At 43.1% G+C, this 52,748-nt stretch overlaps 4 protein-coding genes across 6 annotated transcripts; all 4 read left to right on the forward strand.

The window, feature by feature from the left end:
• Window positions 1-3,985: 3,985 nt before the first annotated feature.
• On the forward strand, window positions 3,986-9,587 carry psmb10 (proteasome 20S subunit beta 10). The gene is made up of 8 exons (XM_085794010.1): window positions 3,986-4,185; window positions 5,508-5,601; window positions 5,695-5,792; window positions 7,604-7,744; window positions 7,985-8,100; window positions 8,652-8,710; window positions 9,135-9,286; window positions 9,470-9,587. Exons 1-8 carry the CDS (start codon window positions 4,118-4,120, stop codon window positions 9,579-9,581), a joined length of 840 nt encoding a protein of 279 aa, XP_085650136.1. The 5' UTR covers window positions 3,986-4,117; the 3' UTR covers window positions 9,582-9,587.
• Window positions 9,588-10,607: 1,020 nt separating this feature from the next.
• cenpa (histone H3-like centromeric protein A) lies at window positions 10,608-15,086 on the forward strand. The gene is made up of 5 exons (XM_085792454.1): window positions 10,608-10,735; window positions 11,949-12,132; window positions 12,815-12,930; window positions 14,068-14,142; window positions 14,474-15,086. The coding sequence occupies exons 2-5, from the start codon at window positions 12,006-12,008 to the stop codon at window positions 14,600-14,602; spliced, it is 447 nt and encodes a 148-aa protein (XP_085648580.1). The 5' UTR covers window positions 10,608-10,735; window positions 11,949-12,005; the 3' UTR covers window positions 14,603-15,086.
• Window positions 15,087-15,995: 909 nt separating this feature from the next.
• Window positions 15,996-23,462, forward strand: dcp2 (decapping mRNA 2). 2 transcript variants are annotated; one of them, XM_085794011.1, is made up of 11 exons: window positions 15,996-16,245; window positions 17,439-17,590; window positions 17,838-17,965; window positions 18,778-18,876; window positions 18,957-19,109; window positions 19,193-19,305; window positions 20,279-20,383; window positions 20,638-20,746; window positions 21,188-21,292; window positions 21,727-21,778; window positions 22,042-23,462. In XM_085794011.1, the coding sequence occupies exons 1-11, from the start codon at window positions 16,178-16,180 to the stop codon at window positions 22,161-22,163; spliced, it is 1,206 nt and encodes a 401-aa protein (XP_085650137.1). In that variant the 5' UTR covers window positions 15,996-16,177; the 3' UTR covers window positions 22,164-23,462. The 2 variants fall into 2 exon arrangements, with proteins under 2 accessions (XP_085650137.1, XP_085650138.1); XM_085794012.1 differs by having other exon boundaries at window positions 21,188-21,277.
• A 774-nt stretch (window positions 23,463-24,236) lies between these two features.
• On the forward strand, window positions 24,237-51,620 carry ythdc2 (YTH domain containing 2). Of its 2 annotated transcripts, none has more exons than XM_085794013.1 (31): window positions 24,237-24,370; window positions 25,602-25,771; window positions 25,934-26,024; window positions 27,084-27,280; window positions 27,423-27,619; window positions 27,710-27,876; window positions 30,372-30,474; window positions 30,560-30,716; window positions 31,441-31,548; window positions 31,632-31,771; window positions 32,907-33,042; window positions 33,993-34,119; window positions 34,315-34,380; window positions 35,577-35,755; window positions 35,837-35,933; window positions 36,130-36,217; window positions 36,870-36,950; window positions 37,034-37,116; window positions 37,202-37,307; window positions 38,044-38,160; window positions 38,444-38,716; window positions 39,953-40,079; window positions 40,322-40,521; window positions 43,429-43,618; window positions 46,118-46,209; window positions 47,633-47,752; window positions 47,851-48,002; window positions 49,215-49,386; window positions 49,503-49,697; window positions 49,775-49,957; window positions 50,928-51,620. In XM_085794013.1, the coding sequence occupies exons 2-31, from the start codon at window positions 25,612-25,614 to the stop codon at window positions 50,997-50,999; spliced, it is 4,176 nt and encodes a 1,391-aa protein (XP_085650139.1). In that variant the 5' UTR covers window positions 24,237-24,370; window positions 25,602-25,611; the 3' UTR covers window positions 51,000-51,620. The 2 variants fall into 2 exon arrangements, with proteins under 2 accessions (XP_085650139.1, XP_085650141.1); XM_085794015.1 differs by having other exon boundaries at window positions 49,215-49,371; window positions 49,494-49,697.
• The last annotated feature ends 1,128 nt before the right edge of the window (window positions 51,621-52,748 follow it).

Genomic DNA, 52,748 nt, shown 5'->3' on the forward strand with positions numbered 1-52,748 from the left:
AGGAAGGAGGCCGTCTTCCTACTCGCTCCAGTTTTGGCTGTGCATTTTGTGCCTTCTTCTGGGTTGATCCTCATGAAAAATCTAGACAGCAAGATTGATACTGAGCATTTGGGGGGGTGGGGGGTTATGTTTTTGAAGCTCCATGCACGCAAGAAAATTCCCTCTGTGCGGTCTCTTCCTTCATCATGCCCACAAAAAGGGAGTCCCTGTCTCCCTAACAGAGAAGTGAATGCAACAATTGGCCTGAGATACCCTCTTCTCTCTACTATCTCACTCATCTGTGCATCTGTGCAACGTTTCCCTGTTTTCTAGTTGCCTGGTAGCTTTTCCATGCAACAACATTGTCCTTATGTGCTTGTGCAATCTCATGTTTGCCAAAAATGACTAAAGCTTTCTTCCAGTTCTTGTGACCACTACTGACTATCATGTTTGATGTTTTTGCCAAACACTCCACATGGGAAGCAGAAAGCTGTATTCTGATTGACTGAATATTCTAACCAGTTGTGCTTTTCAAACCAGCTGTGGTGAAATGCTCACTTACCAAAACTATCTTGTGGGTAGAGCTCTCAGCTTTACCTGTCTGGGCCCTGTGTCTTTGTCACCTAAATCAAACCCTGTAGTGGAGTGAGATGCTGCAGCTGCTCATCATTTTCCCTCTCTTGGTCGGTTGACTTGATCATCTGCCTCTTGATCCATCTCTGGATCCCCTTGCTCTCTCTGTCTTGACCTTGGCTGTTGATCTTTTTCTTCCTCAGCATCTCCTTCTGCCTGACCCTTCAAGATACATTAAAACACAATGAATTGAATTAATAACTGATCAACAAAGAGGCGTGCCATGACTTTCACTCACAACACAATAATTGTTTACTCCCAAATATTTTGAAGTCGCACAGGTTACATTTTGGGCACATACGTGAAAATGGTTGTAATTTCAAGTCCTGAAAAATATTATTTTATTACTTGAATTAAAGTTATATTAAAGGGATAGTTCAACATTTTGGCAAATTGGCCCATTGCCGTAATATATATTATATATATATAATCCCTATAGTCATAGCTGTTTTTAGAACGGCGGAGCGGAGCGGCGGGCTGCTCAGAGCTTCAGTACGCTACGGAGGTTAATGGGATTTCTTGGTTTCCCTCATCAAATTCATCAAATACACAATCCAAAAACTCCAAAACACTCTCATCGACAAGTTGTAACCTGCACATTCACCACGCTATGAGATGATATTGGGACGTTACTAAACTGAGCCGTTTTCGAGGTAAATGCAGAGTCTGCATGCTGAAAAACTGTCCCTGAAGGCAACGCACATCAGCGGTTCTGCATGAATTTACCTCGAAAACAACTCTGTCTTGTAACATTCCGTATTATCTCATAGCGTGGTGAATGTGCACCAGAGCGTTTTGGAGTTGCTGGATTGTGTATTTGATGAGTTTGATGAGGGAAACCAAGAAATTCCATGAGCCTTCGTAGCGTAGCTCTGAGCAGCTCGCGGCTCTGCTCCACTGTTCTAAAAACAGCTTACACTGACAAATAAAGGTAACAAACCTACTGCTATGACTATAGCGATTATGGCAAAGGGCCAATTTGCCAAAATGTTGAACTATCCCTTTAAGGTATAGGCTACTCTTGAAAATATTTGGGTCAGGCTAATTTGGTTTATATATATCTCCCTTGGCACTTTCTAATCATTATTCATCATCGTTTCATTCAATCATTACTCTTCTATATAAAGTCTTATATGGTTCACCCATAGACTGTAAAAAGAATGGACGTAGCGTCCGTGACGTCACCCATTGGTTTTGGGGAGTCGTTTTTGTGACTCAAATATGGCGGCCTGGACAGCGCCATGTTGGATTGGCCGGCCGAGTTCCCGCCCACTGGCCTCGAAGCAGCTGTCCACGGAGCTGCTCAGACCTGTCACTCAACGTTTCCGCGCCCTGATTGGCCAGAATTTTAACCTAATAACAGTAAAACTGTAGAGTTAAAAAAAAAATTCACCCCCCTCAGAGTGTGTGCGGGGGTAGAAACTATCGATTGAGACGAAAAAACGTTCTGACACCAGGCTTTTAACATGTTTACTGAGGATGTAAAGTCGGCGATTTTAACACGGGGGTCTATGGGGAATGCTCCCTTCTGACACCAGCCCCCAGAGGAATCCGAGGGGATTGCAGTTTTTTGAACGCGGAAGTGAGCTTCACTTCTCAGACCGACAACTGCCCCCTTGGGTTCACCTTGACTGAAATGTTTCATATTTCATATTCTTATCAAGTTCCATAAAATTCCAAGACTGACTGCATCACAAATGACTCCATCTTGTGAAATCCTTTAGACTCACCTTTCCAGTAGAGGTCTCTCCCCTCTCACTCTCTTTGCTCCTCTGCCCCAATAGGGGCGGTGGAGTGATTACTATTAGTGTATTATCATTATAATTATTATCATTATTATCCACATAATCTATGTGAATGGGCTCTATGCACATAGCTCCACTACTTCCTGAACTTAATGCTGCTCCTTTGTTTCCTGTCTTACATTACTGGACAAACTGATTAATCCAGGTGTGTCGTAGTCACAATGGTCAAACACACCTGGATTAATCAGTTTGTCCAATCATGTCAGACAGGAAATAAAGGAGCAGCATTAAGTTCAGGAAGCAGTGGAGCTGTGCATAGAGCCCATTAGCTCAGCTCCTGTTTCGCTGTGTGCATCCATGTGTAAAGTGAGAATCACAGCTGATGCTCCAGAAGGAAGTCACCCCAAAGATAGTATGGTAGAAAGAGTGCACACATAACTCTATAAACAAGCAGGACCTTCACAGTCCATTTCAGACTAACTAGCTAGCTAAGTAGCAGCATTCTTTTAGAGTTGAAATGTAACTTTTGACTCGCAAAACAACAAAGGTAAGACATGCGTGTGATTGCTCCACCTGTCTCGTTACTCCCTTGTGTAGTTTCACTTCACTGTGACTGTGGTCCTCCTCTGTTTGCCTTTTGTGTTCCAGCTTCCCCAGGGTTGGGCTCACTTGAAACATCTGAAATTGACAACAGTGTCAATTACAGGTTAATTATTTAACTATTACAGCATGGCTCAAGGCTGGACAAAGTAGGGAGGAACACATGAATTATAACTACATTTATTTTCCATAATTAAAATCAATTTGAAAACAAACATCTGAATGACTCCTGTCTCCCATTTTCAGCTGCTGAGTTTATTTTTTGACATACTGACTGTTAATATAGTAGACCTGGTATTACCTGCTCACACTATGCCATAGGAGATGTTCATGGATATGAATGGTAGCCTACAAAAATAACCCTGTATCACTTCATATAAAAATTAATTTCTACATAATTATCAACCAGCCCTCTCTATTCTGCTTCAGTTTTACTCTATAATAACCCAGTATTTTGCACAAATCTAACTTGCATTGATTCTAATTATCACTGATTCTGCTGATTTGACTTGACTTTTATTTCTTTGTTATTTCTTCAAGGATTGAAGAATAAGAGATAAACCTAGAATTTACAAAACAGTGCTGCACTCATCCAGTTTGAGAACACGTGACTTTTATTATCATGAGTTCAGTTTGAGCTGTGACAGTGAGCCAAAATCTACACCCAAAACCCAGCAAGAAGAGAAAAAATATAGATGTTTAAACCAACTTGTTTATTTTGACATGTGTCACCTGAGTCGACATCTTAGGCCTCCAGAGTCCATCTTGATAGTTTGACACATTTTAATACACTGTAAGAAATGACAGTAAATTAAATTCAGCTGTAAATGGGGAAGCCACCTCATTAATTTCAAATCTGAGAATGAGTTTGACAATAAACAGTGAGAGGACAACAGTGAGGTTTCCTCCAGGCTTTATAATGACAAGTCTCTGGGTTAGGTCTAAAGTTATGTGGGTTGAAGTGATGTGTGTGTGTGTGTGTGTGTGAGGACATTTCTTACAGTGGAGCAGGAGGCTTGGCTTTGTGCGAAAAAACGAAAGTAAAAGTAACAAAAAGCGCTGACACACAGCGGTAGCCTACAGGGCCTGAAGGTTTTCACTCTCACCGTCGTCTTCACCTTCACCTTCATCTTTATCTTCACCTCCTCGTGCTGCTGAAGATGCTCCACAGCCTGAGTCCCGCTGAGCAGCAGCAGGCCGGGGGCTTCTGCTTCCAGAACAGCCGCAGGTAAGAGACAGAGACCTGAGGCTGTGTCTGTAGCCTACTGTTGTCTGTGGCTCCGAGAGCAACACAGACACAGACACAGTCCAGTTCAGACACAGTCCGCGTCCGGAATCCAAGACGATAATTAACATTAAAGTAATTTAGCTTTCAAAATAAAGCGCTCGAAAATCTTATTCCAAACTGTGTGAGAGCTGAACTGTGACTCAGAAACTAAAGAGGCCTAAAGAGACAGAAGCAGCGTGAGGAGAATGAGTCTTATGTCAGATCCACACAGGCTACAGGTCTTCAGGTTAGATATCACATTAAAGTAGGCTAGTAGTTTAACAAAAAAACACTAAATGAAACTTCTGGCCCCACACATGCTGGAGGTATTCCACATCTGGATAGTCTGCCTCTTATCCACCAGACCGACAGCTGGAATATTTTGGTCCAGATGTGAGGGTATAGCATGTGGGCTAATAAGGCACCTGGTAAGGTTTGGATGTGGGCTGTTGAGTGCAGGAGAGGATAATCTTCTTGTGAAATGTGATCCATTAACACAGAGGGAAGTCAGTGATCTAACATAGGCTAATAATAAAAAGTTTTCATATATAGGCTAATTGAGTTAGAATTTTGGCAGAACAGATAATCAAGACATTCTCAAAATGGTCGGCTACTGTTGCTATAGAGACGCCTCAGCCTGCAACTCATTCACAGACAAAGGAACATGATAGTGTTGTACAGAGCCATTATGATGTGAAAAATAAATCAAATCAATTAAGTGATATTTTTGCATGAATATTTCTGACATTTAACATTTAAACTTGATTTTGTTTGTTGCATATAGCCTACATAGGCCTATAACCTACATAAACATATGCAGCCCACACTCACTCACATAGGCCAACAAACTAACTAAGAAAATATAAATACAGGATTCAAAGTAGACTGAAATATATTACATAAATAAGCAATTGAAAAAAGCAAAAGAAAACTAGATAACTAATTCATAGAAAAGAAAGAGAGATTCTTCTTTTAGTTCTCAGGGTCCATCAAAGCAGGCTATTTCATAAGTGGGACTATAATCCTATAAACACATTTGCACTAATGGTCCTAATGGTGTGACATAATGTCAGTTGAGATTTTTCCAGATGTTACGGAATTCACCGGGTCAACCTCACAATGAGTTAATTGGTTGAATTTCAGGGTAAATCTCTGTGCGATGGGACATGAAGCCTGTCTGTCCCTGTCCCCCTGCTGGTCAGGACACACTGGGTCTCTGTCAGGTACCAGGACAGAGTCAGTGGATCATCTCTGTCTCATGCTCACTCACTCGTCATTTACAGGAACACAGTGTTGGAGTCCAGCTTCTCGGAGCTCGGCTACAAGGCTCCCAATGCCAGAAAAACAGGCACCACCATCGCCGGGATGGTCTACAAGGTGAGGACCAGGGTTTTCATCAGAGACTGTGAGGGAGCTCTCTTTACTGTGTGGTTTAGCAGTGACCTGAGTATTTGCTGCCATGTCCCTCAGGGCGGAGTGATCCTGGGAGCCGACACCAGGGCCACAGATGACATGGTGGTGGCCGACAAAAACTGCATGAAGATTCACTACATCGCTCCAAAGATCTAGTGAGTAACAGTTCAGGTCCACAGCAGGAGTCTGCAGCCTGACTGCGTATTAGACTATAGACTGGGTCGCTGTGGTTTATCAGACACCTGCACTCAGGTTCAGCCCCCTCCCTCTGTACTTGGAGTCTCATTTCAGATAAAATCCACAGAACTCATTTCACTGAATATAGTGTGATGATTACATCTGTTGTTGTAACACTTGAGACAGACACACGGGTGGTTTAAAGGTCCAGTGTGTAATATTTGTCAAGGTTTATTGGCAAAATCTGAATATACTACCAATGAATTGTATAAGTGTATAATCGCTATAAAATTAAATCAGTTTGGTTTTCATAGCCTTATAATTCTTCTTTTATATATACATATCCACCTTTTTCCGAACGTCAAAAACGTACGCGGGTTTTGCTCTTCTGGTGGAATTTTATGTTTACGTTTCCATGGTTTCGGAAGTTGTGGTAATTGCATGGATTTTTTTTTTTTTTCAATGAAAATCTGTAAAACGCATGGATCATCACACCAGCTTTTAACAATGGATATCACACAAATTGACATCCGTGTTAAAAGCCAGTGTTAATAGATCCATGCATTTACCGCAACTATGACAACGACTGAAAACCATGGAAATGTAAACGTACAATTCCACCGGAAATGCAAAACCGGCTTCCGGTTTTGACCATAGATGACGTTCGGAAACTTGTGGATAGCAAGGATCTTGCTTAGAGAGTGTCGCCATCTTGCGCCGCCATGTTTGTACAGAATGGAAAATCCAGCCAACCAGAGAGCACGTTTCAATAGTTTTCCATTTATAAATAAACAATATAATTATCAAATAGATAAATAATAGAATGGGAATGATTTGATGTCACTGTTTTCCCCTCATTTTACACACTGGACCTTTAAAGCAGATATCAGTGGCACGGCCGTTTCGGCTAATGCTGTGTTCAAGGCAGGCTTTTGAAACCGTAAGTTACAGCTTCAAGTCACAACTACGACTTGGTAGCGTTCCAGGTAACCCGTAGCTCGTGTTTTTACCGTCCTGTTGTCTGTGAAAGTTCCCTATAACGGCCACTCGTAACTTCCGACCCGTGAACTCGTACCAGATCGAACTGGTATGACTTCACAGGAAGGAAAAACACAAAGTACGAGTTTCCTTGAACGCACCATGAGTTAGCAGCCCCCGCCCTTGTCAGGCATCAATTGGTCCTCGTGCTACGTCACCACATTCACGCGCATCCCTTGGCTGCACACACAGCCCTTCATGCCGTTCTCTCCCCTCATTGGATAACACTTGTATCCCACAAGGAAAATTTTCTCCTCGGGTTACAGCAGAGCAGAGTGACGGAGAGACTCGTGTTTAGGCTGAAATACTTCATGTAAGTGATTGCTGACGGAAAATAGGACTATTTAGGACTTATATTAACAAAAACATTCCACTGATATCTGCTTTAAAGGTGATAGCTACAAGTTTAATTCCTCCTGGCCAGTAGGTGTAGAACTCACACTGCCTGCTCTCGCTCCAACCTTCCGTTTTACTGGTTGCCAGTTACAGCACAGAGATCATTCCATGCCGACGTTGCCAACGTAACCAGACGTAAATATTTATATATTTCGGACCCGCCAAAATTTATTAAACAATTATTTATATACTATTTTTAAAAAATTCAGTAAAATTAATACTTTTATTCTGAACCCCTCTAGACATTCTGTGGATGCATTATTTTTGAAAAATGTTTCCTTTTGATGAAAAAGTTGTAGCTATAACCTTTAAATGTTGATGCCGATTCCGAACTCACCTGTGTCCCGTCCTGCAGCTGCTGTGGGGCCGGCGTGGCTGCAGACGCAGAGATCACCACGCAGATCATGTCGTCCAACGTGGAGCTGCACATGCTCAATACGGGGCGCCCCCCTCTTGTTGCCATGGTAACCCGGCAGCTGAAACAGATGCTGTTCAGGTTTGTTTCTCTTGGTTCCTGCAGATCAATAAGTTCAACAGGTGATCCCCCCGTCACCACCTCCTCACCCGGGACGGGTCTCTCAGTCGGAGGTGGAGCAGAGCGCGCTATAAATGTCTCTATGGTTCTGAATTTGAAGTGAACGGTTTGGGGCTCAGTCTGTAAACACTTTGCGTCACATCGACTCTCACTGTTCTGAGTGAAGCTGAAGCAGCAGTGATGTCTGTCTGATTTTTTCAGGTACCAGGGTCACATCGGTTCATCTCTGATTGTTGGAGGAGTTGATGTGACTGGAGCTCACCTGTACAGCGTTTACCCACACGGCTCCTACGACAAACTGCCCTTCCTCACCATGGGTACGTTTGTGTGTTTAGCCTATACTTGTCAGTATGTGTGTGTGAGAACATGTGTGGGATTAAAAGAAAAAAAACAGCTGAACGAAAACATTTTTTAAAGGAGACATATTCTGTCCCCTTTCCACAAATGAAAATAGTTCCCAGGTGTCTTAAAGACATATCTGTGACATGCTTTGGTCAAAATACCCCCCAAGGATCAAACATCACAGCTCATTTCATCCTCTCAAAACAGCTGGTTCCCGTGCCTGTCCCTTTAAATGCAAATTAACCACTGCTTGCCCCGCCCCGCCCCTTCTACCAGTCCCAGGTAGGGGTGGTATTATGCAAATCACTGGAAGACAACTGAGGGAACAGCTCCTAAAACCACGTGGATTTCAATCTAGGGAGTCTGCACATTACAGATTTTTTTTGTCAATTCTCACATTTTGGGGGCCGGAAGGCAAGAGAAACACCCAAATATATGTTAAAGAGCCTTCAAAAAGTGATATTTCCATAATATGTCCCCTTTAAAAAACTCTGAATTGCTTCTTGGTGTTTGGTTCTGGTTGCAGGTTCTGGAGCTGCAGCTGCTGTCTCGGTGTTTGAGGACAGATTCAAACCAAACATGGAGGTGAGACCTTCCTCTCATCTGACAGGTGTTGTCGAATAAAACTATGTCTTTTTTTGATGATAGATAGATTTAAAGATAGCAGTGTGAACATTTACCAACTAGGACATACCAAGATAAGCACCGAAACAAACAAGTGAAAATTATGAATCTTGTGAACAGACCACCTGCAACCATTCAGCTATTTTGGAGGAAATGGTCATAGTAGTCCAGTATTTCCTTCCTAAGGTTCCAGTGCTGTATCGTGGCTAAAAGAGTTATGATGGCATAGTAAAGTTGACTTTTCACCATTTGGATACAAAACCTTTAGTGTCTCAGTTCGTGTAGACATTTGAGTAAAATTGTGTCATTTGAATTTGTGAGTTAAAAAATACATGACTCCCTCTGTACAAACCACCATCTTCATCTGTTGCTCTCTCTCTTCCAGCTGGACGAGGCCAAGCAGCTGGTACGAGACGCCATCGCTGCAGGGATCTTCTGTGACCTGGGCTCAGGCAGCAACGTGGACTTGTGTATTATCACCGAGGTTGGAGTGCAGTACCTGAGAGGCTATGACAAGCCCACCGAGAAGGGAAAGAGGTAAATCTATATATACTGTCCCCTTGGTCAGATGAACATCAGTCATGTCTCCCTCTGATGTTCTGTTACATTAGAGTGGAAAAGGAAAATGGAGTTAGTTCTTTCAGTGGTGCTGAAGCTCCAAATGTTGTGTCATCACTGTAATCAAACTAACGGTGTCTCTCATCTCTGTCTGTGTTTCAGAGAGGGACAGTACAGGTACAAACAAGGAACCACAGCCGTCCTCACCAAGACTGTGACTCCCCTCTCCTTGGATGTGGTCGACCAGTCTGTCCAGGTCATGGACACTGAATAGGACACACAACACTCTGTACTGGAATAAACATCGGTGCACTGATGAATGACCAGTGTGGTTGAGGATGTAAAAAATATTGTTTAGCGTCTCACAGTATCACTGAATTTATAAGTCACATTGTAATAAATTCTGTTGTTTGTTAAATGATCAGAGTGTGAATGTTTTGTGACTGGGGGAAACGTGGAGATTTACTACAGCTTTTATTATTTCATACACGAACACAGCAAACCAAAAAGGAAGTGAATGTTTTGGAGACCACACACTTAGCAGCCTATCCACATCTACCATCACATACAGTTTTAAACAGAACTTGACTTCACTTAAGCAAAAACCATTGAGTTAACACAGCCCAAATTAAAAGACAATATACTGTAAATCTACCATTCCACAGGCATACAGCAGATGGCACAGTATTTAGTTTGTCCAGTCCAGTGTTCTCAAATATCAGGGCAAAAGAACATAACATCAGAGATGTTGGCTTTGCAATATTACAACCCTTACAAAGGATTTATGACTGTCTTAGACCTAGTTTATTCATCAGGCTGTTTATATAAGTTTATTCATATGTTCTAACACTTGAAATAAAATAGTGTTACACTTTATAATGCTTCCTTTTACCAGTTATTAAGAAGTTAATTACAAGTGTCTTCTAATTGTTGGTGTGATATTTACTGTTAACCTAATTTACAACCTATTTTTAAGCATCTACAAATCCTCAATCTGCAAAGTCTTACACTGGAATTTAAATTGCCAAAATACCTTATTTAAAAATCTTTTAAAATCCCCTTCCATTTGATCACTGGGGTTTGTGGACAGTTTACTCCGCTGGCAGGTTTTTAAACAGACGTCCAATCATCTACATTCAGCCTCACGGTGCGTTTTAGCCCCACATCATCACAGCGCGTCACCTCATCACAGTGAAATGTGTAGCTGACGCTCATGTTCCCGCTCACCTAGCGAGTGCTGATACCACTCTTCGAGCGCTCCCATATGAGCTGCCCCGCCCACTTCCTCGAAGCCGATTGGCTGAGCTGGAGAAGAGGCGTCGTTTGAATTTGTGTGTCTGTTTTGTTGGTGGCTTGTCGCTTGGAACCGCTAAATACATAACTTTACGGTGTTTTATTAAACTTTCGGATCATTGTCCAGCTCCTCAGGTAGGTTCACGACCAACTGAAACACAATACAGAGTTTTTACTGAGTTACTATGATAGCAGCCAGCAGCTAAAAGTTAGCCTGTCGTTACAGTAAATAAGGAGCTAAGTTAACAGTTAGCTAACTGTCCTCACCGTGTTGCTGTGCTACCGTTATCGACTGAAATGAAACACTAGTGTTAAATCTCCTCCGTGACTTTTTCCCGCGGGCAGACAATAGAAACCCTTCGTCCTCAGTATGTTGTCTTCTTTCCGACTAGGCTTCACTTTTATTACAGTTCAGTCCATTCATCTTAAAAGTTCATTCTCACTCGTAAAAACACATCGCTGTAACGTCACTACGGTTACAACACTAGCAGTTTTCATATGTTATAGTCAGAGGAATGGATTGGCACAAAGGCAAAACACCCCCAGTGTTCATACGAAGACACACAATGGAGGTTTATGAGGGATGCTGAAGTGTGTGGCGACGTGATGAACTGTATTAAAGATGTTTCTGATGTGAGAATTTCATCAAATCCATACAAACTGTCACTCACGATACATAAATGTGTGACCTATGTTTTAACTTAATTATCTGTACATTCAGTCTGACTTTAATTAGTGAGTTATTTCCACTGTGTATTCACTGCTCTAGTTTGTTGACATTTCTCCCTCTTTAGCATCACCATATGACATCACTATAATTAACCTGTAAGCATCAGGGTATCTTCTCATATTATACAATACTTAATAAGTGGTTCTTCCGTCATTGTTGACAATGTGCAATAATTAACACATGAACGAGCTCACAGCTGGACAGGTAAACCCAGGTTTAACTGAAGCAGGGGACGACCAGGGGAGTCTCCCTCATATTCAAGAGTCTGTTCCCTGAGATCAGTCTATTTAGTGAAATTTTGGTAGTTGAAGCCCATTTTCAGCTGTTGCCTTGACCTACTGTCCAAAACCTACACTGAGTTCAAAGTAAACCTGATATCTTGTTTAATGTAAGATTTTTAAAAAAAGTGAGCCTATTCTTTTTGAAGAGTATCTGTGACTTTTCTGATCGAGACTGACTCAATTGGTAATCTGAATTAACGATTTTCTGACCACTTGATAATCCTGTTATGTACCACATACACACTTGGATATGTGTCTGTGTTTCAGCCGTACTTAACTCAGGAGAGTTCATCTAAAAATCATCAGCATGCTGACCTTTGATTGCATCTTTTCACAGTCTGGCCTCGGCTGCTGTATCGTTTCTCCTGTGGTTCTAACCTGTGTGTCGGGCACAATGCGTCACGATTCATCTGCCACCCGGCGGAAGGGCAAAACCCCTCAACGTCGCCCCCCAGCCCCATCCCCAGTCGCAGGGCCATCCCGTTCAACACCCAGGTCCCCAGGCCGGGGCAGACCTTCAGGTGAGAAAGACTTAGTTTATTTCTACACTTTTTATAGTGACAGTGCCCGTCACTTGGTTGCCTCTTAATAACATCATACCCCCATGATCATGTGTCAGTGTTGTGTTTTTCAGACAGAAGCTCAACATGAATCTAGTCTCATCTGGTTTTAAACCACAGACAACTTTGTACTCTGTGGTAGTTTTCAACTATATTATATTTTATAGTATTTTTGAACCAGATGACAGTCCTCAAATGTCTGGATCTGAAATGATCAGAGAAACAAGCTGAGCGAATCTCAGATATTTTTTAAAGTTAAACTGATTTATTTATTGATTTTACTGGTTTTTATCCCCTGAGGTATTTGTTATGGAGAGGAGGACTCCTCTGTGGAGAAATAAACAGCTGGTAAAAGGCGTCTGGTTCATTGATTATTATCAGAGAAACAATCAATTGCCAATGTGTTTGATGAGTTAAAATAAATAAAAAAAGAGAAAAGACAAAAGCTTTTCAGTGAAAAGGATACTGATTCTGACAAATCAGTTCATCAAATATTCATAATTTCAAACAGAAAAGCCTCAGTCTCTCTGTCTCTACTTCACAAACTCACAAACCAAGCTATCCTGTCTCTATAAAAGTGGTTTTCTCTGGTGGTGGTGTTGCCTCAGTTAAAAACAACAAACTCTCTGTGTCCGGCCTCCAGTTGCTGGGACACCCAAGAAGAGAAGGTTTCGACCAGGAACCAGGGCCTTAATGGAAATCCGCAAGTATCAGAAGAGCCACGACCTCCTGCTCAGGAAGGCCCCCTTCTCTCGCCTGGTGAGTCACACAGCAGCAGAATGAACGCTGTACCGGGGGACTTTCGGGGAGAATTTAATGTTCCTCCTCGTGTTTTGATAGGAATCAGCTCCATGTTCACAAGAGCTCCTGTTACACTGATGGCGATCGATCTGTTGTGTCAGGTTAAAATCAGAAACATTGAATGGGGATGCGCAAATTTTATTTTCAATTATGATTTCTGCTTCCAACAACCATGAAAAGAAAAACAAGATCAAACAATTGTTTTAGACATAGTCTGTTTTGCTATAAATTTAATCTGCTGACAGAAACTGTTGCACTGAGGAGATCAAATTCCCTATTTCTTATGGCAATTTAAAAGTTCCCTTGCACATTCACCAACTCTGTTTCTGATTTAGATGTTTGTCTGTAATGTGTTTTTGCTGTTTCCTACTGCACCTCTCTCTCTCTGACCTGATGTGTCAGAGGGGAGGAGCAGTCCTCTCGCACATCTGGCAGCACTGACACTGACACTCTGCTCTGAGCGACAATGGTGAAGAGAACTTAACATTCACTATTGTTATAAAGTCATTTTCATGACAGAATAAGGAGAGATCTATGGAGAAATAAACAATCTCTGACCGAGCAGCTCGGGCTCATCTGTTGTTGGTGTGATTTGTTTGCTGCAGCCTGGAGCCACAGAGTGAACTACTTTGTACCAACTTGGATTGTGAAAAGTGAAAAGTGATTATCTGATTGTTCTGGGTGTGTTGAAGTGGGCAGAGCATCTGTAAATGAGCGCACATGAGAAAATAAAAAAAAATAAAGGAAAATGGGAGTTATGTTATTGTTTTAAACTAAAAATAAATTCATAAAAAAATGTTGGTGGTCTAAGGACCAGATCCATTAAATCAATAGTAAAAGCTATATCCAGACCATTCTGCAATACCACATCAGAGATCTATAACTCAGGAAACTACATAGAGGCAACACTTTTTGTCATGAAATCTATTTTTAACTCATGGATTTTTTTCCTTCTTACTTTCTTCAACAGTCATGTTAAATTATTGTGAGCCTGAATACGAGGTTCACACAGATCTGATTTGAATTTGAATTGTATAACCTCGGGGTGCAGAGTTTGTGAATGAACTAAAACTGATCTCTCTCTGTTTACTGCAGGTTCGTGAGGTGTGTCAGAGTTTTTCTACAGAGGCTCTGATGTGGCAGGTCTACGCTCTTCTTGCCCTGCAGGAGGTAAACAAAGTCCCTTCAGCGTGTTGTTGTGTGTCCACACAGAACCTCTGTACAGACTGCACACATCGCAGCAACTGCACATGCTCAGATGACAACATGGAGCCACAGGGATCTGATGTTACTCATATTAATAACTGTGACTCATAACATGATATTTGATTTTTTTTTTTTTAAATAACTTGGGTAAACTAAGTTATTATTTTTAAAAAATCTAACCAAAGCTTTACTCAAACTTTCCACAGACTAACTTTGAATAAAAAGAGAGAATGATCTTGTCGTCTTAACCATTTGATCTAACCTCATTTGTTATTCTGCCTCCTCATCCTCCCAGGCTGCAGAAGCATTTCTGGTGATGTTGTTCTCAGATGCCAACCTGTGTGCCATCCACGCCAAGCGAGTAACCCTGTTCCCCCGTGACATTCAGCTGGCGAGAAGAATCCGTGGGGTGGACAACCTCTAACACGAAAGCACCCAATCCAATCAGTTCAAATTCGTTGAAACGTTTTCTGACTCTGCTACTTGTGTTATCATCATTTGGATCCAACAAGTTCAGATTCAGGTCCACTGAATTCTCTTCAGGTCACCCACAGGTTCTGGGCTCCTGAAGAAATCATGTTTCTAGTTATATTGTATTTTTTATAGGTTGTTTAATTAATTGTACTATCGAGAATATATCTGGATGTTTTAGTGCGATTATTGCTCTGTTATATTATGATGTGTAAGTGTTGTTTTCCAGTGAACTAAATGTATTCTGTTGATAAAGAGCAAGATTTTTTCTATTACTTACCTGTTGTCTTATTTTGTTCTCGACACAAAGATCTGACCTCATGTGATGTTTGATCCAGACACAGTTTTCTTATCCTTGAGTGCCAAACCTGCACTCTCAGCCACCTGGGACAGCCATGCAAGAAGTTTTGGTGTTGTGATTGTGATTGGTTGAGAACACAACAAAATGTACATCAGCTGGAAAATCCATTTTAATCACACCTCCCTAAGGTTGTTTAACCTAATTTTATCTAACACACTGAAAAGATTTAAAAAAAGAAAAGAAAACAGTTAAAGGCTCTGGGATAAAAACTTTTAAATCTTGTTAACATAATGTTTTTATATCATGTAGAACATATGGTGAGTGAAATACTCCGTCAACACCAGCACCATGACTGCAGTGAATCAGTGACAGATTCATAAGAAGATTCAAACAGCCAGGATTTCATACATCATGAACAGATGCTTCCAACTCGTGGGGACAAGCAGTAGGGCATTTTTCAATTACGAAGAAAGAGTTATTGTCCTTTAGCCCCTTTTTACGAGTTTATTTGTAATGAGGAATAGTATTTTTTCTCTTATATCTAATTTTCAATATTTTTTATTTCCAACAAGAAGCTATACAAAAGTTTATTCTCCGTACAAGTGGAAGAAACGGCAAATACATTGTGCCACCGTGCAACTCACACTAACTTGCTAATCTCTTCCCAGCCCGCCAGGTGATTGACAGAAAGATGAGCCAATAGCATTTCGCCGGCCACTGCGCGGTCTCATGCTAAGGCTCTGACTGGATGATTAACTTCCGGTTGTAACATAATGTCGCATTCAAGTGATGTGTTAGTTGTGGTAATTACGAAAACTTATAAACAGTGTCCTCGTCAACATCCAGGGTGGAATTTATAACTGATATTTTTAGTTTTTCTGTAAGCCACCGTATATCTGATGTTATCCACTTCAACACGATCTGAAAACAAGTTTGGCGTTCAGTTTCGTTAAACGTGTCGTCGAGTTCGGGCTTTTACATCTCTGCCCGTCGTCCCCTTTTTCTAGTCTTCGGTCGCCCCGTGTGTCGTGAACGCACCACAATCATCAGACACAGGAGTTCTCGGCGAAGAAGACGAAGACGAAACAGAAGAATAGTTATGAGCTGAATTAAGGTGTTTTATGGAACTAATGTAAAGCGGGAGATGAACTATGAGCGGAGAAGTGCGGGTGTAGCTTTCTGCTCGTCTGGCTTTCGTCCCCGCGGTCTCAGAGAGAGGTAGTCGGGATGTTTTCAACCAACATGGAAACAAAAAGAGTCGATATCCCCACCGGAGTCCTGGACGACCTCTGCAGGTAACGACGCTCACTGGACGGTTCATTGTTGCGGATACTCGGCCAGCTTTGACTGAAGTTAGTGTGAGGATGGTCAGGGGCTAAAATATATCACACAACGAGCCACTGGACGGATCTGTATGGTGTTAGCTCGGCTGCTACGGAACTGTTTGTTGTTGTCCGTAGTAGTAGTAACGTTAGTTGTTGTTAGCTTAGCTGCCACTGAACCCAGTTTGTAGTGGTTGTTATTAGCTCAACTGCTATTGAACCATGTCTGTAATTGTCTTGAGTTGTTGGTGGCTCGGCTGCTGTTGAACCAGGCAGACAGGAGCCTGGAGAGGAGAAATAGCCAGTTGTACCTGTAGTTGTTGTAAACTCAGCTGCTGCTAAAACACGTCTTTAGTTGTCTTTGGTTGTTACCTCTCTCAGACTTTATCAATTAAATATTATTATTTTTATCTTACTCTCATCGCATTGATGTTTGTGTTCATTTTTCGTGTCTAGTTTTGATTTGTTATTTGATGTTAGGCAGAAGTGTAATGTCAGGTTTAGAAAATGAAGGTATTGTTCATCCTTATGTAGGCTACTGTTATCAGTCTCAAATCTCACCGAGTGGATGATGCCATAATAGTTGCCATAGTAACTGAGGTGTAGATGTAATCGACATAGCATGTTATTATATGTGTAATAAAGATGTCACCCCACAGGCTATGCTATTAGAGCCTATAGTCCTTAAAGGGATAGCTCAACATTTTGGCAAATTGGCCCATTGCCATAATCCCTATAGTTTTAGGAGTGGGTTCATTACCTTTAATTATGCTGCTCAGACCTACGCTATGGAGGCTAATGGGATTTCTTGTTTTCCCTCATCAAACTCATCAAATACACAATCCAACAACTCCAAAACGCTCTGGTGGACAAGTTGTGACCATTCACCACGCTATGAGATAATAACAGTTGTTTTCAAGTTAAATTTTCGGCAAGCAGTCTCTGAATTTGTCTCAATAACAACTCTTTATCTCATAGCGTGGTGAATGTGCAGGTCACAACTTGTTCATTACATTTAATGTAAATGTATGTGTGTATCCTAATTCATGTCCACTGTCTGAGTTTGACAGATGCATGTGGAGGCAGATCAGATCATCTGAAGCCCAGAGCCTCCTGCTGTGTTGATCCAGCTCATGACCCCCTATTTTTTTCTCCTGTGTCTCCAGCCGGTTCATCCTGCACATCCCCAGTGAAGAGAGGGACAACGCCATCCGGGTGTGCTTCCAGATCGAGCTGGCCCACTGGTTCTACCTGGACTTCTGCATGCAGAACACCCCAGGAGCTCCTCACTGTGGGATCAGAGACTTTGCCAAAGCTGATATCTTTAGATGTGATTGATTATGTTCACTGTTTGTTTTTGTTTTTTTACATTTTACATCCACTGCTTTGCCACAACCAAGAAGCATTTTGTTTTATTTTTTTTGTGTTTGTAATAACCTCCAAATGAAATGCAGATTACAGGGTTTATACAAACACGTGCAGGGTGGGTCTCTTGCACCCCTTCAGGCCCATCCTCAGCTGTGGTGCTCATGTTGGTTTAGTTGTTTTCCTTGACAGCTACAAACTCTTCCATCACTGCCCGTTTCTGTTGCCTCATGGAGAGGATGTGCAGAAGGTGCTGGAGCAGTGGAAGGAGTACAAGATGGGCGTACCTACGTATGGAGCAATCATTCTGGATGAATCATCGGAAAATGTGAGTTTAATTTTCACACTCAAATATACAATATTCTGGTTATATTAGATCTTTTGCTATTATTTTGCACATTTTTCATCATCATCAGTCACATTTACCACATTAACAACTGAGATCTAGAAGCACAGAGGTCAGATGGATCAAGTTTGGGAACTTTAACTGTAAAAGATTACAATAACTATTTTTCTAACTGTCAACAAATGTCATGAAAAGGAAAAGACAACAATGAATTGAGCAGGAATCAGCCATTTGAAAAAAAGAACATTTTAAACAACTGAATTTACTAAAAACAAGTTCTATAAAATTCACATCTTAAGTTGAATCAACTATTATTAAGTCAGATCGACCGATTATCACACTTAGATTCTCTCGTCACACATCTGGTCTCAGGAACACATGGTGTCAGGAAAGACTGAAGTATATTAGACAATTATAGTCAGAGCGTTCAGGACCTTTGTCCACCTTCTTGAAACTTGTCTACACTTGGCAAAAAGTAAACAACAAGCAGTCATGACGATTTATTTCCAGCTGTTGGTGTTCACTTCCTGCAAAACAGGTCTGTCATCCTCTGTGTCATTTGTTTTCATTTAAAAGAAAACACGCAGCTGTGTGTGACAGAGGGATGAAGCTGAATACATCAGAATGACCAAAACAGTCAACTCTGTATTTGGTCTCTGTGTTAAATTAAAGGTGAAAAGTGATGCATCAGGAACTGTCCTTTACTTTCTGAAACTCTGCTGATGTTTTGTTATGAAGCTCCACCTGTGAACACCTGGTGTCGCTCTCTCACCATCTGCTTCCTCTCTCCCCAGGCGCTGCTTGTTCAGGGATACCTGGCCAAGTCAGGCTGGGGCTTTCCAAAGGGGAAGGTGAATGAGGACGAGGCTCCTCATGACTGTGCAGTGCGTGAAGTGAGTCTTGTGTTCTTCACTTGAACATCAGGAGCCATTGTGTTGGTATAAGTTCATACTTCACACACTGTGTTTTCCAGGTGATGGAGGAGACGGGCTTTGACATCAAGAATCGTATCAGCAAAGACAGGTACATAGAGCAGAAAATCACCGATCAGGTGGTGCGGCTCTACATTATTCCAGGGGTGTCAAAGGATACCAAGTTCAACCCCAAAACCAGGAAAGAGATCAGGGTACGTCCTCCTTCTTTGCCCACTCGTTCTCCGGCTGTGTGTAGCTCACACACATGTTTCATAGTCTCCTCCTCCTCCTGCAGAACATCGAATGGTTTCCTATTGAGAAGCTGCCGTGTCACAGGAACGACATGACGCCCAAGTCTAAACTCGGACTGGCCCCCAACAGGTTTTTCATGGCCATCCCATTCATAAGGTGTGTGTACAATGCCTACTGTCATCAATGAGTTGTGCAACAGAGAAATACACATGTATATTTTCTGAGGTTGAGGTCAGCACATAGATATCAGGAGTAGGGATATCCCGATTATAGATTATAGACAATTATTCTCAGAGAAATAATCACGGTATCACGATTATTATGCATTAATTAATTTCACAACACTGAATGAATATGTAAAATCAAATAAAGTCAAAATATTTACACAAGGGCCGGTGTTTAGCTCAGTTGGTAGAGCACCCGCCCCATGTGTTGAGGCTACAGTCCTCACTGCAGGCGGCCCCTGTTCGAATCCCGTGCCGAGCGGCCATATCCTGCGTGTCATACCCCCCCTTCTCTACCTTCCATTTCCTGTCTCTCTCTCAACTGTCCTGTCCATTAAAGGCAAAAAAGGCCCCAAAAATATATATATATTTACACAAATATTGAAGTATTTATTAATATAGGACCAATTATTAATCCCCAATGGAAAGTGTTTGAAATAGTCAAGTCATTGTCATCTATACTAAATGTTTAACTTTATTTTAATCGTTTTCCTACCAATTCAATGTTAGGTTAGGTAAATGAACCGCTATCTGTGCATCTACCTTTACTTTACTATGGTGCCAACATACCGGTAACCTTTTTTTGGAAAGTGACGGTATTTATGAGTCTTTGCGATTGGCGTATAATACCGCGATTAATTATGAAAACAAGTAATCGTGACATCCCTAATCAGGACAGAGCTGTGAGTGAGGTCATGGTTAGCCTAGCTTAGCATAAAGACTGTAAACAAGGGGGAACAAGTAGCGTTCACCAGTTCAATGAGTCACATGATGTGTCACCACTGTGTTTATTGCACAAACAGAGATGAGACGGCAACAGTGCGTGTTTGCCTTTGTGCGGTAGAGCATCATTATAGTCATGGGTGATACTGATGTGACACTCCCTGTTCCTCCTTCCTGTACAGACCGCTGAGGGACTGGATCAGCAGGCAGAGAGGAGAGTCCCCAGACAGCGATGAGGACTTCAGCAACAACATCAACACTCCATCCAAACCTTCAGACAACAGTCGGTGAGAAACGCAGTGGAGAGGACAGACGCTGTAGTTTCTGTCACCTCAGTGGTTTTCCAGCTCATAAAACAGCTGGTTTCAATAATCCGATTCACAACATTGGAAATATTGATCAGGCATCAGAGATTTTAGTTTTTATTTCCAGTTTTCATCATTTTCATTACAGTGTTAACACATCACAGCCCCCCCCCCCCCCCCCCTCTTCCTGTACAACAGAAAAATATCACCTTTCTTTTTTTCCTTCCACCTCTCAGGTCAAAGTCCCGCCGCCTCGCAGGTACAGATGTGTTTTCTGGGAACGGCTGGACAAAGCAGATGCAGCAGAAGCCTGTGGGCCAGCTGGGCCAGTACGAGCTGAACCAGGTTAGAAAAGACCATCCACAGTCAACTGCTATTTAACAGTAGAAGCTGGGATACATGTCCGCAGCAGTTACTACACTCCTGAGTCCTTCACTGTAATGGCATCGACGTACACCCAGCGGCTCACATCACCTGCAGTCATATGGGCTCTCACAGGTCGACTGGACGTGTAGTGAAGAGCTGGACTGTTGTATTTCTCAAACTGTGTGCCTCACTTTTATTTAAACAAGGCATCACATATGTGTGGCTGGCTACTGTGGGTTCATGCACTTTAGGTTTGATTATTCTTCCCTGTTTCAAAGATAATGAATCCATGTTTTTGTTTTTATCCAAAAAACACCAGCCAACAGCCAGTGTAGGTCATAATGTAGCACAGACACGGTGCTTGTGTCCTGAGCCGCTACAGCCACAGTTACATCAGAACCTCTGTTCTCTCCTCTGTAGAACCCGACCGTGAAGGGCAATGGGAAAAAAAGCCAGGACTCACCCTATGTGAAAAAAGGAGCCAATGACAGTGGAGGCAGCAACCAGCAGGTGAAAAGCACATTAGTAAGTGTAGAACCTCACATGGTTCAGAGTCTGTTGTCTAAAGGGATAGTTCAACATTTTGGCAAATTGGCCCATTGCCATAATCCCTATAGTTTTAGGAGTAGGTTTGTTACCTTTAATTGATTATCTCATAGCGTGGTGAATGTGCAGGTCACAACTTGTCCACCAGAGCGTTTTGGAGTTGTTGGATTGTGTATTTGATGAGTTTGATGAGGGAAACCAAGAAATCCCATTAGCCTTCGTAGCGTAGCTCTGAGCAGCTTGCGGCTCTGCTCCGCCGTTCTAAAATTAGCTTGCACCGACAATTAAAGGCAACAAACCTACTCCTAAAACTACAGGGATTATGGCAATGGGCCAATTTGCCAAAATGTTTGCCAGTATATGATCAATAGGTGATTTAACTAAAGCACATCTCTCTTCCACTGTCTCTTCAGAAAGACGATAAGAGACTTCAGCCCAGGAGACTGCAGGACAGTTTTGACAGAGGTATGGATCATACAGGTACTACGTCCAACTTTAAATGACAGACATGATGGTTACTTCTCAACACGACACTGACACCAGAACGCTCAGTGTGGTGTCTGCTAATTGTTCCTCAATTAATTTTATCATTCCATAATTCATTTGTAATGAATCAGTGTAACACAGTTGTTACCATCCAGACAGCTCGGAGCACTTTGGGCCATTGTCTTTAGATGAATAGCTCAGTTAAATACAGCAAAGCATGTAACCAGCCTCTCTCTTCACAGACGGAGCTCCATGCAGCTCTAACGGACAGCAGACGGTCCACTCTGAGCAGCTTGTCTCCTCCAAGACGTTCCTCAACTTCAGATTCGATAGAGACGCCATCATGAAATGTTTTGACTACTGACGCGATGAAGCTGATCCTGTTACAACGTCTCATCATGGCCTCAGAGAGTTTTTACCTACAGTCCAGACAAGGATGTTGCTGAACACGATCTTTCCCTTTATGCTTTGCTTGTCATGAACGCACACTCTCAGTAGAGAGTATCTCTTCTGTCACTGAACACACACAACGAGCTTCACCGGAGTCGTTCGTCTTTCCAGACCTTTCTTTTTTTTTATAGAAGCACCTCCAGCACTGTCTTCAGTCTGTCACCGACAGGAACACAACATCATCTCTGAAGAGTCGGGAGAGAAGAAGACAGCTCAGGTTAACACGAGTCAACAGGTGACAGTGAAAAGTCTCAGCTCTGACGTCTCAGTGAATCAATCCTCTTTATGTCAGATCTTGATTTTAAATCCGAATTATTAGACCAGAGGGAAGGTTTATTGACACACACATTGTTGGCTTCATTACCAACATTATTTCAGGTTTTATCAGGAGTTCAGTGTTGTTGAATAATGATCTGACAAAGTGTCATCATAGCTTTGTCACAAATCTGTGGCTGCTAAAAAATGTATGATGTTTAATATTAATGTTTGAAATTAAGGCCAGAAATTTTTACAAATGAAATTCCATTGATGAATAATCCTCAGTGCGTCCTCGCTGCGCTGAGTGAATCCAGCTGCACCATGAGAAGAGCACAGCGGCTGCACCTTCATCACTAATGAGATGAAAGAGGTTCAGGCTCCTGGTCTAACAGGTTGGAAACGAAAATACGAAGTTTAATGATAGTGAGGTCTCGGAGGCACACTGGATCTCTGGGTTGACAGGAAGTGAGTATTTCCAACGTGTCACGTCTGCACACACAAAAGCAAAGTGACATGTCAGTTAGAGTAAGTATCAACTCTGATAAGTTCAGTGACAGACTTTAACATGCTGTTGTTGTATTTGCCTTAAAGTGACCCCGGCTTTTATCTGGTTCAGTCCGACACGTTTACAAGTTTAATCTCCTGCTAGATTTCAGTCATCAGCTGCTCTAGTGTTTAGTTGGTATGAATATTCAGTCCCCTGGGTCCCTGGACCGTGACGGGGTAGCGCAGCGTTAGACCACTGTGATCAGGTTGGGGTCCTCCACAGCTGAAACCATACTTCAGTTCACATGTCCTCTTTACATGTGAGGTGTCTGGTGTCTTTGTCTGGGTGGAGCTCTCCTCTCATTGTGTTTGTCATGTTACTGGTTGTACAGAAGGTGAATTCATGTTGTTCTCTGCTTCACAAGTGTTTCGACTTAACTGTGAATATTAATAAAATCTGTTTTTTCCACCCTTTGACCCATTCTAGTATTAACAAAATGGGCTGTGTCAAATATTTCTCTAATTCTGGTAAAAGAACTCAACATTGATGCTGTAAGTAGACCAAGTTGATGAGGACTTAAAGGGTAAGATGCAATATCGGAGAGGTCAGAGAGCTGAGATACTCACACAGTTTATGTGGTGAGTTATCAATCTGTCTTTCTAAGCTAAATCATCACCATCAACTTGCCATGTTTTTGCTTTTTCATTCTGGATTATTGAGATTCTCCATTTTAAATCAAATCTCTCAACAGGAGTGCTTAAGGTGAATTGAGTGTGATTTTTTTTAACCTTTATACAGGTAAAATCTCATTGAGACCCAGGGTCTCATTTACAAGCAAGTGTATAAAGAATAAAAAGTTTGTTTTGATTTTTTTTTAAAGTGAGCAGCTGCAGCAAACAGTCAATCGTTAGTGTTCACCATCTTAGATATATGAGAAAATAGAAAAGACAGTGAAAGTAAAGAAGACTACAACAAAATTATTTTTTTTAGAGTGAACTAACATCCGCCATAAAGCGCTTTTATTGTGAAGGCCGAATGCCTTTGCGGTAACTATAATGTTGGTGATAATATCCGTTTAATAACACCAGAACTGTTGACTGTTTGGTGACCTAAAGTCAAACATGAAGACAATTATCTCTCTCGGTAAAGTTTACCTGTTAAATATTTGCCTAAAATATGCAGATACGCAGTTGGCGTGAGTTTCATCCTTGTGACTCTTATTTTGAAGGGGCAGAAACCGGATGTATTTTGGCGGCGGAACTACACGAGAGAAACACGGGGGACCGGTTCACTGAGGAGACTGGCTACCGTTTCTTTGTAAGCCCACCGGAGCCCGGAGCTCTCCACCGACCACGGCTCCGTATCTCGTCCATCAGGTCGGTGACAAGGTCGGACACGAGGCGTCAGTCGGTCGGTGTCCGCCGTTCAGCTAACCGGGCTAAGTGAGCTAACTCTGAAGTCCGTGTGTTTCGGTACCGGTGAAACGAAACACAGGCTGCTGGAGGAAAACTCAGCTAACAACTCACCACAGCTCCTCCGCTCTTTAAAATACGTACAAATAACGCCGGGCACTCGGTGTAATGTAAAGTTGACTCCGTTAAAACACAGTAGTTAACTTGTCTACAAGTGTCTAGAACCAGAGAGGGAGAAAAAAAAGCAGACATTTACCGCCACTGACCAGCAGCCACTACAACGACTAACATGTCCAGAAGTTTCACCATGAATATGTTGTCCTTTCTCCTCACTCCTCCTCAGCCTGTGGAGAGTGAGACACTGTGTCATGAAACCCTCAGCCTCACAGTGGTTGATCCACATGGACTCTGGACACAGAATAATAACGGTGCTGATGAGGGTCACACAGAGCTCAGCTAAATAATCCCCTCTCATTGACCTCGATGGAGGAGGCATGAGGAGTTAGCATTGTCATTGGCATTGTGTTTTGTTTTTTAACCCAACATTATGTGTTACTCAAAAAGATGATCCCTCCGAACCACATACACAAAATCACAGCACTGAAATATTGAAATAAAAGTTGTGACTCTTATTTTGAAGGCTGGATACACATGAAAACACAAGTGGAGAGGATAATTACTTATAAATAAGCAGCCAATTAAGCTTAGGTTACAGTGAATTATATTCAGACATACAGTTAGTCGGTTATGTGGAGTTTTTACATTCATTCAGTATAGAAAAACAATTCATATTGTAGTAAGCAGGCTGTTGCACTATAATGCACAGGTTGTTGTGAGGATCATTAAAATGATGTACTCGTCTCAATCATGTCTCCTATTTGAAAGAGAAGAAATCTTAACATAAGTTCTGCATCATGTCAGTCTTGTTATTGTACTAAACTTGAGGAATTGTGGTGTGGCATTTTCTCCCTTGCTTTCATAAAGGAATATCCAGGAGAAAGATTGACCTTATTAATGGGACAAGCTCTTGTCCTGACTGGGAGCAATGACGCTGGATACACAATGTTAATTATAACATTATAAAGTTAACAGTCTTACAGGTTGTCCTGTGTTTCACTGGTCTGCAGTGCACTAAGCTGGAGGAAACAAACTGAATTGATTTCTGATGAAGTGTTGTTGTGTTGTTGTCTTGCAGACAGAGCATCATGCCGAACAATGGTCCAGCCTCACACAGAGCAGGCAAGAGCCAGAACATGTCACACAGAGGCGGCTCCTCCAAGGGCCTTAAGGAGATCCACGTCGATGAGGAGGTGAAGATCGCAGTGAACCTCTCTATGGAGAGGTTTCGCTACGGCGACCAGAGAGGTATTGGCTCTTTGCTGTTTTACATCAGGAAATAAGACGCACACTCTGAGAAACACTACCTCCCGTCTAACCCTTAAATCACCCGTCAGAGGGGGCAGAAAAATGCGATGGTGGAGGGTTGTCGTCGTGTCCTTATATCTTGTCTCCTCCTGGTCTGAACAGAGATGGAGTTTCCCTCCTCCCTGTCCAGCACTGAGAGAGCGTTCATCCACCGGATGGCTCAGTCCCTGGGTTACATCTCCAAGAGTAAAGGGTAAGTTCCTCCAGAACCACCTGTTTGCTTCAGGTGCACAGCCAGAGTAAAGCTGCATCTGGAGCTGATGGTTATCATGTGGAGCTACAGTACACAACTAACCACATGGTGACTGTAAGACCTGAGATTGATGAGCTATGACAGCTGGTGGAGACTGATAGTAAAGTCAGGACAGTGGTTTTTATCGAAACCTATTTAGATAAAAACAACAGTGTCCCAGAGTCTTTGTTCCAGATCTCAGTCTCGGTGATGAGCACAGCGCTGATAAAAAATGATGACAGTCATTTTTTCCTGAGATGTTGGGACCATCTACAGCCACAGTTTGTCACTTAAACACACAGTGTAGCGAGTTTAAAGGGATAGTTAAACATTTTGGCAAATTGGCCCATTGCCATTATCCCTATGGTCATATCAGTAGGTTCATTACTTTTAATTGTCGGTACAAGCTGTTTTTAGAACGGTGGAGCAGAGCCGTGAGCTGCTCAGAGCTACGCTACGGAGGCTAATGGGATTTCTTGGTTTCCCTCATCAAACTCATTAAATACACAATCCAACAACTCCAAAACACTCTGGTGGACAAGTTGTGACCTGCACATTCACCACGCTATGAGATAATAACGGAACGTTACCAGACAGAGTTGTTTTTGTGGCAAATACAGAGACTGCTTGCCGAAAAACTGCCTCAGACGGGAAAGTGCATCAGCGGTTTTGCATAAATTTGCCTCGAAAACAACTTAGTCTGGTAACGTTCTGTTATTATCTCATAGCGTGGTGAATGTGCAGGTCACAACTTGTCCACCACAGTGTTTTGGAGTTGTTGGATTGTGTATTTGATGAGTTTGATGAGGGAAACCAAGAAATCCCATTAGCCTCCGTAGCGTAGCTCTGAGCAGCTCACGGCTCTGCTCCGCCGTTCTAAAAAGAGCTTGCACTGACAATTTATGGTAACGAACCTACTGCTATGACTATAGGGATTATGGCAATGGGTCAATTTGCCAAAATGTTAAACTATCCCTTTAATAGTTTACTATTGGGTGTTTCTGTCTCTCTGTTTCTCAGGAAAGGACCAAACCGCTTCCTCACCATCAGGAAGAAGGACGGTTCAGAAAAACCTCGGCCCACCATGCCCCTCTCCCTCTCCCAAAATTCTCAGTATTTCATCCGTAATCTGCTGCAGAGGTTTCCCATCAGCAACAAGGAGCGCACTGACATGCTGCCCAACAGCAAGAGCGGCCTGTCCATGCCCACAGAGCACGGTGAGTCTCGTAAGGTCACCGTCCTCAGCCATGAGACACGCTGAGACCAAGGACTCATAAACCAGACACAGACAGTGATGAATTCCTCACGTTCTGGTGTAAACAGACAGTTTCAGATCATGTGTCTTTCCTCCTTCCTCAGATAACGACAGTAATATCGCGAGCGGGCGCTTGAACAACAGCATTCCCGTGGTGCCTCGGAGGAGGAGGCCGACAGAGCTGGACAGTTTCAGACGCGCCCTCCCCGTCCATGAGCGGCAGGAGGAGATCGTCCAGCTCATCAGAGGAAGCAGGGTGGTGCTGGTGGTGGGAGAGACCGGCTCCGGGAAGACCACGCAGGTAGGACAGTCAGACGGTAGAGATAAAAACAGGTCCACATGTTCGCGGCCCCCCAGGATAACCCCCCACCTCCTCGGTCTCTTTGTCCAGATCCCACAGTTCCTGCTGGATGAGTTCAGCAGGAAAGGAGAGCCCTGCAGGATCATCTGCACCCAGCCCAGACGCCTGGCCGCCATCTCTGTGGCTGAGAGAGTGGCGGCCGAGAGAGGAGAGAGCGTGGGCCAGACTGTGGGCTACCACATCAGACTGGAGAGCAGGTAGCCCAGTTTATTATCTGAGACGCAGACACTGACCGACCCCTCTTAGGATGAAACTTATGCATCATTTCTACTGGTCCAAAAACCCGCCAAGACTCCCCAAACATCTAGCTTTTGTTACGTGATCAGTCATCACTCTCAGGTCTAATGAGTCTACAGTAGGTGCAGGTTTTTACTGTAGGAGAAGTTCACGTCTGGGCCAGACACTGTTGTGACTCAGGATCAGCTTGGACCTGTGATTGGTTTAAAGGGACAACGAGGAGTTTATATTTGGTTATAAAAAAGTCTCATATTAATGTGGATGAATCTACGTTACCCACTTGTTAATGTCTCCATTTTCGATAAATATATAATTTTGTCTATCGTTATTTTGTTATTATTATTAGTGGTGGAAATGCTGGGCGAGCCGACCAGCATTTTTGACTCCACTCATCTGGTTCTGTTTTCTTTCTTTGTTTCAGTAATTACACTGTCATACAGCAAACTATCTTTATTTAATTTATAATTCATATTATTTGTGTTGTTGTTCTTGTCATCAGTTATTATCACCCTACTATAAGATACTGTTCACAGGAGAGGTTATGGATAAAGGAAGGTGCATATGGGGCAGAGAAACAGCTGTTATTGACTATTTTTTATTTACTACTGTTTATTTGCATTTTTTAAATTAAATTTTTACTTTTCTAGTTATCATTATCATTTCTTATTTTTTGGATCCTTAACTCTTTGACTGCCAAAGACGAGTTATCTCGTCTTAGCGAATCCAAGCGTAGTCTGCCAAAGACGAGATAACTCGTCTTAGCGTTTTTTTAATGGCAACGCCATGTTGAATGTCTTGCCCTACTCCTCTGTGAAGATCAGACTTGTATCATCAAAATAAAGTGCAGAAAAACACATTTGGATTGAGAGATATAAAAACTATAGCGTGTTTTTCCCCCCTCACGGAGCGGTGCGGGTGTCTGACTGCAGCGGCGCCGCTCTGTGACACTCTGGCCGCCGGTGAGAGCTGAGGGGGCGGCGGCGGGGCTCATGGCGGCTCGGCAGCTCGTCGAAGCTCCGTGCAGCTCCGTGATACAGAGCACAAACGTTAGTAACAACAACCCCGTTGATCGCTCGTCGTTAGTCATCAAGAGCGTTTGGAAAGTCGCCAGATTTTGCGAGAAATCACTCAGATAGCAGCTTGAAAATCCCACGATCTAGTGTGGATGAGGAACGGACGGCGCCGGCGAACATGACGAGGAGAGCTAAAGGTGGTGGAGTGTCTGTTGTGAGCGCACATGTCTGTGGCTGTGAGTTCAGGGGGCACGTGACGTCAGCCAGAGCTGTAGGCTGTGTGTGTGTAGATGTGTGTGTGAGACAGAGAGAGTGAGTGAGACCGCTGCCTGCTGACCAGAGGAAGCTGGATCTGATCTAAAGCGCCGTGTTTCGGCTACAAAAACCTGTCGAACTGATCCGCGCGCGCACACACACACACACACACACACACACACACACAGACACACACGCACGCACACACACACGCACACGTATGCACACGCACACGTCACGTACGCACACACACTAAAAAAAAGAAAATAAAAAGTTGTAACTCAAAGAAAAGAAGGAAAAAAGGCTGCAGTAGTGTGTGTCAGTAGCTAAATATTTTGTCTATTGTCATCAAAAGTCATTTGTCAGTGTTGATTTAGTTGTTGTTTACAAGAGAACAACTGTACAGATGTTGAGGCATCACTAAAGCAAAATATAAAGGAGCCAATTGTACTGGTTCACCTGAAAATGACAGCCGACACAAAAACCTCTTTTTCTCAAGATTTTGGTGCCAAAATGGCATTTTGGGCTAAACTAACCTATATTCAACCGCCAATTTCACAAGACTGGAACAAGATAGAAACAAACAGTTTTTTTTTCTGGAAACTAGAGACCCTCATCTTTCCTTTGATGGGTTGAATGTGTATGTAGTAACAGTACATAATATATGGTGGGTCTACGGAAATCAGTCAAAAAGCTGGAAAATGCCTGGCAAGCTGGAGGAAGCTGCTGTGAGAATGGCTGGCAGTCAAAGAGTTAAATTGCCTACCAGTTTAGATACAAGTATACCAGTACAGGAGTACTGTGGCAGGAGAGAGTGTGGGTACTTTTGTAATGATGTGAATTTTTCTTTCTATCTATTTATCTTTCATAACCTGCTTGGATGATAAGATTTAATGACGTCTATACAAATTTAAGAGCAACATGTATGTAAAGTTTAATAACAAAAAGAAACAGACAGCACAACGATAACGGAGCCAGACCTCTCTCTACACAGCTGAGCTCATGTAACACAACCACAGTTTAAAGTCAGATTCACTACAGTTTCTGGCAAACAGTTAATCAAATCAGATTGAAGTAGATCCATCAGTGTCGTTTAACAGAACGCCTGCACCCAAACATAAGATAAGTATTAATTTAGTGATGTTGCTGAAACACTGAATTCACTCTGCCCCTGTTGATTTCCTCAGGGTCTCTCCAAAGACGCTGCTCACCTTCTGCACCAGCGGCGTCTTCCTCAGGACGCTAATGTCAGGAGACACCAGTCTGACAACTGTCACTCATGTTATAGTGGTGAGCATCGAGACTTGAAATAAGCCTGCTTTATGAAATCCACCTGGTTAGTACACCAGGTTAAGACCCTCTGTGTTTTTTCCAGGACGAGGTGCACGAGCGCGACGGTCTGACTGACTTCCTGCTCACGAAGATGCGAGACGTGCTGCAGAAGATCCCCTCGCTGAAGCTGATCCTGTCCAGTGCAGCTCTGGACGTAGACCTGTTCCTCCAGTACTTTGGCTCCTGTCCTATTATCCACCGTACGTCTCATGGAATAATAACGTAATTGCAGTGTATTAAAGCAGAAGTAAGCGATCCGGTCGTTTTGGCTAATGCTGCGTTCCAGGCAGGCTTTTGAAACCGTAAATTACAGCTTCAAGTCACGACTTACGACTTTGTAGCATTCCAGGCAACCCACTCGTGTTTTTCCGACCTGTTTTACCTGTGAAAGTCACTATAACGGCCACTCGTAACTTCTGACCCGTGAACTCGTACCAGATCGAACTGGTACGACTTCACAGGTCGGAAAAACACGAGTTGCCTTGAACGCACCATAACGTCCTCGTCCCTACGCGCGTCCCTACGCGCATCCCTTGGCTGCACACACAGCCCTGCATGCCGTTCTCTCTCCTCATTGGATAAAACTTGTAGGATACGAGAAAAGTTTTCTCCTCGGCTCAGAGCAGAGAAGAGTGACTGACAGACCCGTGTTTCGGTCCAAACACTCTATGTAAGTGATTGCTGTTGGAAGATATAACTATTTAAGACTTATATTAACACAAAAATATCGCTTACTTCTGCTTTAAAAGGGGCACAACACTATGCAAATATGGCAAATATCAAATCATTTACCATAAATGAATGCCAAAAATCTGATGGAAAGTGATGAATCTTTAACACACTTAAGGAACAGTAAAATAACAAAACCCTCCCTTGCCCTGTGTGTGTGAGATGTGGGATGTTGATAAAGTCTTTTTCCTGCAGTCAAAGGGAGACAGTTTGAGGTGCAGGAACTGTTTCTGGAGGACGTCCTGAGGATGACGGGCTTCAGCAACAAGGACAAGACGAAATACAAGGAGGAGACGCAGAGAAGTAAGAGACTTTTATACTCTATGGTTAGAAGAAACATTTAGCGATGTCCTCAACTCACTGCTGTGTGACTCTGTGTCTGTCAGCGGAGAAAAAGCAGAGACAACTGACTGAGTGGTGTAAGGCAGTGGAGGGCAACTGTGGCGATGAGAGACAGAGGAGTCCTCAGTCTGTCCTGCAGGACGGCAGGTGTCTGGACAGAGGGGACAGCTCCTTCAGTAAACAGGTGAACACACACACACACACACATGTGCATACAATATCATCTGCCGTGGTGTGGTATGAGCAGCAGCTAGGTGAGAGCCAGGAGGAACAACTTGTGCAAACAAACCCCTGACACTGTTGGTGTGTGTGGCTCCAACAATAAAGTCCAGTCAGAGTGTTTAAATCACACACAGCCATGAGACACTGATTACTCATTTACACTGAGAACAGAAACCAGAGCAGAAAGAATGATACAGTGTGTTAAAGAGGAACTATGCAAGTCCAGTCGCTTTTCCTCTGTTTTGCTAACCCTCCTCCTGGCCATGTGCATTTGTTTACAACGAGGCCGGCGAGAAATCAATCCATTGAGCGGTAGTAACATTATATATCATATACGTGTCGCGATGTATATTAGTGTAGTCTTATGTCATAAACAAGAGATTACAGGGTGTGTTTGTGTGATGGTGCCGCCGAGATGAGAGCTGGGTCACCTGGTCGGTGGCACTGATCTTGTAAGGTTGGTTTTTGGCCAAGAGACGCTAGGTGGAAGGCAGAGAGCCTCCATTCTCCTTGTTACAAGTCATTTAACCATCACAGTTACTGAGAAGCTGTGTAATTAAGGTTAAAAAAATGTAGCATAGTTAAGGTAAAAATCTTGCATAGTTCATCTTTAAAGCAGCCAGAACTAATGTTGATTGTGATTGATTATTATGGTGCTACAGTAAATCAGGTCAGTGCAACAGAAAAAAAAAAACAGATAATAGAATTAGGTTTTCCAAAAGTGTATTTTTTATTTTTTGTGTTTTTCATTTTTTGATGTGTTCAATGTTGGATGGAAAAATAGGAATTCTCAAAGTTTGTGTTTGTGTCTGTTTGCCTGAGGGAGCTGGGTCTAAGTATCCAACTGAGCTTAGGTTTGATCAGCTGGTCTCCCCCAAAGACAAACTAAAGAGTATATATTAGTATATGTATAGTAGTATAATAGTATCATGTTGATGTGAAGCGTCGAGACCACTGTGTGAAGACAGACCTCTCTCTCAGGCACTCGTGGAGTTAGGCCCCGTCCTCTGAGAGACTCAGGACAAGTTATAATTAATGATGTTGAGGTGTGTCGTGTGAGCCATGCCTTAACTGTGTGTGTGTGATGTATGTGGTAGAGTGAGAGCGGCTCAGAGCAGCTGGAGCCGTGGCTGTTGAAGGAGATGGACTCCTGCATCTCCAGCGTGTTCCTCAGTGAAGACCAGGACGCCTTCAGCCAGCTCTTCAACCTCATCCTCTATGAAGGAGTGAACGGTAGGACGTCACTCTGGAGTCAACGCATGCTTTCATTCACAGTACACAGATCATAAAACCTGACACTTAAACACGGTGTGAAGTCACTTGTACTTTGATAGTTTAGTTGAGTTGAGTTTTTTAACTTAGTACACACATAGATAAACAACAATATACTGTATATGCATATGATGTTAACATTAGTAAACAAAAAACAATAATTCATTTTTTCCCCTCAAGTATAAAAATCCTCAAAACAAATGTACCTTGACCGAAAAGGTGTAGGCTGCAGCTTCAGCTTAGTTTGCCTACCCTTCTTACACCAACAGTTTTCATCAGCTCATTTTAGAAATTGAGAAAGAACAAAACATGTGTATACAGTAGGCAGTTTACGATGCAAACTGGTGTTCATCATTCAGTTTTGTATTTATTGATAAAATTAATTTAAAATAGGTTTTGGAATCTATTAAGTGTGTAACATATTTTCATTTCTATTTCTAAATTATGCTGTCTTGTTCATATTTACTGGTTCGTATCTGAAACATCTTCTGGACACCATCTGGAAGCATAATGTTATTTACTTTACACATAATTGGAGCAGTTTGAACGTCCAAAAGATCATTGAATTTTAAGGTCTGTAAGTTTATGAATAATCTGTTTGTTCATATTCTGTGGTGACAAAAACTATATACTATATAAACACATATTAATATAGTAATACTTCATCTTCACTGTTTCCTTCTGTTTTAACTAAATAACGGAGGTGCATTGTGTCTGTCAGCAACCTGTCAGTTGTTATCAGGTGTATTTTAACTTCACAATATGCTAAGCTAAGATAATCATCTCCTAATTCTGGCTTCATCATTTCTCTGCAAACATTAGGTATCTGTAGTCTTTCTATAACGGTTCATGTTGTGGTGGAGGCGTCATGCCGTGAATGTGAAGCCTGGTGTTGTGTTGTGTTGTTGTAGTGGACTACACCCACAGTGAGACGGGGGCCACTCCTCTGATGGTGGCAGCAGGTCGAGGGTTCCTCGCTCACATGGAGCAGCTGCTGAGCATGGGGGCCGACATCAGCACGAAGGCGTCTAATGGATGGTAGGTGCAGAACTGAGTCACATGGTTCTCCTCAACCAGGTTAATGTGGATCGCCTGCAGTAAGGCCTGTGTGTGAAGCCTTTTTTACAAACTACACACTCAACCTTTTCTACTTCTGTTCCCCTCATCCTCTTCTTCTTGGTTGTTGTTGACTCATCAGAGTTCAGCTCAGTGACAGTTTTCATCTTGTTTCAGGACGGCCTTGGACTTCGCCAAACACTTTGGGCAGACAGAAGCTGTGGATCTCCTCAAGTCTTCCATGTGAGTGTCATGTCAACCTCACTGAGGCCGCACAGCTGATAGAAAACATTAGGGGCGGGGTTTGATGGTGCTGCTACCGACCAGGGTTGGAGCAGTTTTGTTGCACCTGGGTGATGTATACGTGAAGTAACCTGTGAATTACAGTGAATATCAACTCTCAGACCTCTATGAGATATCAAAAAAAAAACTGGAGCTGCAATGTTGTCAGTGTTTGACATTCAACACAATGGCTCTTTTGTAATGTGAGGAAAATTATTGTTGCATTAAAGGGATAGTTCAACATTTTGGCAAATTTGTTGAACTATTTGTTGAATTATTGCCATAATCCCTATAGTCATAGCAGTAGGTTCGTTACCTTTAATTGTCGGTGCAAGCTATTTTTAGAACGGCGGAGCAGAGCCGCGAGCTGCTCAGAGCTACGCTACGGAGGCTAATGGAATTTCTTGGTTTCCCTCATCAAACTCATCAAATACACAATCCAACAACTCCAAAACACTCTGGTGGACAAGTTGTGACCTGCACATTCACCACGCTATGAGATAATAACAGAACGTTACGAGACAGAGTTGTTTTCAAGGTTAATTCATGCAAAACTGCTGATGCGCGTTTCTGTTGGGAGCAGTTTTTCAGCAAGCAGTCTCTGCATTTGCCACAAAAACAACTCCGTCTGGTAACGTTCCATTATTATCTCATAGTGTGGTGAATGTGCAGGTCACAACTTGTCCACCAGAGCATTTTGGAGTTGTTGGATTGTGTATTTGATGAGTTTGATGAGGGAAACCAAGAAATCCCATTAGCCTCCGTAGCATAGCTCTGAGCAGCTCGCGGCTCTGCTCCGTCAATTAAAGGTAACGAACCTACTCCTAAAACTATAGGGATTATGGCAATGAGCCAATTTGCCAAAATGTTGAACTATCCCTTTAAGAAAATGTAGATAGTGGTACTTAGGAATATGATTTTTTGGCGAGGGTATCTCTGTAGCACTGCAATAAATTAAATAATGTGATTTGGATATTGCACTTGACCTTTCACCAATTGTTCAGCCCTAGTAGCATTTAAAATGTTCTATTATTTAACTCTTGAAATTATTAATAGTGAAATGATTAATTCTCAGCCCATGTCCATCCACCAGTTAAAATAACATTTTTACAGTCCCTAAAGTAAATGTTGGTCCAATCCCTCCTGCTCTTCTCCAGTCCCCTGAGAGAGGCCGGCAGTCTGGACGAGTCCCCCCTGCTGCAGGCCGACGGTGCAGAGCTGAGCGCCGAGGAGCAGGAGCTGCTCAGACTCTACCACCACAGCTTCGATGATGAGCGCGTGGACCTGGACCTCATCATGGATCTGCTGCACAACATCTGCTCCACCACCTGTGAAGGTGAGCCTCGGCAGCACGGCAACACATCTGTGTCAGAGCAGGTGGATGTTACTTTAGGATGATGTTTGTCTCGGTCTCCAGGCGCTGTCCTGATCTTCCTCCCTGGATACGATGAGATCGTTGGCCTCAGGGACCGCATCCTGTACGACGATAAGAGGTTCTCCCTCCACCCCGAGAGGTGGGTAATAGAAAACATCTGATCGCCAAGCAGCATCTGTAATGTTTTAGATTGACACTAGATGACAGTAACTGACTGTAGCGGACTCATCTTAAACCAAGACCTTTTAACGTGGTCTGTGTGTGTCAGTCAGTTGTGTTATGTTATGTAGCACAGCAGGACATGCTGCAGTGTGTCTGACAGCGGTGTCTCTCAGGTTCCAGGTGTTCACTCTTCATTCAGACATGCAGACTCTGGATCAGAAGAAAGCCATGAGGACGGCTCCATCTGGTATCAGGAAGATTGTAAGTAGTCTCTGACATCACTGACCTCAGTCCCCTCCATTCATCATGACTCTTAAAGGAGCTGTATGTAAGACTGTGGCCAAAACTGTTGCTGCAGTTAAATTCAAAATACAGCAGTGCATTGTTTCCTTCTCCTCCAAACTCAAGGTTGCCAGATAGCCACATGCTAACCTCTGCCCTGCTCCAGCTTTGTGGCTATAGTACCTTGAGTCTCACTCACACGCCACCGGAACTGCAGCAGTGTAGTAATAGACATAAATTAGCCTGATAAAGCTGCATACATGCACTGGGAAAAACTGATTATTGTGCATCCCCTGTGCAGATTCTGGTTTTGTTTCCGCTTTTGTCAATACGTTTCTCAGAGTCATAGCAAAGTCTTTTAATGTTGGTAACGTCAGACATGATCCAAAATGCTTGTAGCTGCAGCCGGGTGGTAACTGGCAATCTGTAGGCCGAAATTCTACTGACTTCTTGATTGGGAGAGAGCGGTGGGTGGCAAATAGAAGCTGTTACGCTGTCATGAAACTCAGACTTTTCCATTTGATCTTTACATGTTGTAATTATCAGCATTAGCATCAGAGCACATCAACACTCTTTCTACCATACATAATAGAAATTCACTGACTGAAGATAACTGGTTATTCTCCTACAGATTCTTTCCACCAACATCGCTGAGACCAGCATCACCATCAACGACGTGGTGTTTGTCATCGACTCAGGGAAAGTCAAAGAGGTAAGGACTTGGATTTACAATAGAAAACAAAAGAAACAAACATGTGGTCACTGACAAACTGATGGACGTTTTTCCCGGTGTAGAAATCCTTTGACACCCTCAGTCACGTCTCCATGCTGAAGACGGTGTGGGTCTCAAAGGCCAGCGCTCTGCAGAGGAAGGGCAGGTAACACAGAGCGACCCTCAGTGACAGTTTGCGATTGTAAAAAACACGTGTGAAAGAATCCACTGAGTGTGTAACGTGTCCTCAGAGCCGGACGCTGCAGACCGGGAGTCTGCTTCCACCTCTTCAGTCGACTGCGGTTCAACAACATGTTGGAGTTCCAGGTCCCACAGCTGCTGCGGATGCCTCTGCAGGTAAACACACACACACACATGCTGCTGGAGAAAAATCACTCAAGTCCTCCATAGTTCCAGAGTTTGCTGTAGTGTGATGAGTTTATTAGTAATCTGGAAAATGGTATTTCCATGTAAGGCAAGCTGCATTTTATTTGAATTCGATTTATATTTGAGAAAGTGAAAGTATAGAATACAGTTGTTTAAAATTGTGTGTGGTGTTTTTAATCATAATTTTTATATTTTTATCAGTAATTTTTTTTTTTTTCAATTAATAGACATTTCAGGCGACCCCATTTTAATTCCAGGCGACCCCACATGGGGTCCCGACCCCAAGGTTGAAAAACACTGACGTGATAACATACGTAAGGGTCCTTTTGTGTCCCACATACAGTATGATTAAATTAACCAGAGACATATGATTGCATTAACAAGAGACAGGGAGAACCCAGATGTATTGGTGATCAAAGACAGACTAGAATGTGTTGTGTTGGGAAAGGCAGCATTGTAATGCAAGTGACTGGCATTGCATTGAGGAGAAAGATCAATGGGTCAAACCAGTGGGGTGCAGGGTTTTGCTCTCTTCACTATGCCAAATGAATATTTTCTTCCACAGCACACACACACGTTGTCTATGGCTTTTCATGTTTTATTCTCGAAACTCATAACGGCACAAACACTTCACTGTCAGCAGACCCAGTAACACCCAGACTTTGTTCCAGTCTTGTCAGTGACAGTGTGTTGTGGTGTGTTCAAGGAACTGTGTCTGCAGACCAAGCTGCTGGCTCCCTCCTCTCCAGTGACCGAGTTCTTGTCCAAAGCTCCTCAGCCTCCTCCTGCTCACGCCATCAGGAACGCTGTGCAGATGCTGAAGGTAGCAAACTCCTCTGTAGACTACACTCTAACACACTGACAGACAAACACGCACACACACATACACATTTAGGACATCCCTGCCAGGGAGAAATGTAGGACAGACATAAAAGCATTTGCTTCTGCCTGTGCCTTTCCAGTCATTGCTCACACCTTATTACTGTGTACAGTTTTTTTTGTTTATGTTTACATCAGAATGTAATAATTATACTTTTTTAATTTATTCAGTCTATACTGACTGAATAAAAATCCAATACAAAACACAATGTCGTCTTTCCGTTCAGACAATAGATGCCATGGACCAGAATGAGGACCTGACTGATCTGGGCTACCACCTGGCCGATCTACCCGTGGAGCCCCACCTGGGTAAGATGGTGCTGTCCGCCGTGGTGCTCAAGTGCCTGGACCCGATCCTGACCATCGCCTGTACGATGGCCTACCGGGACCCCTTCGTCCTTCCCGCCCAGGGCTCCCAGAAAAGAGCCGCTCTGCACTGTCGCAAGCGATTCACGTCCAGCAGCTTCAGCGACCACATGGCCCTGCTCAGAGCCTTCCAGGTGGGTGTGTCCTCATCACATCTGCTTCATTAGGGTGAATGTGGAAAACAATGGCCTAAAAGCAGAAACTCATAACTCGGATATTAAAGGTATATTTCAACATTTTGGCAAATTTGCCTATTGCCGTAATCCCTATGGTTTTGGGAGTTGGTTCATTACCTTTAATTGTCGGTGCAACCTGTTTTGAGATCGGCGGGGCAGAGATGTGAGCTCTGCACGGCGCGCTGTATTTCCGGGCTTTCCCTCATCAAACTCATCAAATACACAATCCAACAACTCCAAAACGCTCTTATGGACAAGTTGTGACCTGCACATTCACCACGCTATGAGATAATAACGGAACTTTACAAGACAGAGTTGTTTTGGAGGTAAACACGTAGCAGGAACTACATCCCCGAGAGTGACTTCAAAAGCAGAAGTAGTTCCGAGTATTTGCTTCATGTGTCGTAATGTTACATTATTACAGTATTATACTGTAATAATAATTTTTTTGTATATGTTATTATTTCATAGCGTGGTGAATGTACAGGTCACAACTTGTCAACAAGAGCGTTTTGGAGTTGTTGGATTGTGTATTTGATGAGTTTGATGAGGGAAAGCCCGGAAATACTGTGAGGCTCCGTAGCGTTAGCTGAGCAGCTCACGTCTCTGCCCCGCCAATCTAGAAAATAGCTTGCACCGACAATTAAAGTTAATGAACCTACTCCCAAAACTATAGGGATTATGGCAATGGGTGAATTTGCCAAAATGTTGAAATATCCCTTTAAGACTACAGGTGATTACAAAAAATTAAAAAAAAAAAAAAGATCAATAGTTAGGAAGGAGGAAAAAATATAGGTTGTGCCAAACACAGATTGGTTTTCCTCTTGGTTCACTGAAGTCTATTCGGATGAGACAGTGGGAAGTAACTTTCTATCTTACAGGCAAACTCACTCTTCAGTCTTGTGTCTATCAGCACATCAAGGCCACAGTCGACCTCTCATGTCGCTCAAGAAAAAGTTTTCCCCACTTATGGTAAAAGACGGACAGCAGCAGGAGGCAGTGGAGCAATGAAGGTCGCTCACAGTGAAGGAGTAACAGACTGTTAAATGTAAACAGGATTTATTTCAGCTAGAAAGGGGATTGAATCACAGATTAAGTATTCCGGTGTTCTATATAGCACCTGGTCATAAACTGATTAATTAGGATGAGAGTTACAAATGTGTTTTGCTCTATGTGTGTCCCGTGTGTTGTCAGGCGTGGCAGAAGGCCCGCAGCGAGGGCTGGGAGAGGTCCTTCTGTGAGAAGAACTTCCTGTCTCAGGCCACCATGGACATGATCCTGGGCATGAGGACACAGCTGCTGGGACAGCTGCGTGCTATTGGTCAGTTTCACTCACTTTAATCCGTGTGTTCACCATAGTAACCATAAGCAGCAACAGCCACTCCTCACAATAATAATCATAGTAATAATATGAAAACACTCAATTTACTTGTAATAGTCTTAATCATGTGAATGAAGGAATTAAATAATTAATACATTTATAAATAAGTGAATGATGGATGGTAAAATGATTGTGAATGAATGAATGAAGTGATGGATGACTGTGACTCCGTGTGTCTCCAGGTTTCGTGCGGGCCCGTGGAGGCAGTGACATCCGCGATGTGAACCTGAACTCTGAGAACTGGGCCGTGGTGAAGGCAGCCCTGGTGGCTGGCATGTATCCAAACCTGGTCCACTTGAACCAGGAGACCTCCATGCTCTCCAGTAACAGGGAGAAGAAGGTCCACTTCCACCCCACCTCCATCCTGAGCCAGTTCAAGGAGGTAGGGGAGAGTTCACTGCACCACATGTCGATTCGCTCCGCCCCCCTCACTGCCCCCTCAGAGTGCACAGATCTGCTGTGTGCATGTGTCGGGACTGCGATCACTTGTCAGTCATATATAATGTACTGACTGCTGCTCTGTGACAAACATTGTAATACCAGTACACCAAGATGCAGCAGGCTTTGTAAACGGAAAAGGAGACACCGGCAGTGTGGTTGGTTTTTCAGCTTTTGCCTAAAACACCCACAACCAGACATCTGTCACAGTGACTGTTATCCTGACGGTAAAGTAGCAAAAGTGACATGGACTCTCAGCCCAAATGTACTTATGCCACACACCTCAGGCCACCTGCTTTGGATCATTAATGGGATATTTCAACATTTAGGCAAATTTGCCCATTGCCATAATCCCTATGTCTTATGGGTGGGTTCACTACCTTTAATTGTCGGTGCAAGCTGTTTTTTGGATCTGCGGGTCAGAGTCGCGAGCTACTCCAGGGTATCCGCGGGGTCTTAAAAAGTCTAAAAAAGTCTAAAATTTGAAAATCTAAATTTTAGGCCTTAAAATGTCTTAAATTTGTTGAATTAGTGTGTTCAAGTCTTAAATAATTTTAGACAGGTCTTAAATGTTCTTATGCCCAGCATGGGCGAGCATTTTTAAATAAAAAGATGTACCGTATTTTCCGGACTATAAGTCGCGGTTTTTTTCTAGTTTGGCTGGCCATGCGACCTATATTCAGAAGCGACTTATATATTTTAAAAAAAAAACCCTACGCTATGACCACAAGAGGGAAGCACGGCTTTTATTTCTAAATCCCTCCTCATTCAGTGGCTCATCTTCATCTTCCTCATGTGCTGTTCTCCTCGCTGCGCTGTCTGACCTGTCTCCGTTGCGCCGTAGCGCTTCACTCCGTCAATTCAGAGTATTTTCACAGCGTGTTCTGCGGTCAGTCTTCGGTCTCTGCTCCGGTCCCGACTGGGCTCCGGACACGGAGCAGAGACCCAGGTCCGACAGTGCAGGCCTGTCCCTCTCTGAAGCAGAGGAGAGGTCGGCTTCACTCCCGTCCGTCTTCACAGACAGTCCATAAAGAGTTTCTGATCACAGGGTTTCCAGCGCTGCCGCCTAAACTAACGTGTTAAAAAAAAAAAAAGTAGCGATATTCACCACCGCCGCCCCCCCCCCCCTCCCTCCCCCTTGGGACGATCGCCTTCATTCATCTCCGCATCCTCACACACACATAGGCTACACACCACAGAGAAACGCGCATGCATAACAGCAGCGCGCGCTATAGGTGCCGGCCTTTAAACAAAGCCTGGTCATTATATGACACCCGGCTATTAATTAAATGTTTGAAAAATAAATGTGACTAATACTCAGGTGCGACATATAGTCCGGAAAATACGGTAGTACACATTTATTCAAGCATTATTTAATACCATAATATATAGGGGTGACCAAAAGCCAATTTATTTACGTCAAATATTGTGCTGGTCATAATACAGAACAGGTTGTGGCTCGTGTCTGTTGATCAAAGAAGCTGAAATATTTCCATGTTTGTCTATTCTGGGTCACATTTAGAAGTCATCACATTTCAGGCCAAAGGGGAAGTGTTGGTGTTTTTACTGTTCTCCAATGTAAAAATGGGTCACGTGTGACCCTTAACATTATTCAAGGTTTAAAGCCATCTGCCTGCTGGTTGCCAGTGAATTAAATAAATAATGTGTTACATAAACATTTTTAATTTCACTCCCCAATTTCTTTTTGTGCCCCCAAATAGTTTACTTTAGATGCTCCTGCGACACTTCATTGTGCTTTATTGAATGTATTTTCAACTACAAACAAGCCTAACACGCAACTTATATATTGCAATCAATTTCTAGTTTTGTGACTCCGCATTTCTTTTGTACGTTTTTTATTTGTCATGATAGGTCTTAAATTTCATCCATAATGGTCTTAAAAAGGTCTTAAAAAGTCTTAAATTTGAGCTGGTGAAACCTGCAGAGACCCTGTACTCAGCTACTCAGCTAACGCTACTGAGGCTCATGGTATTTCTGGTTTTTCCCTCAAAACTCATCAAATATACAATCCAACAACTCCAAAACGCTCTCATGGACAAGTTGTGACCTGCACATTCACCACACTATGAGATGATAATGGAACATTACGAGACAGAGTTGTCTCCCGTCGGGGGCAGTTTTTTGGCAAGCAGTCTCTGCATTTACCTCTAAAACAACTCTGTCTCGTAACGTTTTGTTATTATCTCATAGCGTGGTGAACCGCCGATCTAAAAAACAGCTTGCATTGACAATTGAAGGTAATGAACCTACCCGTAAGACATAGGGATTATGGCAATGGGCAAATTTTCCTAAATGTTGAAATATCCCTTTAAAATAGAGAGAATTATATAAGAGGGAGCAAGTAAAACTTGTGATGTAACCTGGTAACTACGGTACCTGTTTATAGAGCCCAGCCCTCTCACTCTGCACCCTCATTGGCTCAGGGCTACACAGCCACCGCTCAAAGGTTGATTCCCAGAAACACCCTGAACCCAGAAAACAGGGTCAGAGTCACCACACTCTCAGGGTGAATGTGACACTTTTATGATCATAACAGGCCCAGTCTTGTTTTCTCTGATAGTACAGCTAGCACTTAACTAGAAAAACATCTAAACAGACAGTTGTGTGTCTGTCTCTGTAGACTTTAAATACTCTCTGTGGTTTCAGCACTCAGCCCACCCATATCGATGTTCAGACATGAATAAATCAATTTAATGGCAGATATAAAAATGTTCCACTCTTGTATTGTTGTAGCAGAACCACACTCTCTGACTCCACCTTGTTTGCCCACCATTTAAATTTCAAACACATTTAAATCAAAGTGCTTTTGCTGTGTGTTCTTGTTGTGTAGAACAGTTCAGGCAAAATGGCCCGGGGTCTTCCCACAGACTGGCTGATCTACGATGAGATGAGCCGGGGCCACAGGATGGCCAGTGTGCGCTGCTGCTCGATGGTGACTCCCATCACTGTGACCTTGTTTGGAGGTTGTGCTAAGCTGCCCAGCCCCATCCTGCAGGAGCCCGCTGCGTCCAGAGCCACAGGTAAACTAGGCCTGGGGTTCCCAAACATTTCCATGCCAAGGCCCTTTACAAACCCACCGACAATACCACGAAATATGTAAAGAAACATAAACTTTTGAGTGTATTTTCTGAATTTATTTATGCTGAGGACTCCCTAGCGCCCCCTGTGGCCCCCCAACTGGGCTGTGGCTCCCACATTAAAAACCACTGAACTAGGCTAAGAACTACGGAAGAGGATAGGGCTGCTGTAGAAAAAAAAAAGTGAGTTCTGACTTCTTTCTCAGAATTCTGACTTTAAAGGGATAGTTCACCCAAAATTCAAATTTCACTCATTATCTACTCACCCTAATTTTCAGAGTCCTCCTTCTCGGAGTTACAGGGGGGTCCGCGCAGCAGTATTTGTCCATATAATGGTTGTGAATGGTGCTCACTTTTCTTCGTCCAAAAACACACCAAAAAACATCCAAATACCTCCATAGTGCTCGTCTGTAATGTCCCTCTTGTATTGAAGCCCCAACATGAGAAATTGTTCCGAAAAAAATTAAATAAGTCTATATTTTAAGCTTGTTTGTTGCGGAAGCTCCCAGTGTCTCAGTTCACTGCTCTTCCTGGTGGAACAATTTCTCATGTTGGGGCTTCAATACAAGAGGGACATTACAGATGAGCAGTATGGAGGTATTTGGATGGCTTTTGGTGTGTCTTTTTGGACGAAGAAAAGTGAGCACCATTCACAACCATTATATGGACAAATACTGCTGCGCGGACCCCCCCGTAACTCAGAGAAGGCACGGAGGACTCTGAAAATTCTCACAGCCCTTAAGCCTGGTACACACATAAAGATTTTCTAAATCTCAACCAATTTTTTATCTGTGAGAGACCCCACACATGAAGATAAAAAATCTGTGATTGAACAGTTTTGATCGTATTGTGTGTGGTGTGCTGCAATATTCCAAACACGGCACACCACACACATTAAAATTATCGATTATTACCTATTATCTTTATGTGTGTGGTAGGCTTTAGTCGACATGAGTAGATAATGAGTGAAATTTGAATTTTGGGTGAACTATCCCTTTTTCCTCAGAATTTTGGCTTAAATCTCAGAATTCTCAGTTTAAAGTCAGAACTCAGAAAAAAATCAGAACTCACTTTTTTTTCTCCACAGCGGCCCTAATCCTCTTCCGTAAAGAACAGACTGTATGTAATGGTTAAAGCAGAAGTAAGCGAGCCGGTCGTTTTCGCTAATGCTGCGTTCGAGGCAGGCTTTTGAAACCGTAAATTACAGCTTCAAGTCACAACTTACGACTTTGTAGCGTTTCAGGCAACCCACTCGTGTTTTTCCGACCTGTTTTACCTGTGAAAGTCACTATAACGGCCACTCGTAACTTCTGACCCGTGAACTCGTACCAGATCGAACTGGTACGACTTCACAGGTCGGAAAAACACGAGTTACGAGTTTCCTTGAACGCACCATAACAGTCCTCGTCCCTACGTTGCCACATTCACGGCGTCCCTTGGCTGCACACACAGCCCTGCATGCCGTTCTCTCTCCTCATTGGATAAAAACTGTAGGATACGATAAATGTTTTCTCCTCGGCTCAGAGCAGAGCTGAGTGACTGACAGACCCGTGTTTCGGTCCAAACACTCTATGTAAGTGATTGCTGTCGGAAGATATAACTATTTAAGACTTATATTAACACAAATATATCACTTACTTCTGCTTTAATTGAATTCTATTTAAGTAACATGGACAAACGTAGTCAACAGTGTATTTGTTAGTCTTTTCTCGTTTGTCACATGTTCACATGAATACATAGAGATATTAGGATCATTGTTAGACCACACTGAATTTAGCATCACTCCTGACGCTGACTGCCTGTCCTCCCATCCAGCTCTGGTAGACAGTACTCACTGTGTAGACCCAGCTAACAGCTCCCAATAAACATCCTGTCCACAAACCAGCTTGTGACGAGGCACGGAGAACATGTTTAACTTTAACAAAGAGGACAGAGTCTCTCTGTGGTTACACAAACACTGATCCATCCTCACAATACCCCGAGGACCGCAGTCACAAGCGTCCTCCAAATCCACAGATCACATGCAGAACTCCCAGTCTCTACAAAACCTCAGAGAATGTGAATCTGGTCCTGTTTACCGGGACAGAGGCAGTTTGCACTGTCCCTCCTGAATGTGTGAAGGAGTAGGACATATTTTTGTAAACCAAGTCCTCCCTCTACTCCAGACACATCAGCTGGGAGATGGACATAGTCCTCTGATGTTTCCTCCACCGCTAACACTCTTTGTTCCACCATCAGCCATGTTCTGCTCCTGTCTGAGGACACGACCTCATCAAGTCCTCACCGTACTTCAGCTCATGTGTCACATTGTTTCTCATGTGATGCGTTCCAAACATTGATGGATTGTTACATGTTAGGTTTTTTTTGACAAAGCTCATGATGAGTGATTTCTCGCAGGAATAGATTCTGGTTCAGTCTGTGTCTCCATGTTTCGTCCCTCAGACTGTCCACTGGACGACAACAGTGACAGTGAGACCGAGGACCAGACTGAGCTGAGGATAGACGAGTGGCTCATCTTCCAGCTGGACAGAGAGGTGAGGGAGCATCACTACCACTCACTGTCACTGTCACCACTGTCATCATCAACAGAAACCTGTCATTTTGTCCAATTAGATCCATTTGCCCCCAGCGGGACTTGAAACCACTCTTTAATTTTCCTCTGTTAGTGTCCGTGTCCATCAAACATGCTTTGTCTGCTGACAGCGCCCTCAACCTTACTTTTGGAACGCTCTCTCTGCTGTTGGTTACAAAACAAGTTTACTGATATTCCTTGTTAAAGGGATAGTTCAACATTTTGGCAAATCCGCCTATTGCCATTATCTCTATAGTCATAGCAGTAGGTTCATTACCTTAAATTTTCGGTGCATGTTGTTTTGAGATCCGCGGGGCAGAGAGACGTGAGCTGCTCAGCGAACACAATGGAGGCGAACGTTACATTGTCCCCTGTCCCTCAAAACTCATCAAATACACAATCCAACAACTCTAACACGCTCTTGTGGACAAGTTGTGACCTGAACATTCACCACACTATGAGATAATCATGTACAAAACATTACGACACATGAAGCAAATACTCTGAACTACTAAACTACTAAATCACTCCGCCCAGTCTGGAATGTAGTTCTGGCTACGCATTTGCCTCAAAAACAACTCTGTCTCGTAATGTTACATGATTATTTCATAGTGTGGTGAATGTGCAGGTCGCAACTTGTCCACCAGAGCGTTTTGGAGTTGGATTGTGTATTTGATGAGGAACAGGGGACCTGTACTGTTCACCTCCACTGTGTTCGCTGAGCAGCTTGTTTCTCTGCCCCGCGGATCTCAAAACAGCATGCACGGAGAGCAACGACGTTGTTTTGTTTATATAGCAGCGCCGTTGTTACAGGCGATACACATCTATGTCTGCAAATACGTTAGTCCTGTGTAACTTTTTGCTGCGAAATATGACTGATGGTGCGAGTAGAAGTCCACACGTGTGTTGAAATTTTTGAAAAAAGTTGAGCGAGTGAGCGCACGCTGCAAAAGAGAGAGGGAGACGGTCCCGCAGCTGCATCAGCAACATTAAATGGTAAATGGTAAATGGTAAATAGTAAATGGTCTGTATTTATATAGCGCTTTACTATACCTGGACGATACCCAAAGCGCTTAACAATACATCGCATTCACCCATTCACACACACATTCACACACTGATGGCGGAAGCTGCCATGCAAGGCGCAAAATTAAACTGATTTATAACTTTGTAATCGGGCCATCGGCCGGTTCAAGCTACTTTGAGGCTGATTCATTAGTCCGTCTACCAATGCACTCGCATCGTTTAATCGATTTTGATTTAATCGGTTTTCGTCACACCCCTACACTCTGAGCAGACTTATCAGGCAAAATGTTCTCGCTTTGAGAAGAGATGTTTCACTGAAGCACGTCGGCTTCATCTGATGTTGTGTGTCTTGTTGTCAGACTGCAGGAATGGTGTTTGAGCTGAGGCAGAAGTGGCAGAGTTTGTTCATCAAGAGGATCGGTTGTCCTTCAAAGCCCTGGTCTCAGCAGGACGAGGCCATCATCCAGACCCTGGTTTCTGTACGTCCCGAGATTCACCTAGTTTCACTTCATGCACGATCGCACTGCGCTTCATTTTTGAGGTGAACCAGGTAAACGAGCGTACCCTTGTCCCTTAGGTGTTGACAGCAGAGGAGCAGGGCGCCGGCCTGCAGCAGCCCTCAGGGATCGGCCAGCGGCCCCGGCCCATGTTGTCAGAGGACGGGCCCCAGTCCTCTGTGAAGAACTCCAAGAACGGCCCCCAGCTACCCACCAACACCTCCCATGACAAGTATAAAGTAGATTCAGCGTGATGTGTGTGTCCCACTAGTGTTCAGTGTCTGTCACGTTCTTCTTCTTCGGTCTTTACAGTGTGGTGTGTGTGTAGACACACAGAGAGAATGTAGAGGCTCATCAGCCATGAAAATGAGGTCAGTAAGAGATGAGTTCAAGGACCAGGCCTCATTATTTCTAATAAGTACAACACAATGAATAATAAAATAGAATAATTGAGACTAAGGGTGAATTCCAATTCCTATCTCAACCCTCAATCTCAAAAATGCGCCCTCCCGCGAAGTGCTAGTGCTGACCCGATTCTCAGGATGGGACAAGTTTAAGAGCTGTATTCCCCTCAATATTGAGATTCTCCGACACCACTTTTGGGAGCACCCTGCCCAGAATGCAGTATTTTCTTTGTTAATAGAGATATAAATATTACGAAAACCATTGTATTTTCTTAGTTTTGGCCCATTTTATGGATTATTTACCTCATTGTTGCGTAACATTTATTTTTTATTTTACGATCTTTGGTCAATAGCCGGCCGGTGCGGACAAGCCATGTTGCTATCGTTTAGTTACAAATGTGTAATTTTTCTTGGTGGTAATGTAGTTGTTAAGTTGTTTTATCAAGATACAGCCTATGTATGTAAAATGTTTGGGCAGATAATGTTATAGATGAGCAGGCTAATGTCGTCTCCCGTAGCCGCAGAGTTACCTGACGATAGTTACAGCTGGTGTTTACCTTTCAAAAAGCCGTGGTATGCGGTGACTTTCCACTGAATATGTCCGTGGTTGTGGTATTATACAGATTATTTGTTTGAATATCAACTTATAACTAACTCAACTAATTTATAGGCTACAAAGTCTGAAGACGTATCTGCATTTAAGGGGTGTCCCATTTCTAAGTCACAGAATAGCCCTTAACACTTGGTTTTGAGGGCTACTAAGATAAGGGGTTGAGCTTGAAGGTTAAAATAGGAATTGGACTTCACCCTGAATCCAGAACTATAGCAATAATGAGTATATACTGTAAATTGATAGTGAAGTACTATAATATAGAATACTGTATACAACACATTATTAACAATCAGGTGGATATTGCCAGGAGCTTTACAGTTTGGTGCAGGACTGAAACACTTCACCCTGCAGCAGGAATAAATCTACAACAAAAAGCTGAGTCATGTTTTCCTGTTGCACTTCACACTGCCGCTCCTCCTCTCCTCAGGTCTGGTAGGAGTCCAGCAGCCTCAGGCCTGGCTCAGCTTAAAGTCCACAGAGACGAGTCCTTCCTGGTCCCAGGTCAGCCGTGTGCTGACCCTCAGTCCTCCTCCAGCCCGTCCTCCTGCTCCGTGACCTCAGACAGCCCCGTCTCCTCAGGAAAGGTACTCACTGCTGCGGTCTGTTTGTGTTTCAGACATGTGATGCTTGCTGTAGTGAGACTTCTTCAGTGAAGGATGTTACTGTCTGCGTGGTGATGTTCTGTTTTCCCTCTTGTCCCCATCAGGTCTCTCAGCCTGCGTCCCCTCAGCTGGGCTCATCGGTCCGGTACTTCATCATGAAGAGCAGCAGCATCAGAAACATAGAGATTTCTCAGCAGAGAGCGATCTGGTCCACCACGCCCAACAACGAGAGCAAACTCTCCAAGGCCTTCCTGGAGAATAACCTCATCATCCTCATCTTCTCTGTCCAGGGCTCCGGACGCTTCCAGGTAAAAACCCGGTTCACGTCCTCTGGGATCAGAGTTTTTCTACCATGTGTCTAAATGTAATTCTGCCTGTCTCACAGGGCTACGCTCGCATGACATCAGTCATCAGTCAGGAGAGCTGCCAGGACTGGGACTTTGTGGGACTGGGTGGGGTTTTCAGTGTGGAGTGGATCCGCAAGGAGAGTCTTCCTTTTCAGTGCACCCAACACATCCTGAACCCCTGGAACGACAACAAGAAGGTGCAGATCAGCAGGGACGGACAGGTGAGTCTGCTGACAGAGCTCTGGTCTCTCTGGTGGGAAAAGACGATTATGGTGCAGAAAGAATTCATCTAGGAGTGTTTTTAAAAAAGAAAAAAAAAAAACTTAAATTAAAAGGGATAGTTCAACATTTTGGGAAATTGGCCCATTGCCATAATCCCTATAGTTTTAGGAGTAGGTGCAAGCTATTTTTAGAACAGCGGAGCAGAGCCGCGAGCTGCTCAGAGCTATGCTACGGAGGGATTTCTTGGTTTCCCTCATCAAACTCATCAAATACACAACTCCAAAATGCTCTGGTGGACAAGTTGTGACCTGCACATTCACTACAATATGAATGAAGTAATAACAGAGCGTTACGAGACGGAGTTGTTTTCGAGCGAATGCAGACACTGCTTGCCGAAAAACTGCCCCCAGCAGGATCTGCGGTTTTGCATGAATTTACCTTGAAAACAACTCTGTCTCATAATATTCCGTATAATCTCACAGTGTGGTGAATGTGCAGGTCACAACTTGTCCATGAGAGCGTTATGGAGTTGTTGGATTGTGTATTTGATGATTTGATGAGGGAAACCAAGACATCCCATTGGATAAGGATTTGGATCGAACAAGGAGTTTCATCAGATCTGGATCAGGTCACAAACATAAAACAGCTGCTCTGTCGTTTCTGTGTTTATATGGGTATGAAGTGGTGAAACTACAGTAGTTGTCCTCTTTGCCAAGAAATTATGGGACAGTATCTCTCCTTTCCTTATGTAAAGGAAGGTCCAGTGTTTCCTCTCCTGAAGGAGGTAAGGAGATAGGAAGCACTGAATATTCACCTGGCTCTCAACGTGACTGCAGCTCAGACACTTCAGGTCATTTTAGAAACCTTCCTGACAAAGGAAAGTCTTTTCAACCTTCTTTTTTGTCTGTAGGTGAAGCACTCCCTGTCCTCTCATGTGACCTGTCCCTTGTCCCTGTTGTGTGTCCACAGGAGTTGGAGCCTCAGGTGGGCAGCCAGCTGCTGCTGCTGTGGGAGAGAAACTCTGGGAGTCAGTTTCAGTGACAGGCATCAGCAGGACTCAGCAAGTTTTCCTCTGACGCCCAAAATCAAACCTTGTATATCGATAGAAGCATCTATTTTTCTATCAGTCAGAGTTTTTAGACATGAATTTGTTTTATTTCAGTTTATTGCACGGCCAGTGAAGGTACGAGGTTCGTTCATCTTCTGTCTCAGTTCAATCTCTCTTGTCATTGAAGGAGCTTTCCTTCCAGTTTGTGTTCATCCCTCTGTTCACATTGAATCTGTGGACGTTCTCCACAGGACATGAACTAATGTGACCGAACAGATGAGACGTGTTTTTACTTGACGACTGCAGAAGCTCTGACGGTTCATTTCAGTTTTTACTCTAATGTGTGTACTCTGTTTACAGTCGATGGACAGCGCTCCTCAGTACATCCACTAACATAACCACATGTTGTTGACTTCCTGTAAATGTTGTGTATGTTTAAGTTGTGTTGTGCCTTGGCAGGGGCCATTAAAACTATTTATGAACTCATTTCAACAGAAAACACCCTCACATGTTTGTCTCTGCAGCCGTGTGAGGGAAACTCTGAACTGTGGAGGCAGACATAGTCATGACTGTGCTGATGAGTTGACAACAATAAAAACTGATTTCTCATTAAATCAGTGTGATGTCCTCACTGCTCTCTGACAGTGTCCCAGCTGCAGCATGAAGGAGACAGAAGCTGATAGACATTTACTCTAGAACCAAACAAACCGGCCTGACTGTTTAGTGCAGCAACATGCTCCACTAAACACTTAGGTGCAGTTTGGCATTCTACAGGGTTGTGGAACGGGATCTACAGCAGCAACAACAACCGTCCTCAGCTCTGATTGGTTTCCATCCATCATCCATACCACTTATCCATGTTGACATAGGCCAGAAACCCACACAGGTACAGGGAGACCATGCAAACTCTTCCTATTAGATGTCTGTCCATTCCCTTCTTCACAGATTTTTTTTTTTCACAGGACGTATTAATGACAGGTAAAGTTCAGGTGGAGCTAGCGGTGAGTAAACCAATCAGAGCAGACTTCATCAGGTCATCAGATCAGGCCAGGTAGGTTTCATGGTGATATCATGATCAGGGGGAGCAGCAGGCGAATCCTTAGCTCAGGACGCCCCTCCCTCAGAGCAAGGCAGAGCCTCGGGTCAATCTTGATAAAGGTGCTGTTTTTATACGTTTTTCCTTTTCAGTTGTCAGGCACAAGTTTAAAACAGGGACTGGAACATTAATAGTACATGTAAATCTAATTTCCACCAAATCATTTTGACTGTAAGGACTGGTCCAGCCAAAAATAGATAGTAAAATCAAGTTATAGAAATTAACGTGAAATAGCACAGACACCAGTCAGTGAATACACTTCTGCAGCAAACAGAAGCATATGCACTACACAATCTACTGAATACTACAAACTATGATGTCTGCAACAAAAGCAGCCGTTATCTTGAATGTGTTCAACGTGAATGTTACAAGCATTAGAGTGAAAAACTTGATTAAGAGTGATCAGCAGAGTGATTCAACAAACTATGCATCATTAAATATAATCATGTCATATATCCAGTCATGATTTGTGAAAGAGTTTTACTTTGAAGTAGTATTGAAGTATTAAAGCAAAGTATTTTTATTTTTATTATAAAGTATTCATGCTGTTGCTCTGTACAATACTTATAAAGTATTAAAGCAAAGTATTTTTATTATAAAGTATTCATGCTGTTGCTCTGTACAATACTTAACTGTGCAGTAAAGT

The sequence above is a fragment of the Trachurus japonicus genome, chromosome 12 (assembly GCF_045865225.1).
Source record: "Trachurus japonicus isolate A0001 chromosome 12, Traja_1.0".
In the NCBI taxonomy this organism is placed as follows: Eukaryota; Metazoa; Chordata; class Actinopteri; order Carangiformes; family Carangidae; genus Trachurus; species Trachurus japonicus.

Coding starts and splice junctions, on each gene's coding strand:
- cenpa (XM_085792454.1), top strand. CDS start 12,006: ATGCGTCACGATTCATCTGCCACCCGGCGGAAGGGCAAAACCCCTCAA. Junction 12,931..14,067: donor AGGCCCCCTTCTCTCGCCTG/GTGAGTCACACA, acceptor TGTTTACTGCAG/GTTCGTGAGGTGTGTCAGAG. Junction 14,143..14,473: donor CTCTTCTTGCCCTGCAGGAG/GTAAACAAAGTC, acceptor TCATCCTCCCAG/GCTGCAGAAGCATTTCTGGT.
- psmb10 (XM_085794010.1), top strand. CDS start 4,118: ATGCTCCACAGCCTGAGTCCCGCTGAGCAGCAGCAGGCCGGGGGCTTC. Junction 8,101..8,651: donor ACTGCCCTTCCTCACCATGG/GTACGTTTGTGT, acceptor TTCTGGTTGCAG/GTTCTGGAGCTGCAGCTGCT. Junction 9,287..9,469: donor CCCACCGAGAAGGGAAAGAG/GTAAATCTATAT, acceptor TCTGTGTTTCAG/AGAGGGACAGTACAGGTACA.
- ythdc2 (XM_085794013.1), top strand. CDS start 25,612: ATGCCGAACAATGGTCCAGCCTCACACAGAGCAGGCAAGAGCCAGAAC. Junction 35,756..35,836: donor CTGCTCCACCACCTGTGAAG/GTGAGCCTCGGC, acceptor CTCGGTCTCCAG/GCGCTGTCCTGATCTTCCTC. Junction 37,117..37,201: donor GCTCTGCAGAGGAAGGGCAG/GTAACACAGAGC, acceptor ACGTGTCCTCAG/AGCCGGACGCTGCAGACCGG.
- dcp2 (XM_085794011.1), top strand. CDS start 16,178: ATGTTTTCAACCAACATGGAAACAAAAAGAGTCGATATCCCCACCGGA. Junction 20,384..20,637: donor AAACCTTCAGACAACAGTCG/GTGAGAAACGCA, acceptor TCCACCTCTCAG/GTCAAAGTCCCGCCGCCTCG. Junction 20,747..21,187: donor GCCAGTACGAGCTGAACCAG/GTTAGAAAAGAC, acceptor TCTCCTCTGTAG/AACCCGACCGTGAAGGGCAA.